The sequence below is a fragment of the Henckelia pumila genome, chromosome 2, assembly GCF_033568475.1.
Source record: "Henckelia pumila isolate YLH828 chromosome 2, ASM3356847v2, whole genome shotgun sequence".
Taxonomy (NCBI): Eukaryota; Viridiplantae; Streptophyta; class Magnoliopsida; order Lamiales; family Gesneriaceae; genus Henckelia; species Henckelia pumila.
The window spans coordinates 17842949-17910800 of NC_133121.1; the positions used below are offsets into that span (position 1 = coordinate 17842949).

At 35.9% G+C, this 67852-nt stretch overlaps 3 protein-coding genes across 8 annotated transcripts; 2 read left to right on the forward strand and 1 right to left on the reverse strand.

Annotated features, from left to right (window-relative positions):
* Positions 1–3427: 3427 nt before the first annotated feature.
* Positions 3428–7330, forward strand: LOC140882905 (transcription factor E2FB-like). The gene is made up of 14 exons (XM_073289151.1): positions 3428–3848; positions 4503–4683; positions 4790–4849; positions 4946–5031; positions 5105–5193; positions 5302–5356; positions 5548–5600; positions 5687–5737; positions 5821–5869; positions 5948–6013; positions 6124–6200; positions 6363–6573; positions 6774–6840; positions 6929–7330. Exons 1-14 carry the CDS (start codon positions 3687–3689, stop codon positions 6970–6972), a joined length of 1251 nt encoding a protein of 416 aa, XP_073145252.1. The 5' UTR covers positions 3428–3686; the 3' UTR covers positions 6973–7330.
* Positions 7331–14296: 6966 nt separating this feature from the next.
* LOC140882490 (V-type proton ATPase subunit E-like) lies at positions 14297–16631 on the forward strand. The gene is made up of 6 exons (XM_073288535.1): positions 14297–14484; positions 14580–14680; positions 15071–15227; positions 15501–15694; positions 15877–15976; positions 16363–16631. The coding sequence occupies exons 1-6, from the start codon at positions 14383–14385 to the stop codon at positions 16384–16386; spliced, it is 678 nt and encodes a 225-aa protein (XP_073144636.1). The 5' UTR covers positions 14297–14382; the 3' UTR covers positions 16387–16631.
* A 948-nt stretch (positions 16632–17579) lies between these two features.
* Positions 17580–22097, reverse strand: LOC140881332 (uncharacterized). 6 transcript variants are annotated; one of them, XM_073286544.1, is made up of 4 exons: positions 21740–22096; positions 21262–21329; positions 20865–21046; positions 17580–17994 (listed from the first exon to the last, which is right to left on the reverse strand). In XM_073286544.1, exons 3-4 carry the CDS (start codon positions 21021–21023, stop codon positions 17827–17829), a joined length of 327 nt encoding a protein of 108 aa, XP_073142645.1. In that variant the 5' UTR covers positions 21024–21046; positions 21262–21329; positions 21740–22096; the 3' UTR covers positions 17580–17826. The 6 variants fall into 6 exon arrangements, with proteins under 6 accessions (XP_073142645.1, XP_073142643.1, XP_073142647.1 ...); XM_073286542.1 differs by having other exon boundaries at positions 21674–22096; XM_073286546.1 differs by lacking the exon at positions 21262–21329 and having other exon boundaries at positions 21740–22097.
* Between the last annotated feature and the right edge of the window lie 45755 nt (positions 22098–67852).

Genomic DNA, 67852 nt, shown 5'->3' on the forward strand with positions numbered 1-67852 from the left:
GTTGAACTTGACAATGTGGAACCTAAAAATCGTGGATATCTGAAAAAATTACTTGTTATATCCTTTGGTTTTTTGTTTAGGCCAATTGTTTCCAGTTATATTATGGATTCTAAACATACCATCCATTTCTTAAGAGTTGAGACCTAGCTATTGCATTTTTCTGTCCTCCACGGACACACATGAAAGCAGTATCATCTTTTCTTTCGCAGACAAATCTGTGAGATATTTTGATAGTTTTACTTTACAAACAAGATGTTGAATGTTCATTAACATGTCAATACTTGCAGGTAATAGAGATGATGTTGAAGCAGATAGGATAAAGTTGAAGAAAAATGGCGATAGATCTGTCGACGACAACAGTAGATGTAGGAGAGAATGAGAATATATATATCATTATCGGTTCTTCCAGTAGTAGAGATGAGGTTGAAGCAGCGAGAACTTTTATTCAGAATTTTATATTGAATTTTATTTTAGAAATTTTAAATTTTAAATGATTTGTAATATTGAAAATTTGTAAATTAATTTTGTTTTATTTTTTTAAAAAACGACAACGGATATTCACCGTTGTCGTAGGTAGTGTAAAACTGTTGTTGAAGGGCCTTTTATTTAAAAGACATGCCCAAAGACAGCGATTTTTCACTCAAAAAACAACGGTGACAAACCGTTGTAGTAGACTATAACTGACAACGTTGTAAATGACAACGGAGTCTACGACAACATTTTTAAAACCGTTGTCATTGGGCATGAAATCTGTTGTCATTTATAGTCAACGACAACGGTTAAAACCGTTGTCGTTGGTCAGGCTTTTTTACAACACCGTTAGTTACAACGGTTTTTACCCCCTACGACAACGGATAATGCGTTTTTTTTGTAGTGTGTGAAGATGATGAAGTTATTCTTGGTCCAAAAGTACCATATCTAAGTGCCATTGGTGCCCTTAAGTATTTTGCAAATTGTACTAGACCTGATATATCTTTTGCTGTAAATTTATTGACAAGATTCAACTCATATCCAACAAAAAGGAACTGGAACGGAATTAAACATATATTCCGTTATCTATGAGGAACAACATATTTGAGACTTTTGTACTCAAAAGACACCAATCAAAGTATCATTGGTTATGCTGATGCTGGATATTTATCTGATCCACATAAAGCACGTTCCCAAACCGGATATGTATTACTCGTGGAGACACTACAATTTCTTGGCGTTCACAGAAATAAGCGCTTGTAACGACTTCATCAAATCACGCCGAGATTATTGCATTACATGAAGCAAGCCGTGAATGTGTGTGGCTAAAATCAATGACCCAACATATCCAAACTTATTGTGGATTTATCAGTAGACAAGAAGCATGTGACATTATATGAATATAATGCTGCATGTGTTGCTCAAATGAAATAAGAGTATATCAAAAGTGACAGAACCAAACATATCCCTCCAAATTGCATTCACCCAAGAGCTTGAGAAGAACAAAGATATTGATATTTGTTACATTCAATCAAGTGAGAACTCATCAGATATCTTCACAAAGGCACTTTCTACAACAATATTCAGAAAGCATAAATATAACATTGGGATGCGCAATCTACGCAATATGTGAAGAATCGTTCGTGTTGATATGAGGGGGAGTTTACGTGGCTGCACTCTTTTTTCCTTACTATGGTTTTTATCCCAATGGGTTTTCCTAGTAAGGTTTTTAACGAGACAGTATAAAACACGTAGTAAAGACAGTCATCATATCACGGTCATCATCACAAGGGGGAGTGTTGAAAAAATATTATTATTATATTATGTTGAATGTTGAAAATTGAGTTGTAAATTTGAAAAATTAGTGTGTGATGATGTAGATGATGATGTTTTAATTTTTAGACTAATCTTCAAATGAGATCTATAAATAGATCTCTCCATTTGTGTAGAAAATCACAATTGAATTGAGAGAAAAAAATTTGTGAAGTGTAGAATTTGATAAATTTTAAGTTTTGAAGTTTTTACTTTTTACTGTAAATTTTTATTTTTTTACAACAATTATTACTATTATTTAATTTAGTTTGAATAAAGCTCGTTTCTTGAATTTGGATAAACTTTCGAAACGTAAAACCATGACAATGCCTTTTCTTTTCTTTTTTTTCTTCGATATCAGATTACATCTAACTGGGATTCGGCCCATCCATAAGCTGTATTGCGGCCCAAGTATTGGTCTGCTACAATTGGATGACACCGTAATAGGCCCATATTAGTTATAAAAGTAAACGCGCCAAAAGCTGGAAAGCTTAACGGTGCCTATAATAGGCGCGAATCTTCTAATCCAAATCTAACTTGTACACTTTTAATACAAATATTTAATACAAATATTAAATTAAATATAAATATATAAAATAAAATAAAATTTATAATTTATTTGGCCAATAATTATTTATCCCAAAATATTTTTTTTAAATCCCATAATTTTTTCAGTACACTATGTTTTGAATATTCTCTGGATTTTTTTAAACTCATTAAAATCGTCCAAAACAATTCAAGATTCTATTATTTATGTGGATTTCATCAAGGTTGCATTTGGTTACAACAATTACTTCATCAATTTGTTTTTGAAAAAATATAAAACCTCGTGCTGGACACAGATTACGTTTCAAAAGTGGGCTTATAAAATATTTTTTCCTACAATATATTTATGTTTGAGTTATTTAAAACGATGTGAAATTCGAATTGAGTTAGATTCATAACCAGAAGTGTGGACTAAATAAGTTATATTTTACTTTGGACAAAAACTCATATAAAACAATCTCAATGATCATTTTTTTGAGACGAGTTTTTTTATGAGTTATCCATTAAAAAATATTATATTTTATGTCAAAAATATTACTTATTATTATAAATATGAGTAAGGTTGACCCGTCTCACGGATGAGACCGTCTCACAAAAATGTTACTCTTTACTTTGATAACAGAAATATCAATGCATCAATTTCACTCAATACCAAAATCTTTCAATCGCGTTTAATATTTAGTTGCAAGTTTTATTTTGTACATATGATTATGAAAAATATGACATAATCACGTATAATCATATGTCACGTTTGACAAAAGAATTGAACTTATCTTTTCATGATTGAAAAAAGTTATACATATATAAAATATAGACAACAACAATAATAATACAACGTTTTTGAGGAGATGTTGAATTTTCGAGTTGACGATTTATAGCTAGCATTTTAATTCCTTTATCTCATGTTCAGTTTACATCCAAAAATAGACCTTAATTATTTACATTGTTATTAAAAAAAATAATACATTTATAATAACTAAGTAGAAAAAATAAGTGCTTCCCTCCAAATAAATACAACAATAATGAGTGAATGAACAAAAAAAAAATGAATTAAATAAATAAACAAGTGCTTCCCTCCACAATACATCCATATCTGAAACCTCCCATATTCTTCTTCTTTCTTCTCCTCTCTTCTCTCCCGCTTTTGCTTTCCTCCTTCCAAATTCAGATCTTTACCGATTCCCACTTCGATTTCTTCCCCAATTCCAATCGCGTCTCCTTCTATTTGGTTTCCCATTTCGGAAACCCCAAAACCCTCGAACCAGAAAGGCTTCTGGAAATGGGAATGAATTCTGAGTTCCAAGAATTCATCCCCTCTCTGTTTCTCTCAGTCATTGAGACTTGAGAAAAATCCCATCATGCAACAGCAGAATTCGAAGAAAAAGTCCCCTTTCACCTCCATGAATCCGCCCTTTGGAGGAAGCGATGACGGCGACTACCACCGCTTCGATGATGTTGACCCTCATCGTCTCCAGCCTGATCAAGATTTCTATGAAGCCATCGTTGTGAAGACACCACTTGTGAGCGCTTTGAAATTTGAATCCTTTACATAATTCTGTTCAAAAGCGTTTTCGATGTGACATTTATCTTAGTTTTTGTAGTTTAAGTGGGGATGAGTGAACAAGGTCCCCATCTGAAATTATTTAGATGATGAAATTTGATGTGGACTTCTGGTTTCAGTTATGATTCAGGGTTTTAGTATGAAGGACTGATATTTTTGTTGTCAAGGGAATATTGGTAGCTGAATTAAAATTGGGTTCTTTGGTTCTTTCATTGTACAGGTCTATACCCGTACATTTTGGCTTCAAGCTTTCACTCTTTTATGTTATTAGGCAGAACATTGAAGTGGCTTTTGGTTTGTATTCTTCTATTGATGAGTATGGAAAATCTTTTTGTACTGGTTTACTGATAACTCTAATTGCTTGGTTTAACTGACATGAAAATGCAATTTTCTGTTATTACGTGGAAGAGATGCCTTTTGATTTATTGTGTAATGACAAATATTGACTTTTGCGGCGAGTTTTACTGTACGAAGTATTAAACAAGTCAAATAGTCCCAACTCCAAGTCACTTCTTTTTATCTCGATGCACATGAATATACTAATTGAAATGGGGAAATCCACGTTTGTCCTGTGTGTATCTTGATTGTGGTTTGTTTATTTTGACTCCTCTAGCAATCAAAGAGGAAGAGCAGAACAGTGGACCTTGAAGCTAAATATGCTGAGAAAAACATGGGTTCTGGCAGTGTTGGGGTTATTAAAGGACCATTTCAGACGCGGGGAAAAGTGGGAAAAAATCCCAAGGTTCCAAGGACGACTAAAACCAATAAATCCGGATCTCCTATGACAAACATTGGTAATATTTACAACCATCAAATATTGTAAATGATAGCTCCGTAAAAATATCTCTCCTTTTGAACCTAGAACTAAAGATAATGAATCATGATATATTTACTATGCAGGTTCTCCCTTGGGCAATATTCTCAGTCAAGTTGGTCCCTGTCGTTATGATAGTTCTCTGGGTAATTAAGTTGTCTTTACAAATGCCAAAATTTCTCTTTAGTTCCAATTTATTCCAGGATAACTCCTATGTTTTCGTATGTATTTTCTTGACCCAGGTCTCTTGACAAAGAAGTTTATAAATCTGTTTAAAAACGCTGAAGATGGTATTCTTGATTTGAACAAAGCTGCAGGCACATTGGAGGTGGTTATTCCATCCAATTTAAAGCTTCACTTTCGAACAACTTTAGGTAGCTGAAATCTTGTTGTTGCAACAGGTGCAGAAAAGGCGCATATATGATATAACTAATGTTCTTGAAGGCATTGGGCTTATAGAAAAAAAAATCAAGAACAGAATCCAGTGGAAGTATGAAGCTTGCTTGATACATTTCTAATTTCTCTCTAGTTTTCAGTATAGTGTCATCAAAAGTCAATTAGAAAATGCAAGTTACTGATGGCTATAGATGTCAATTAGGGGTGTAGACGTTTCAAGGCCAGGAGAAGTTGATGAGAGTCTTTCCGGTTTGCAGGTATGTATATAAAAATGATACAAAAAAAAAAACGCATATCGGTCTATGCACGAAATTTCTGTCACATTTCTTAATTTATTCTCTCGGTACAACTTATTGTGAGATATATTTTTGAAGTTGAATCGAAGTGAGCTTGGATCTAATTTTGAAAGATGATAAATAGTTTACAATTATTTTTTGCTACTCTACAGGAAGACATAGAAAATTTGAATGTGGAGGAGCACAGATTGGATGATCGGATAAGGTTATCATATGATCTTCGACAATTCTATACATTTTTCTGGTCACTAGTAAGCACAAAGCCATTTGACACATTTCCTGTTATTCCAGAGAAATGCAAGAAAAACTGACGAGCCTCAGTGAAGATGCAAACAATCAGAAGTATAGTACTCACCAATTTCTGTTAGATGAATGATTTAACTTTCAGTCATATCCCTGAATGTTTGTGTGTTATTGTCTTTTAGGTGGCTTTTTGTTACAGAAGAAGATATAAAGAACTTGCCTTGCTTCCAGGTCTACAATATAGTACCTATTTCGATCATTTTATTCTGAAGAAGTTGAGTCTGAAATGTGTTTATGTTCCTCCGCCAGAATGAGACATTAATAGCAATTAAAGCTCCTCATGGCACTACTTTAGAAGTCCCAGATCCAGACGAGGTAATATTATTTTCCAATCCGGTGAACAGTGACTGACTGGTCTCTACACGAGCGGCCGATCGCTTTGAAGAAATTTTTTAGGCAAATTCATGTTAATTTCTTTCTACCAGGCTGTTGATTATCCACAGAGGAGATATAGAATAGTTCTTCGAAGCACCATGGGGCCGATAGATGTTTACCTTGTCAGGTTTGTACGGCCACTCACTCCCTTGTTTGTTTCGTTTTTACCTTTCCTAGACTGGTTAAGCTTGCCCCTCAAAAGGACGAATATTGACCACCTGTCGTGCATTCTGCTGTGAATAGTGATCTACTTTGGGTCGTCTTTGACTTTCTATCTTATTTAATTTAGTCAGTTTGAGGAAAAGATGGAGGAGATACATGCGGATGAACAACCAAACATTCCCGAAACATCAACTGCTAATGAAAATCCACTACCCACTGAGGAGAGCAGAGGAAGTGAACTTGGTGTGGCGGGGTTAGAACCCGAAAGACTGTTCCCAGATACAGGTTCAGCTCAGGATTTTGTAAGTGGCATCATGAAGATAGTACCTGAAGTCAGCGTAAGTCCTCCAATTGTATGAGAATTGAGAAGAACTTATTTTGATGAACTGCATGACTAGTGTATGGACTCGTTACCTTACTCTTATTATATAGAGTATAGACTCGTATAGATTAACGCCGGGGCACAAAATGATTTGAAGTCTAATAACAGTGCAATATCACATCGTCAGTGGCTATAAATCCTTTGATCGTATTGCAGAATGATGCTGATTATTGGCTACTGTCAGATACGGATATAAGCATCACCGACATGTGGAGAACAGAACGTATCCTAACTGAAATCGCCATTTCCTTTTGTTTTATAACCTAACTTTCTCAGAATATTTTGCTGCATTCCCTGACTTTGTACAATAGCCGGGATTGACTGGAATAGCTTGAACCCAATTCACGAAGAGTAATTCGAGTTCTGCATGATTCAAATCCACTGCCTAGTACGACACCGACGTATTATGCGGCCAACTCTTCTGGGATTGTCAACAATCCTGCAAAGGATACAGACGTTCTCGGCTCGTCGCAGCTGTGAGCCGAATAGTACGAAGATCCAAGGTTGTTTCGGCATGTTAATGAGGGAGAGAGTGTTGGATGTACAGTATTGTTCTGAATTGTACCGGTGGTCGAATAAATTATGTAAGCTATAAGAATATAGCATCTGTATATATTTTTAGGTTCCATTGTTCGTCTGTATCTCATTTAGAGAAGAGCACAGGCGCTTTGAAATATATTTTATACTATATCTTATTTTATTCTCAAGAAATGACTATGAATTATGGATTCATCTCATTGATATTTTTATGTAGTTTCCGTTTAGTTTTATGTGCTTTTCATCTATTTCATATGAAATTATCAGTGTCTCTATTTGAAAAAAATACTTATAAAACGTTTGGATTAAAGTGGGTTTACGAGAGTTTTATAAATTATTTTAAAAATTATTTTAATAATAAATATGTGTTCGAACAACTATTTATAGAAATTTTATTACATTTTAAAAGTAAAATCTTTTGTGTTCATCATTAATTTCAATTCTAAAAATATAAAAAAAATATTTCAATTATTCTTTTAAAACTATATTTGGGAATATTTTTTCATTTTACAAAAATTTTATCCAAACATTTGTTTTAAATTTTAAATTTTTTAAGTATAAAATACTCCAAACGTTTTTACAGAATTCATCAAGTGAAACTCAATCTTTGGTATTTTTGCGGTTCCACTCTCTAAAATATTTTCATGTTTGTGATGTATTACTTGGATTGATTGATTTCAAATTTTTTGACTTGAAATAGATTAAATTGAAATAAACTTCGAAACCTCGATTTAAGAATGCATCTATACAACATAAAATTGCGGTGATGAATTAAGTCCCAAATCTGTCGTTCATCGTAGATAACGAAATATATGTTTAATTCCGTTCCAGTACCTCTTTGTTGGATATTAGCTGAATCTTGCCAATAAATTTACAGCAAAAGATATATCAGGTCTAGTACAATTTGCAAGATACATAAGGGCACCAATGACACTTAGATATGGTACTTCTGGACCAAGAATAACTTCATCATCTTCACATGGACGGAATGGATCCTTTTTCTATATTTAATGATCTAACAACCATTGGAGTACTTAATGGATTTGATTTATTCATATTAAAACGTTTAAGGATCTTTTCTGTATAATTTGCCTGGTTAACAAAAATTCCACAATTTTTTTTGTTCGATTTGCAAACTCAAACAGTACTTGGTTTTTCCAAGATCCTTCATTTCGAATTCTTCTTTCAAGTACATCATATCTTCTTGAATTTCCTTATTCGTTCCAATAATGTTTAAATCATCAACATATACAACAATAATTACACATCCGGATGTTGTTTACTTGATGAAAACACAAGGACATATTGAATCATTTACATATCTCTTTTTCATCAAGTGATCACTTAGCCGATTATACCACATTCGGCCGGATTGCTTTAACCCATATAATGATCTTTGAAATTTCACAGAATAAAATTCTCTGGGTTTTGAACTTTGTGCTTCAGACATCTTAAATCCTTCAGGGATTTTCATGTATATATCACTATCAAGTGATCCATATAAGTAAGCTGTAACAACATCCATAAGACACATTTCCTAATTTTCAGACACTGCCAAACTAATCAATATCGAAACGTAATTGCATCCATAACAGGAGAATACGTTTCTTCATAATCAATTCCAGGTCTTTGAGAAAAACCTTGTGCAACAAGTCTAGCTTTATATCTTACTATTTCATTTTTCTCATTTTGCTTTCGAATAAAAACTCATTTGTATCCAACAGGTTTTACACCTTCAGGTGTGAGGACTATAGGTCCAAAAACATTGCGTTTATTTAGCAAATCCAATTCAACATGGATGACATCTTTTCATTTTGCCCAATTATGCCGAGTTTTACATTCGCCGAAACATTTTGGTTCATGATCTTCATTCTTATTTATGATGTCACAAGCCACATTATAAGAATATATCTCATGAATATCTTCTATATCTTTTTGATTCCATATTTTTCCAGTATTAATATAATTGATAGAGATTTCACGATTTTCGTCAGTTTGTGGTTCTGACAGAATATTTTCATCATCAGGTGTTTCTTATCGAACACCATTTTCTATTTTGTGATCATCGTGTTTTTCTATGACTTTTCTTTTCCGAGGATTTTTATCCTTGGAACCGACTGGCCTTCCACGCTTCAAGCGTTTTATGACATCACGAGTGTCTTCAATTTGTTTTTTTGACATTTCAATTCGAGCATGGGCATTTACAACAGATATATATGATTTTGTTACCTCTTTTGTGTCTGCAAATGCATCTGACATTTGATTTGCTATTCTTTGCAAATGCACAATTTGTTGTACATCTTTTTCACATTATTTGGTTCTTGGATCCAAATGTAACAATGATGGTACATACCATGTGACTTTTTTATGTGTTTCTTTTCTCCCCCTAAAATTGGGAAGAGTTCTTCATTAAAATGACAATCAGCAAAACGTGCTGTAAACACATCGCCTGTTTGAGGCTCAAGATATCAAATGATTGATGGGCTATCATAACCGATATAAATATCGATCTTTCTTTGAGGACCCATTTTTGATCATTGAGGTGGTGCAATAGGCACATACATCATACATCCAAAAATTCTCAGATAAGAAATATCTGGTTCTTTACCAAATGCAAGCTGTAATGGGGAGAATTTATGATATGCACTTGTTCTGATGCGAATTAATGCCGCAGCATGTAAAATTACATGTCCCCATATAGAAATAGGGAGTTTTGTTCTCATAATCATTGGTCTAGCAATCAGTTGTAGACATTTAATCAATGATTCAGCTAATCCATTCTGTGTATGAACATGTTAGGATCGGTTGAAAGTGTAGATGGGGGGTGAATAGACTTTCAAGCAGTTTAGTGCAATATAATTGAATTCAATCGGTTTAGTGACTGAATCCCAAGCTTATCTTAATGTCTGATGGAATTTGGAAAACAGAAGTATGTGCGGAAGTATGCCAAATTGCAGATCTGAACACTGGGTAAGTATCAGTTTAGGTAAGATGGTAATGATAGGTAAATTGAAATAACACAAGCAGTTGTTTATGGATGTTCGGAGATTTCAAACACTCCTACGTCACCCCTTTTTCCACCTCGGAAGGATATCACTAGAAGACTTTGAATTTTACAAGTAATTTGCAAAACCCCGATCCAGTTTAGGACTTAAACACTACCTAAACAAGAACTTCTAGTAAATACTTCAGTTTCAGTCCTAGACTGATAAGTAGATGGAATGAATATAGCTCGAAATTCTTAGCACAAAAATGATCCTACAATGATCAGAATAACACTTCAGCGTTTGTGCTTCGAGTTCCTTAATCAAATCTTGAGCGTGTGAAGCTTTTTGTATTCTCGTAAAATAGCAGAGTTTTCAAAGCGTTCCCCGAGAGTTTCTTTGATTGATCAAGATTTCTATTTATACTCTTTGGATTGCCAATGGTCATAAATCCAATTTGGAATTCTTCAGATATGTTTCAAATTATTCCCGTTGTATTTGTCATTATCACTAACGAATTTTGGAGCCGACATTGCCCTTTGCATCGCGGTACTACCATCAGCAGAGTTTGTCAGAGTACGGACGAACTTATCCGAAAATGTCAAGGTAGTAGACCGATGCAGATGAAGTGATGCGGTCAGTTTAGTGAGTGTAAACTGATGGAGTCAGTTTAGCATCTCTTGTTCAGTTGAGCGCGGTAGTTGATCGTGAAACAGTTTAGCTCCAAATATCAGCTTTGCAACTTGTAAACACCAAAACTAAGTTTCCCAACAGAACATGAGCAACAGGATGTTCAACAGTAATTTCCATTGACATACAATAGTCATTGAAAGTCTGGGAAGTAAATTCTCCAGCATTATCAAGTCTTATTTTCTTGATTGTATAATCGGAAAATTGATTTCGCAATTTTATTATTTGAGTCATTAATCTTGCAAATGCCACATTCCGAGTTGACAATAAGAATACATGTGACCATCTGCTAGAGGCATAGATCAATACCATAAAGTATCAAAATGGTCCACACGGTGGATGAATTGGCCCACAAATATCACCCTGAATACGTTCAAGAAATATGGGTGATTCTGTTTGGATTTTAGCTGGTGATGGTCTTATAATAAATTTTTCAAAAGAAAATGCTTTACATTGAAACTTATTATTCTGAAAGATCTTCTGGTCTTTCAATGGATGACCATGTGTATTTTCAATAATTCTTCGCATTATTATTGAACAAGGATGTCCCAATCGATCATGCCAATTGGTTAATATTGAAGAACTATTAACCACCATATTTGATTCGATTGGACTTATACGTGTATAATGCAATCCAGTAGGGAGCATTGATAATTTTTCAACCACATATTTCTTTCTTGATTTATATGTGGTAAGACACATATATTTCTGATTTGCATCAGTTATCGTCTCAGTATCATACCTATGAGAATATATGTCATTAAAACTCAACAAATTTTTTTTTGATTGTGGTGAATATACAACATCTTTTATCAAAAAATTTTGTACCATTAGGTAACAAAAAATGTGTTTTTCCATAACCTTCAATCAAATCTACATGACCTGATATTGTATTCACCATTGTTTTTGTTGGTTTTAATTTCAAGAAATATCTTTTATCTCGGAGAATAGTGTGTGTTGTACCACTATCGGGTATGCAAACTTCCATGAGATTATTTTCTTATTTAGCTTTGCTCATACCGTTTTCCATTTTGAACTTCAAAAGAAAATATGCAATAAAGAAAATTAATGACATTATATGAAAAATATAACATGTTTCATAATACAAGAATACATGAAAAATACAGTATGTTACATTCTAATTCCACCAATATATTAATCAATGTTCTCAAAATCATTTGAAAAATCAGCTGCATCGAAATGAGTTGAACCATTTAAATGGTTACTGGTTCAGAAAAATTGGTCTTTTTTCCTTTCCCCTTTATCGATTCTTTATAGAGCTTACATAGGTGCTCAGGGGTTCGATAAATATGTGACCAATGTCCTGGAGTGCCACATCTATAACAAACACTCTCAGATCTTTTTGAGTGATTTTTATTTTCACTCGTGTTTTCATGCTACTTTTTTGGTGGGTGGTTCGTGACATTCTTTTGAGATGAGTTATTGAAGTAACTATTTCGATTATTTTTATATCCACGGCCGCGACCACGATCGCGATCATTTTTACGTCTACGTCCACGTTCACGCTCACGTCCTCGACCTCGTCCACGACCAAAATCTTGTCTATGCCTTTGATTTTGGTTTTCATTTTTAATTACGACATTTGCTTCTGGAAATGTCGTTGATCCAGTGGGTCGGGATTGATGATTTCTCACTAACAATTCGTTGTTCTTTTCCGCCACAAGAAGACATGCGATGAGTTCAGAATATCTCGAAAATCCACGCAATCTATACTGTTGTTGTAGAGTTATATTCGATGCGTGGAAAGTGAAAAATGTTTTTTCAAGCATTTCCATTTCAGTAACAACATGCCCCCAAAATTTCAATTGCGAGACTATTCGATACATCACAGAATTGTAATCACTGACTTTTTTAAAGTCTTGGAATCTCAACGTATTATATTCATCATGGGCGATCGGAAGTATAACTTCCCTTACATGCTCAAATATTTCTTTCAGCGCTTTCCATAAAATCATTGGGTCTTTTTCTGTGAGATACTCACATTTCAATCCTTCATCAAGATGTCTACGTAAGAAAATCATAGACTTACTTTTTCTTGTGAGGACGATATATTATTTCTTTGATGGTATTAGTTAGACCCAATGACTCAAGATGCATTTCTACATCGAGAGTCCATGACATATAATTCTTTCCAGTGATATCGAGCGCAACGAATTCAATCTTGGACAAATTTGACATGGTGGTACTAGAAAAATAACAATGCATTTTATTAGTTAATTTCTATTAATATGACAATACAAAATAATGAAAGAACGAAAATTACAAGTATGTGTACAAGTAGAGAAAAAGTACGTGGTGGATAATCATCGATAAATAAAAGACTTGCTACCATGATAACCATAATAATTATAAAAAATAGCCTTAAAAATGCCATTTTCTTAAAAAAAAAACCGAGGAGAAAATATTTTGAGAGAAAGAGTGAATTTGGTGTGATTGAAATGAGTTTGAGTGAACATATTTATAGGGCAAAAACTAGCCATTTTGGGGGGTAAGAAAAAAAATGAATATGTGTTGAATAAAAATTTATGATAATCATGTGATGCATATAATGATAATCATAATTAAATAATTATGTATATCATATCACATTATTATAAGATCGGTGTCATAGACATCATTTTATATAATAATATGAGATTATACGAATATTGTTAGTATATAAATACACAATAATATTATATCATATCACGTTATTATAAGGTCGGTGTCATAGACATTCTTTTATATAATAACATGAAATTATATATTAATATAGTTATGTATATATACATAATAAATATATATCATATCACGTTATAATAAGGTCGGTGTCATATATATCTTTTTTTATAATAACATGAAATTATATATTAATATATATGCATAGTAAAAAATATATAAACAGTAAAATAAATATTCTTACTTGTTGAATATTTTTCTTTTCTCTTTGTGTTTTGGAGCGTCGGAAATTATAGAAAACCTTCGAGCGATCGTGCTGATAACGTGTTGTGAAAAAATAAACATTTATGGTAAAAAGTAAAAAATCCAAACCTCAAATATATCAAACTCTACACTTCACAAATTTTTTTCTCTCAATTCAATTGTGATTTTATACACAAATGGAGAGTTCTATTTATAGATCTCATTTGAAAATTAGTCCAAAAATTAAAACATCATCATCTATATCATCACACACTAATTTTCCACATTTTACAACTCAATATTCAACATTCAACATTCAACTTTAAATAATAATAATAATATCATATTTTCAACACATCCAAAAATTTTGACTAGTTTCATTAATCCAATTTCAATTTTTAAGCATTTAATTAAATAGACAAAATAGTGTTTGGACACACGTCACTTGTTAGTTCACTGATTAATTGTTATTATTATTTTATTCTATAAAATAAAATAATTTAAAATGGATGGAGTCCCCACGAAAATATAAAATAGCTTGAATCGAAAATTCCAGCGAGTCTTCATTCTATCATCGGAGGAACGAAACCAAACCGGAGCTTGAAGTTCTGAAACCCAATCCTGATCCAAAAATGAACGACGCAGATGTCTCCAAGCAGATCCAGCAGATGGTTCGATTCATCCGTCAGGAAGCGGAGGAGAAAGCTAACGAGATCTCCGTCTCCGCTGAAGAAGTATGCAATTTCAGTATCATTATACATATATTTTTGTTTTTTCACTCGATTCTCGATGGTTTTTGTTTTGATTATTATTATTTTTCCTTTGGCAGGAATTCAATATCGAGAAGTTGCAGCTAGTGGAAGCTGAGAAGAAGAAAATCAGGCAGGAGTACGAGCGTAAGGAGAAACAAGTTCAAGTCCGAAAGAAAATGTAATTTTTGGTTTTCCTGTTTGCTGCTTTGTTGATTACTTTTAATCTAATCTGGCGTATGTGTGAATTGTGACCTGAAACGGTGATGCTGAATTTTTTCATGACTTATAAATTTTTTTGGTCGTTTGAGAGAAACATAGAATGAAATTGGAGATTGATAATCATATTTCGATTTCTTATGCTGATCCGATGAAATTATCTTGTGTGATTATCTGCTAACTTGTCCTGAATTTTTGAAATCGTTGCAAGTTTATTATCTGTTGCTCAACATTTATGTACAAGCTGTTGTTGAAGTGAGCATGATGCTCTTCTGAATTTGATGTGTTATGAGAACATGTACAACAATCGTGTAAGTGAAATCTTGTATGCTAAAACTATTGAATTTTCCAGTGAGTATTCGATGCAGCTCAACGCCTCTCGAATCAAGGTTCTTCAAGCTCAGGATGATTTGGTCAATTCTATGAAGGAGTCGGCATCGAAGGAGCTATTGAATGTGAGCAGCGACCAAAATAGTTACAGGAACCTCTTGAAGGATCTTATTGTTCAGGTTGTGAAATTTTAGTCATTATACTTGTTATGTGCGATGATTTATGACAAGGGTTGGAATCATTTACAGATAATTATTTTGAGTGTGTTATTGAAAAATTTGAACTTCATCCACAGTTATGGCAGATAGTATTGCCTAGTTAAATTGATGCATGAAGGGTTTTTTTTTTTTTTGTCCTCGTTCCGTACCTAACCACTTACTATAGTTCTACTTTAAGGACATGCATCAAGTTTGCCAGACATTCTCCTGAAAATTATTTTTTAAAAATTTCAGAGTTTGCTAAGGCTGAAAGAGCCATCTGTGTTGTTACGTTGTCGAAAAGACGATGCAAAGTTGGTGAATTCTGTCTTGAAATCTGCGAAGGAGGAGTATGCAGAGAAGGCCAAAGTTCATTCACCCGAGATCGTGGTTGATAGTGTCCACCTTCCACCTGCTCCGTCAGGAGATGATGCACATGGGCTTTTCTGGTACTCTAGTAACTCCTATTTGTGCTTTCAAATACATAAACTTGTGTGAAAATTTGGTTCTTCTGTTGCTAGAGTGAAGTTTATACAAAACCAATTCATTGTTTTCGCTTCATTCTTGAATAGATTCTGCTCTGGAAACAATCTATCTGGTTCAACTGTTTTTTCCTTAATTCTTGTTTCAGCTCTGGAGGCGTTGTATTGGCTTCTAGAGACGGCAAAATCGTGTTTGAGAATACTCTTGATGCTAGACTGGATGTTGTATTTCGTAAAAAGCTTCCAGAGGTACTCATCCATCTATTAACAGCACTTTTTATTAACTGTATTTGATCACTCAGTAGTAACCTATTAATGGTACCTCGTGCTAACTTGAATTTCTAGAAAATTTCTCATCTTTTTTCTGCCTCTCCCGCACTGATGGGTCTGCCCTGACCTGAGATTATCCCTGTCTTAATACAGGCTACAAAAAAGTTACTAGAAATCAAAGATTCATGAATGTTTATTGTTCTGATATTCTGTTTTAGCTCAAATACACAAGTGAGGACTAATGTTTGTGAAACAATTTTAAAAAATTAATTTACAAAATGCATATCATTCATTTATATTACATCGAAGATTTTAGCCACTTCACTATCCTGCCATGCCTCTAATTGTTGTTTCTCTAATTACAGATTCGTAAGAGCCTCTTCGCGTGATGCTGGGAATGTATACATTCCAGATCTTATGAAGCAAGCATGGTTTAAGATTGACAATTTACGCTTGAGATTTCATCGTTTCCAATCGCGGAGCTTCGGTTTAATATTTCTTTCACGTTTTGAGTTTGAAGCAACAACTTATTTTTATTTTTATTTTTATTTTCGTTATTAATAAAAATAAAACCACGCCCTCAATATTTGTTTGAGTTAATAATGAAACTTAAAGGCCAGGTATTTAGAGTGTATCTGCAATCAATAAGAAAAATACAATTCTTGTTTTTGGCTTTTAGAAAAACAGCTATGTAAAGTCAGATTCTATGTTAGTTTTCATTTTTTTGGACTGCTGTATTTGTTTCCATCAGTAAAAAGAAGTTATTTTGGTTATTGCTGAAAAAAAATTCAGTTTTGTGGATTTAATAGTTTGAGATTTTAAATTAATTTATGCTTAATTTAATTAAAATCCATGTGGTGATTTTAGTAAACAAATCAGTATTAAAATTATCTTATTCAGCAAGCATTATTTACTTCCAATTTTTAATTTTTCACTTTTATTTTAAAATACTATTAAATTCTGATTTTTTTCTCAGCTCTTCGTAATCTATAAAGTTAATTACGTTTTAAAAACCAAACTGTAACACACTTTCTAAATCTTTAATGTGAAGTACGGTTTAAGGTATTTTCAGATGATCCAAATTTTGTTTTAAAACTGTTCAGATTATTCAAATTTTGTTTTAAAACTCTTGGAATAGAAATGTACTTTTATGAGTGTTTCTTGAATATTTGATCTTCAATACGTTCATTTTAAATTCAAATGTATGGGAATGAATGGATTTTTGAGCACATACCCATATAAAAGAGAGGCGAAAAGCTTGATTGTAGTTATTCGTTCACATAAAAAAATTGGGTAACCAAATCAATAGCACAAAAACTCTGGTGAGAGTTTCACCGATCAATTTTGTGAAACGAATATCTTATTTGAGTTATTTATGAAAAAATATTATTTTTATATCAAAAATATTATTTTTCATTGTAAATGTTAGCAGATTTAACCCATCTCACGGATCTTTATTTGTGACTCATAAAAGACCTATTAAATCATAAATATGTAGAGGGTTTTCATAAAATAGGGATCCATATCTGGTTCTTTTCACCCGTGCTCTTCATCTCTATACTTTCTGTATTAAATTAGGATCTTATAGAAACTTTGGTTTCCTATTTAAAGAAACAACTTACAAGCATTTGAATCAACGTTTTACCCATAGGGACTACCAACAACCAACACTGAATTTAGCGGAGTGCAGGTAAGGACATTTATACACTATAAAATTTTCTTTTTTAGCACCACAAATTCCGCTAGAAACATGCTACAAAGCGAAAAAAATATAAGTTATACAACAATGTGAGGATAAGACGCGCACTTGTTCAACAAAAGCTGTACAGTCAGTCTTCCAGTATCTGCTGTCTCTCAAGCTCGATAATGTGTTCTGTCAATGAGCTATGAGTACCCTTCAATGTTTCATTGATGTTCCGGCACAGGTGAAGCTGTTCCCTGAGACTTCGAACAAGCTCATTTAGTCTTTGGATGTTCTTTTCCTGCGTTAAGATTATCTGCAGAAGGTGGACGTATTTATGTCACCAGAATGAGAAACTAATATAAAAGCCAATCATTGTCAAATAAATATATATACATGTGTGTGTGTAAAAGTCAATCCACGGGTGTCAGTATCAATGTCAAACACATGGTAGGATCGAATGACTGAGTTAAGTTTCAGCGAGAACATCACTTCTCGGTAAAGAGGTGTTAACAAATCTCATCCTATATCAATTATGAAAAGAAATCCGAGCGAGTAAAGTTTTGATTACAAGAAGAGTTTGGTGTTGTACTTTTAACACCAAATAGGTTAGGTATAACCACAGATGAAAAAATAGAGATCACAATCGAGTATGTTTCCGGAAAACTGAAAAGGAACCCATCAACTTTTGCCTCCAGTAGTCTGAATGGGGGAAAACGAAAATCTTCAACTCTCAAATATATTTTTTCTGAAAATGTTAATTTTGTCCCAAGTGACCCTTCCTTGGGTTGCAATTGCCTTTCCTTCCATTAATCTACCTTCATGTCCTCTATTTTCCCTCATGTCATCCCCGCACACCCAAAACACACAAAAAAAGAAAGGAAAAACACACAACAAAAAGCAAATGAAGTTCAAATTTTACTCAAATATTACTTGAAGCTTCATCTCCAATCCTGATACATCAACAAAAATTGAGACAAATCATTCATGATATTGAGCAAAAAAAAGTTGTTTCCTTGAAAGAAACTCAGAAACGTTGCATCAACTAAATCTAACAGCACAAAAATAAATGATCCTTCAGAGTTGTTCCAAATATAAGCTTTCAAGAAGAAAATCCATCAGCTAAAAATCCTGGTAACTTATAAGTCTCACCCTGTCACCCAGTAACCCAGTATTTTCTACTGGTATATAATTTCTCAGAACCAGAGTGTTTCCTGAGACAAAACACGTGATTAACCAAACCCATTTTTAGATCCAACCAATTATTCCTTGTAATCTGACAGTATATGGCAGCGTAAAGATGTTCATATAATCCACCAAATATTTTCATTCAAAACTCTTCTTTATGTAGCTCACATTTCACTTCTACTAAAAGGCACTGAAACTATGCAAGTCTTCCTATCAATGGGGAGCAAAAGAGTCATGCTATTCATAGGTAGAATATGAGCAGTTCGGTTAAAGTTTTGAGTGATCTTGAGTAAAGCTGAAGCTACTAATCAAATTGAGCTCAAACACTCCTACCTTATTTTAATTTATTTCTTTATAGCAACTATTTTTTATTCTTACTTTAATTATAAATTTTGTTGACGAATTTTACAAAGACGTGAAAACCGTATTAATCTTTTTGAAGATTTTGGGCAGTTTGAGCTTCAGCTGCTTGTATGCCGCGCTCACAATCGTGGTTTTAATAATCACTGCTTGATGCATTCCTGTAGCTCCTACAATTCTTGGATTCAGCAAAATTTGGAAATTTTGACGCACCAAACTCTCTTTGCAGACTATCAAAAGACACTTCAGAAGGCAATATGACACAGTTATAACCTCTTGGAAAAACCAAATAGATAATTGTAGACTCCTACACCACTCATAACATAAATCTTCTCAAATGAAATGGCGTGCATTAATGAATTTTCCCAGAGGTTGTGTTTGGTTGGAAAAATTTATATTTGAGGAAACGATGAAAAATACACATTTCAAATGACTTCATTTCAAACAATTTTGAATCTGTTAAAATTACTGACAGAAAAGCTTGATATAGTAAGGGAACTGGGAAGTGTCCGCTATTTACATAACTGAAAATATCCAACCGTCTATTCCAAACACAATTTAGAAATTTTTTCTCTAAGAATAATCAAGTCATTATATCTTTGCAAATTTGCCAGGTCATCTCTTCAAACATAAAACCACATAATGTGTAGTCTGAAAACACATTGATTAAATAATCAGCAACAGCGTGCAATTATCACATCTAGCCAAGCTTTAATAGTGGCTATGTTACTAATATTTTCCCTAACAGCACCTATATGAACAACAGTAATGCCTTTAACAGATGGACTTTCTCTACCATAGATGGATATTTTTTATGTTTCAGCTACAACTATGGAAACAAGAATAATTAACAAATGCGCCAGGTACATGCTGGCAGATGTTAAAGCGAATTTTTCAAATCTTTCCTACCATGAAATTGTTGCAGAAAGTGCCAACAAATACAAGTCTGACCTCATTGGAAACATACCTTTTCAAGTAATATTAAATAATGTTAGATACATATAAATAACATCTGACAAGGATATCTTTTTGACCTTTGACGTTGGTGGCATTTGCATAAGTTACTTGGTCAATGTGAAAATTGAGTGATAACCGACAAAATCACAAAACATAAGAATACGTCCTTAAGATACAGGGATCAACGAATTCTAGTTTTTGTACTGTGTATTCACCGAAAGTACCAGATTTAAAAGAAAGTAGAATGTACCACATTAAAAAGAACTCGACAAACTACCATGCATACACAACCAAATCATAGATACACCACATTTATGGAGATGCAAGACACAACGAGCTTGAAATTCTAAAAGAGATGCAAGACACAGATCACAAGACCCAGATCACAGGCAAAAACAATGGAAAACAATAAACACCTTTCTGTGGTAGATGAATCACATTCAGCTTCAAGCCACTGACCACCCGAAGTGCCACAAATACACAACTCAATTCACATAGAAACACATTCACACATAAAACACTAAAACATTTAACTAGGTCTGCTGCTTTGAGGAGTGGACAAATGACAGATTCGAATGATTGACCAATCAATAAGACAACAAGGCCAACAGTATGATCCATGAACACTGGCTACTGACTACTAAATGTGATGCTAAAAGATTAGGAGAAGACTACAATTACTTTCTCTTTGATGATCTCTTCCCTTTTTGAAATCTGTTCCTGCTTATGAGAATCCCTCGAATTTGTATCCACATCGCTCATTAATTGTTGCCTCCATTCAAATTGCGATGTGATGATCAACACCAGCAACAGAAAAACAAGCAGCATTGGCCTTGACATATTATCCACCTCCTTCACAAAACCTAAAAGTGGAAAAATAGAGGAAATAAACATTAAACTAGCACAAGTTACACATTTGGAGGAGCGACGATTACACAAAATCCAATACATACATCGAGACCTAGAACACAAAACCAGTCACAGTAAAGATAAATTCAAGATGGATCCTCGTCCCCTCTACACCAAATACCTACAATGTTCAGTAAGTTATATACCTAGAAATATAGCTTTCGCTCACCTAAAAGTCTTAATTTACTTGGTTATTATAAACTGCCAAAATGCCAGCCTCTTCAGTATACTTTATGCCTGAAACAGAAAATAATACAAACAACAAAAACGCATAATTTCTCCAGTACATCAGACTTGAAAGAAGTACAACCCAGGATTTAATTTAATATGTTTTCACACCCCCAGAAGCAAATTGCCCATTTTATAAATTCTTGCCTACTTAAATAAATCACAAATCCCGTAAAAAGAGATGAAAACTAAAGCTAACAATTCCCCAGTTTTTGTCTACCTTCAACCTCAAAATCTTTAAAATTGAAAAGGGTTGGTCAAAATTGATGATTTGCGTAGGAAAAAAACATAACATTAATCGATTCCTTCAACCACTTCACGCAATTTTCGCGGAACCCAGAGAAAAAACTTACAGATCAGAGTTCAGCCTTAAACCGAACAGCATCAACTATAAAATTGCTAAAAATAACAATGATTACTGGGAAAACTGTGGAGTCTTTGTTAAGAGGCAAGTTCAGCGACTGTTGGTTGGAAAGGACGAGCGCAATTTACCCTCTTCAACTATTCCAATTTGACTGTGTGGGAACCAAAAATTGAAGACGAAAGCAAGTATTTAACATATATCTATAACTGAAATTGGATCAAGACTAATTCCCCATTTTAAGCCAGAAAATAAAAAAAATAAAATTGAGAGGATATATAATTATTGATAAAAAGATGGATTTGTAGAGGGCTTTTGAATGTTTTTCACCACTTAAATCTTCCCCGCGGGGAGTTCCTATCAGAAATGCAGATTTCTTGGGCTTGAGTTTATATATTTTTTGAATTTATTGATCATAAAAGTTTAGCAAACCATGTCAACATAATCATTGTTATTTTATCTCAATTTTTTATAACATCGACCTCGAGATAAATTAATTATCAATTCATATTGATTTTGTTAATCACATATCTTCAATAATATTAACCCTATATTTCAAAATCAATAACATTAACATTATCTTTTTATTCCATTTGTTAACGATATAATCTCGAATAATCATTTTTTTAATCTCAAATAATCATCAAGATTTTTTTTTTTTTTTTTTTAAATTATCAACGAGATTTTTTTTTATTTTGATTTTCTTGTTTCATATATGTCAAATATCAATTGTTTCTCCCTTCTTGTTGTCAAATTTCTTTTAGGGTCGAATTCTTAAAAGAAATTTGACCCACGCCTACATTCCTTTTTTTCTTTTTCTCGGTATAACTTTGAGTTAATGCTCATTGTCTTTGTTTTTTTTAACGGTAAATTGCTGAAAAATCTTTAATGCAAACATGTTTTGCTCTGAACTCCCTAGCCACTTTTTTGTACCACAATTTTTGTTAATTTGTACCATATCTTATATGGTTTTGTACCACATGATGTATGATGTTTACCACATTTTATGATTAGGGAATTCAAAGCAAAACATGTTTGCATTTGAGGATTTTTGAGCAAATTGCCCTTTTTTTTAATACTTATACAAATGTTTTTGGATTCATATTGAATTTATCTTAAACTTAAAAAATTAGCAATAATTTCAATCTATTATAACTATAAATTACTAGATAGTTGTGATTAGAAATGTCAATTTGAGCCGAAACGTCCCTGCCTTGGCTTGCGATCAAGCGGGGTGGGATGGGCCGACCCGTCAGCTTGACGGGTTGGAAAAACCTCAAACCAAGTCAACCCGTTATGAGTTGCACGTTAGGCGGGTCAATCCGTCAAAAATAAAAAATATGAAAATAAATTCTAAAAAAATCATACATAAACAATTATAAATTATATAAATAATATAAATAGTTAAAAATTCGTTAACAATATATAAATAATTATAAATAATATAATTTTTCGAAATTAATTAATTATACATAAATTATTATAAATCATATAAATATTTTAAACATTATCAATCATATATAAATCATTCTAAACTTATCAAACATACATAAAAAATTTAAAAAATAATAACCATAATATAATTTTAAGAATAGAAAAAAAATTGGCGGGTCACTCCGCCACGCGTTGCTTTGGCCCGTGGCTTAAATGAGTCAGTCTGTTTTGATTCGCCTCCAACAGACGCCAAAGACACAACCCAACCCACATTTTTTAGAGGCGAAATGAGTTGATCCGACGAACCAGATCCCAATTGACGATTCTAATCATGACATGCGTGATTTGTAAAAATAAAATGAAATGGTTAAAAACAAATAATGAAATTTATCAATATTTTAAGTTGAAATAATATAATCAATTTTGAAATCGAAATGATAGAAGATAATAAATACAATATAAAGATATTTGTTGATATAAGATAATATAATAAAACAATGATTAGTTTGATAAGACGGATAATATCTTTTTTTTTAAGGGAAAGATGGATAATATTTTAGAAAAACCTAAATTATACTATAACGTATAACCTCATTCTATAAGCTTATAACGTCCATCTGCTATTATTAATCGTAATAAATATTAATACTAACGCTACGGTTAGAAAAATAATATTAACACTATCTTTTTTATTCAATTTGTTAGCGAAAAAATCTCGAATAACAATTTTTTAATATTATCATCATTGCTATTATTTTGATTTTCTTGTTCATATCCGTCGAATTATCGATTGTTTCTCCCTCATTGTTGTATTTTTGTCATTAAAGGTATTTTATCAATATCTTCGGTATAACTTTGAGTAAATGCTTCTTCTCTTTCTTTTTTTTTTTTATAAAATATTTAGACAATTTTTTTAATGTCATACCAATTTTTTCTTACCCACAAAAAATTAATAATAATTTAATATCTATTATAACTATAGATTACTAGGAAGTCGTGTCAAATCCGTAAAAAAATAGAATGAAATGATTTTTTTTAAAAAATAATTAAATAAAATTTATCAAAATTTTAAGTCGAAATGATCGAATCAATTTTTGAAATTTAAATAATAAATGATAATAGATATGGTATAAAGATATTTGTTAGTAGAAGATAATATAATAAAACTATGACTAGTTTGACAAGATGAGTAGTATTTTAGGGAAAATCTAAATTATATCATTATCACATTTTATTCGTGTGGGATATCTATGAATTATTAATAGTAATGGATATGAGTCTCACTGGGTGACAGATGATGACCGGCAAGAAGTATTGAATTTTTTCTTATGCTTAGTTCTTAGCTATTTTTATAATTATTTATTTTTCTTATTTTTATTTTTATTCAACTGATGACTGTCAAGAAGTATTGAATTTTTCCTTACGCTTAGTTCTTAGCTATTTTTATAATTATTTATTTTTATTATTTTTATTTTTATTCAACTCATTGCAACCTTTTTATTATTTTGTCTAGATTAAGTTAAATAATTAAATCTTGAGAATTAACTACAGTGTCTATGGGATCGATACTTGAACTCTCTGTCCACTTACTATAACTTGACCTGACGCTTGCCAGTAATTTATATAATACCGAATTGGTCGGCCAATGGCCTATCCTCTACGCTAATAGCAATGGAAGAACATAGATTGCTAACAGGAGTCTGCATTGCTTCCACGTCTCCTTCTATCTCCCACCTATTCTTTGCAGATGACAGTCTTATGTTTTTCCGGGCTACGGTGGAGGATTGTGCTACAGTAAGGAATTTTTTGAGGGCTTATAAAAGAGCCTCGGGGCAGCTTATTAACTTTGAGAAGTCCTCCTTGTCCTTTAGTCCGAGTACAAATGCCCAAGTGGAGGAGGATATTAAAACTATGCTGGCCATCCCAGTAAGGCAGGGTTCACGAGGTGTACCTTGGTCTGTCTGTTTTCTCAATGAGAAGTAAAAAGTTGCAGTTCAGATACTTGGTTGAGAGGATCAGTAAAAGGATGCAGGGGTAGAACTCTAAGATACTTTCGATGGGAGGCAAGGAAACTTTAATTAAATCAGTCCTTCAAGAAATCCCCATACATGCCATGTCCTGCTTCCACATCCCTAAGTCCATATGTGGTGAGATTGAACATGCATTTGCTAATTTTGGTGGGGATTTACTGAGGACAAGAATCACATGAACCGTCAGACGTGGAAGGAGATGAGCAAACCTAAATGTATAGGAGGGGATTTCGGGAGATGGAGGCCTTCAATAAGGCCCTACTGGGCAAGCAAGTATGGAGCATTATAACCAATCCGGGATTGTTGCTGGCTCGAGTATTGAAGGCTCGGTACTTCAATCACTAGGATGTCATGTCTATTGGCTTAGGGAACAATCCCTCTTACATTTGAATATCTATTCTCTGGAGCCACCCACTACTTGCAAAAAGGCCGTGTTGGCGAGTGAGAGATGACATGAAGATTGGTACTGCAGTGACCCGACCCGGATCACTTACTAACCAGAGACTTAAGCATGCAATAATAATCAGAAACTTAATCAGAAATACTTTAGAAATTAAACCAAAATACTAAACTGACAAAATACAACCGGTAAATAAAACCCAATGCGAAAGAATAATACAAATCAATCGAACTATTAACTTAATTAAATTAACAGTATCCTAGCGGCTAACTCTGCAATCCAGTCTTGGTCACCAACTAAACACAGGTTCAAGGTAAACCACCTACAACTGCCTTGTCGAATGGGGTGTCCAAAAAAATACAACAATATGAACGTGAGAGAACTACACTTATAACGCAAAGCACGAGTATACATGCTAACATGATGCATGCAATATGAACGACTGGGTAACTGGGTATACAAGATCAATCCTGCTCAGACTGCCGCCAAAGTATAGTAGTACCATCGGAGACTCAAACCACTAGGTAAACTCCTTTACTCCAAACCGGATATGGATCTACAATGTCCATGAACACTAGAGTCCGCTCGACCCGTCGGCCACTATGACTCTCCGTGTTTATCTGTCCAAAACAAGGGCTGAACAATCCTACTGAAAAGGATATCTCGAAGGAGATACATGCTCAACATGATATATGTACATGCAACATAATATATTAAAGCAGTAAAACATGGATTATGACACATAATATGCAACACATAAGCATGCATACTTGCTGGTTATCTCAGTCAGTACTTTACGTACCTCAACAGTTGTCCTAGATGTACAGGAATCTGCAATCCATCACTACAAGTCAAGATAATTACGCTGTAATGACCCACTGTATCAAGACGAGTCTTTCCAGCGTGCTTATGTCCTCACTCACATGCACTCTGGGAAACTTCCCAGGGGTTACCCATCCTAAAATTTCCCCAAGTCAAGCACGCTTAACTTTGAAGTTATTATATGATGAACTCCCGAAAAGAAGATGCACCTTCTTTGATATGAGCATTACGTATGAAATCTTTTAAGCTCTCCTCAACTATGCAGTCTCATACCTACACAGTCTCATAATCCCACACATTCCGGCACGAGATCGGTTCATTCATGTCTCCCTCCGCCTAGAAGCCTACCAGGAGCCGCTCATTGTCCGTGCAACCTCTTGGCACCGGTGATTACTCCCTGCCTCCTCAGCCCTGGGCGTCACATGCCCACCAGCTTTCGCTTGGTTTGTCCCCGAACCATACCGTACTAAGAGAGGTCGGCTTTGATACCATTTGTAACGACCCACTATATCAAAACGAGTCTTTCCAGCGTGCTTATGTCCTCACTCACATGCACCCTGGAAAACTTCTCAGGGGGTCACTCATCCTAAAATTTTCCAAAGTCAAGCACGCTTAACTTTGGAGTTCTTATATGATGAGCCCCCGAAAAAAAGATGACATTCTTGATATGAGCAGTACGTATGAAATCTTTTAATCCCTCCTCAACTATGCAGTCCCATGCCACACAGTCTCAGAATCCCTCTCATTCCGGCACGGGATTGCGGTTCATTCATGTCTTCCTCCGCCTAGAAGCCTACCAGGAGCCGCTCATTGTCCGTGCAACCTCTTGGCACCGACGATCACTCCCCGCCTCCTCAGCCCCGGGCGTCACATACGCATCACTAAAATTGATCTAAAAGTCTTAACTAAGCTAATAGATACTCCATAATACTAATAGAAATCTCAGACTATACCTGCGTCCGTCGTCAGTCCACTGATGTCGAAGACCCTGACACATCTTTGTTACAAGCCCCGTAGCATGTCGCTATCGCCCGACCCTCGAATATAAGGCTAAAACACTAAGAATATACACTGATACACACTCAAACACCTAAAACACACACTGAATTATGAGTTTTCGGACCCTATTTATATACCTCGATTGGAAGCTCCGATATCTGCATGCATGCCACGTTTTGAATTGCTCTGATCGGAAGTTCCGATACCCACTTCGGAAGCTCCGATCTCATGAATGCAATTGCGTGTCTAAATTCTAATGACACATCACTTAGTGTGCATGGCCTAACCTTCGGAAGCTCCGATCTGGGTTTGGGAGTTCCTATCTATACCCTCAGCTTTTGAACTGCATCACTTGGTTCGATCTCTTTGGACCTTCCGAACTTCTTTAATCCATGTTTGGACTGTAGTGACCTGTACCGTGATCACCTACTAATTAAAACTTAAGCATGCAATAATTCCTAATCAAACATAATTAGATAATTAACAGCAGAAACTAAATTAAAGTTATATAACTCAAAATAAAGAGATATGAAATCTTAAGTTAATACAACCATATCGAATAATATATTCCCAAAACCAACACTCCTGAAAACGATACACAAACACTGCGACGACAAACTCCTAATGCTAACAATCTCGGCATCTAGGATCTCCCAGCATCTCCTGTTCTATCCAACCTGAGGCCTGTTCCGTCGAATAGGGTGTCCAATAATCACAAAAATAAAGGATGTGAGCGAATTACGCTCAGTACGAGAGTATGAGTATATAATATTATATGTGCATGAATGCAAGTGTACGGGTTACCAAGACTTGAGGTCAAGAATCTTTGGGTCAAAAATAGAATCGGGCCCTAGGTATGTAGCACTCCGCGCCGTCATAGCAGAAGGTGGCTCACATACCCGACAGTGGATATAGGTGACCTGATCACGAATTTACGTGTCCAACTATCCACTAACAGAAAAGGGTGAAAACCCTACTATAGGATATTACAAGGATACAAGCTCAAGATGATCATGCATGAAGCACAATAACGTGACATAATATATGCAGATAAAATCATGTCATATAAATAATTCAACACATAATACATGTATACTCAGTCAGGATATCTCGAACAGTACTTTCGTACCTTAATACTACTATGCAAGCTACACCAGCTCTACTGTCCAAGCCTATAATCACAAGAGTACTAGATCACTAAACAATATCTAAAAGTCTTAACTAAGGTAATAGATACTTCCATACTATTTATAGGATCTAGGGTTATACCTTCGTCCGTCGTCATCCCTTTGTTGTCGAATGCCCCAGAACTTGGGCAAAACTTCATTACGACTTCTAGACGCCTCGCCAAGGCCCCGCCCCTTGCCAAGATGGCTAGAAAGCCTTAGAATCACCCAATAACTGAGAGACAGAAGTGTGAATTAGCAAAGAAAATGGGCTACCGAATGCCCTAGTTATAGACAGAGTTTGGAAGCTTCAAACTTGCATGCCAACCACGTCGCAGAAATGCAATGGTCGGAAGCTCCGAACTCACCTTCGGATGTTCTGATCTCCTGCGTGTTCGAGCTAGTTGACACGTCGTTAATGCGCATGACCTAACTATGATCGAAAGCTCCGATCACACTTCAAACGTTCCGATTGTGCCGTAGCTTCCGAACTCCTTCGCTCCTTCCGATCTCTTCGGACCATCCGATCTCTACAGGGCTTGGGTTCAGACCTTCCGAACCACACGATCCCAAATAATCCCATTTACCATTTTTGGACATTCTGGATCCGATTTCTTGGTCCGTTTGACATAATTAAAATCCCTTAATTATGTTTTACTTGTTTCAAACACATTTAGTCAAATTAATCTTATAAAAATATAATTGGGCTACTACACGGACCTTCCAAACTACCCGAGACAAGTTTGCTCTTTGGACCATTTTGGGAATCCGGATAGATTTCTGGGTCTATTTGATCATATAAAAATCCTTATCTTGTTTTACTATTCTAAACATGTTTAACCAACTTAATTACGTGAAACAAAATTTGGGTTACTACAGGTAATTTCAGCGATCGGTGGGTGCCAATTACCTCTTCCGCCACTTTGGCCTTGCACCCATATAATGAATTACACAGTACAGTTAGCTTTCTCATATCTAATGGTCGGTGGAATTAGGAATTGATAAAACATATTTTCTCCCCACATGTTATCACAGACATCCTCCATATTCTATTATTAAACACACACAAAGGGGATTTCAGATATTGGAAATTTGATCCGAAGGGAAAATATTTGGTACGAGATGGATACAAAGTAGAAATCGGATTTTATGAGCCTTCCTCGTCCTGCTCGGCCTCTCGTTCCAAACAATGGTGGATTTTTTTTGGGCGCTTTCGATTTATATATTCTAGTAGAGGGTGGCTCACAGTCTTATACCCACGCAGGCAAACTTGGAGTCTCATCATGTTTTGGTTATGGGTTTTTATCCATTATGTCACTCCAGAGGTGATTCTAGCTACCAGCCATGCTCTATTCTTCTGCCCAGTTATCAAATCATGCTGGAAACACGCGAGGTTTTGGGAGCTTTTAAAACAGGCATGGCACCTCGAAGTGTTAGACATTTTTCTGTGGATGCAAGAGTCTTTGAACAAATCTGATTTCAAACTCTTTGTTATGCGCACCTGGGCAACATGGAAGGCGAGGCTAGATATTGTGAAAAAGAACATAGATGCCAGTACCCTTTGATGGTGGATTGGTGCGACGGGCTGCTGAGGGAATTTCATGACAGTTTTCGTGCTCTAAGTAAACCCCATTCCCAACTTCCATGCCTTCCCAAGGATAAATGGTTGGCCCCTCCGTTCTCTCAGCTACCGTTGGATGTCGATGCAACATATAATGTGAGCCCTAACAATTTCTATATTGGTGGAGTAGTCAGAAACCATGAAGGACAACTAGTTCTTGCTTTTGGAGGAGGATTGAGCACCCCCAGTCTATTGTTTATGTGGAACTAGTTGCAATTGAGGGCGGTTTGCTAACCACACGAGAGCAAAACTTAAGAGTGCATTGCATAAATTCGGATTCTCTCCTAGCTATGAAAGTAGTCACGAGGCCAGAAGAATATTTTAGCTACACTAAACTTTTAGCAAAATTCATCACAAATTCTTTGGCTCAAGATATCGCCACTTCTCTACGTCATGTTCGTAGGTCAGCGAATGGTGTATCCCACTCACTTGCTGCTTCTGCTATTTCTTCCCCTTCCCCTTTTGTTTGGGAACACTGGAATTTTTTTTTGTTGATTGATCTTGTAATTCACGACTTGTCATATTGATTGTTACTAATATAATACAGATCTTCCTATAAAAAAAATAATTTGGAAATGTAGAAAACATATGCAAATTGATTGGTATGCATATTTTGGTTGTATCATATTAGCAATTGGTACTTATTCAAAAAAGTTTGAACATCTTCTTGAATCTGGTCCAAGCTGATTGTAAGGACTCCCCCTCCTTCTGCTTGAAAGAAATAATGTCAGAGAACAGTTTCACCATCTTCGTAGGAGAAAAATACTTGTTCAAAAAATGGTCGGTCCAGGTAGTAATAGAGCCCGCGGGTAGATCGTCCATCCATTCAAGCGCATCGCCTTGTAGAGAGAATGGGAATAACCGCAGTCGCACTGCATCAGATGTCACCCCATTGAATTTGAAAGTATCACAGATGGATAGAAAACACTCCAGATGAGCGTAGGGATCCTCCGCAGATGTGCCCCCGAAACGTGCTTGCAGCTGAATCATCTATATGATAGAAGGCTTTAACTCAAAGTTGTTCGCCTCAACAGTAGGGCGAACTATGCTAGATCCATAACCTTCCACCGATGGACGAATGAGTTCAAGAACAGTTCTGTTATCCTCCATTTTTTCTTCTAATTCAGATTCTGACTCATTATAAACTCATTTTAAATTTTTGATTGTTCCCATATGAAACAAGGGTATCACATAGAGTTATATTTAAAAGCAAATACTAATGGTCTTATCAAGTTAAATGAATTGATAACATTGAATTGTCTCTATATAATTTGATGTCAATACAAGGATAAGAAAATTGAAACCCATTTATCAAAAAACAAATTTGGATGATATGGTAGAATATACGTAGTTTTTTTTTTCTTTATTTGAAGACAGTTGACTGTTGAATAATAACAAACCACTATATTTAAATAGTTTTTTTTTTCTCGCAAACTTGTTCAATTTTGAGTTTCGTTCCACTAAGTTTTCAAAGTTTGGTTTTTATATGCAAAATTTTAATTTTCATCTATTTTGGTTCAATTGCATATGTGATATCGAAAAATACTGATGTTAAATTGGAAAATGCTAATGTGCATCGAAAATGCTTAAATTCAATCGAAAAAAACTAATGTGACATCTAAAAATTGCTCATTTGTATGTAATGAAACAATTGAACCAAAATAATTAAAAAAATTTCTTTGAGAATCTAATTGACCAAAGCTCAAATTTAAATAAATTATGGACCAAAAAAATCATTATTCTTTCAAAAAAATTTGGGACCCTTTTGAGGTATGAGACATTAGTCCTGAGGCGGTTACCTCATGTGCCTCATCTTAGATACAATACTGTACACATGTGAATTGTTGATTTTTACACGTAGCATATTTTACATTTAATAGCATAACAAATATCACAAGGCTCAATATTTCCCCTCATTTGATTTTGCATCAGCACAACGGGAGAATAATCCAAGTTACGTTTGGAGAAGTATCATGGCTACAAGCCTACAAAGAGTTCTATTGTCATCGCAAACAGTACACGGATATTGGGGGATGGTTCGAGCATTTGTGTTTGGTATGACCCATGGCTAGTGAATGGTGCCAACACACGTATTACCACACCAATCCCAACATGTCTGGAGAATATGAAGGTGAATAATATTATAAAAACTGGAGTTAGAGAATGGGATCTTATTGTTGATATCATTAATGCCATAGGTAAACACGGAACTATTAATGCTGCACATTGGACACTCTGTCGATGCTGCACATATGGGTGGGGAAAAATATCGAAATATCGAAATACCGAAAAATCGTATCGAAAAAATTATCAAAATTACCGAAAAATTCGGTACAGTATCATACCGTACCGAAATTTTCGGTATCGGTATCGGTATGATAAATTTTTTTTCGGTATACCGGTATATACCGAAATACCGAAAAATAATTTTTTTTAAAAATATATATATGAAAATTTTTGGTATACCGAATTATTTTTGAATTTGGTATCGGTACACGGTATAGATTTTCGCCATACCGAAAGTTCGGTATACCAAAAATTCGGTATATTCGGTATACGGTACGGTATCGATATGGAAAAATTTCATACCAATTTTTTTGATACGGTATACGGTATCCGATTTTCGGTACGGTATACCGTACCGACCCACCCCTAGCTGCACATTGGGTGCAGCGTGGAGGCCTCTCATTGGTCACATCATGTGGGTACTACCCCATGGGCAGCATCGACAAATCCGATAAACACATAATTAGGGGTGTTCATCGGTCGGTTCGGTCCGGTTTTCGATTTTTTATTTCGGTTTTTCCGGTTTTCGGTTTTAGAAATATATAATCCGATATCCGAACCGTTTTCCTTCGGTTCGGTTCGGTTTTTTACCAAATCGGTTCGGTTATTTCGGTCGGTTATTTCGGTTTTGATATAATTATTTTAATTAATATTATAAATATATTTTAAAATATAATATGTTATCTTTTAAATGATTTTTTTGTAAAATATTTAAATTCAAAGTTTAAATGACTTAAATAAACAACAATCAACTAAATTATTAAAAATGATTCTTTATTCACTAGGTATCATATCAAAAAATATATAATATAAAAAATTATATAAATAAAATTATTTATTTAATAAAATTTTGGTTTTTTCGGTCGGTTCGGTTTTGAGATATATAATCCGAAACCGAACCAAATAAATTTCGGTTTTAACATTTATATCCGAATTTCAAATTTTGGTTTTCGGTTCGGTTCGGTGTTTGGTTTTTCCGGTTTGGATTTTCGGTTTTTTCGGTTTTATCCAAAGTTTGAACACTCCTACACATGATCCTTGGGACAAGAATGGTTTCTATTTGGTCAAAAGTTGCTACATTATGTTATGTGCTCCGTATTAGAACCGGAATTTGACCGTGAAATTTGATTGGAAAGGGTTCTGGAGCACCAAAACTCCTCCCAAGGCAAAAAAATAAGGTGTGGAGCTAGAGCAGCACACAATTGTCTGCCGACGAGAGACCGCCTTCTGTCCAAAGGTGTTAGCAGAAAAATTTCAACCTAGCCCATGGGTATTACCCCAATGGGACAGGTGTATGTATCTTATTTGTTCAAATCATGTGGGCCTCATATAATTCAGTGAGACCCACATTTGAACCAACCAGTGATTGACATCTACCCATGGAGTAGGATCTAACCTACCGTGTTAGCATGGTAAATATGTGCCCTGTATGCAACAATGAGCCTGAATCAAATAGTCATTGCCTTTTTCTCCTGCCCAATTGCAAACTAATGATTCACAGACCGCATCAGATGTCATCTACAAAGGATGGAGGAACTGCAGTCAGGAGTAAAAAGAATATTGGCTATCATGATCATTTGGGCTATTTGGAAATACCGAAATGAGGTGGTATGGATGGGAAGAAACAAGAGAGAGATTCAGTTGGTCAATGAAGTGAGCTCTTTTCTGAATTGACTCAGATTTCGTAAGCTAGGGAGTACTGGAGATTGGTTTCTCAAGACGGGGCAATTAAATGGATGAAGCCAAGAACAGGTTGGATTAAGTACAACGTTGATTTTCCAAACCTCACATAATACGTGCTTTGGATGTGTGCGCGTAATTCTAGTGGCAACTTTGTGAAGGGTATTTATGGTCTACTAGGAGCTCACTCCCAAGGGGTCCCTAATGGTAGAGATACTAAGCTTAAATGAGGCGCTTAGCTGGATTAAGGTTTGTTTCAAGAACATCCCTGTTATACTTGAGTCCGATGCACTGATGGTACGTAATTCAAGAAATCAGAAGTCAGCTTAGTGGACAACACCTATCCTTGATTGTATTTCTGGCCTTAAATAATTGTTGAATGTCTCATTGTTTTTTTTTTTTTGTTAGGAGGTCAACGAATCGTGTAGCCCACGATCTTGCTCGAGCTTCCGGTTCTAGGTCTGACATCGAAGTCTGGGACTTGAATCCCCCTGATTTCATATCTACCTCGTTGCAACAAGATTTTCTTTGATTAATCAAATTTTGATATTAAAAAAATTATATATATAGCTATATCATAGTGGAATGGGCTCACTAGATTGGCCCGTTTAAACCCGCAAAATATAATTAAAAATTACTCGGCATGTCCAACCCGTTATTGGCACCCTGTGAGGTTTGGAACATGATCGCTCCATCAAAACTTGCACTTAATCCAACCCGTTATTGGCTTCATCCATTTAATTGCATCGTGTAGATAGATCAATTAGATAGATGAAATTGATATCTTGTCTCACGTTTTACGTGGTTCACTTGGTTTTATTATATAAGAGTCTTATTATAACTATAATGAGCCAAGTATGTTTATAATATATATATATATATATATATATATATATATATATATTATAACTCGAACATAGCATACATAAGATCATTAATAAATCAATGGCTGTTTTTAAAATAAAATATCATGCAACTTTTGTAAAATAAATCATCAACATCTTTCAAAATAAAAGAGAGTAAAAGTAATGTTTTGTTTCAAATTCCTCAACCAAGAAAACTCATCTCATATGAATATCATAAGTTTGTGAAAACGAAAAGGCTCGGGTAAATGCTTATCAAATTGGAAGGAAACTCCCTTCACCACCTACTCAGGTACCACTATATACACCAATAGAACATATTGAGTTTAAAATCTTAACAAGTTCGTTTCATACATATCAAATAATAAAGATATAAAAATCGACAAGCATAATAAACATTTCAAAACTTCACTTACACAAGTATATTTTTAACTTTAAATAAAGCCTCATAAATATTTCAAACTTCAAAATATCTTCAAGAATCACTTGATCATTTCAAAACCTTCAAGTATAAATTCTTTTTTTGCATGTAAACAATTTAAAAGCAGTTAAAACGGTCAATATAAAGCTTAACAATAAAATAAAATAGAAAATTTCTCAATCATTGTCGATGTCCAGAATCTGTAAACAATCAAAACTTCTCCATAAAGCAATATAACCTTCCTAACTTTCCAAAAAATTCTTTCTTTTTCCACTAAACGGTTAAATTGCATAGAACATTCTTATGAAATCTTAATTTAGATGATAACCCTTTGTGAAAATTAAATAAGCGTTTAACCCCCTGTGTTTTCTTAAAGAGAAGGTCAAATAACCTCGACTTCATAATTTTAGATTTATGCGATTTAAATGTATGATTCACATTTATGCAAATGTAATAGTTTTTGCAACATAACACTATAAATGGTTAAAAAATAATTAAAATATCATAAATTGACTAAAAAATAAAACAAAAAAACAACGTGATTTATATTCATTTGTACTTATTAAATTTTGAATTATATGCAAGATATATGATGGAAAATATTTTATTTACAATAAAGAAGGTTAGAACCATATTAATATTTTTATAGGATTTGTGAATAAAACATAAAAAGTTAACTGTCTGTTTATTTTTCACAACGGTGTTATTAATTCTTTTGAGATTTCACCAAATATTTACATATATACAATTTACTCATCTTTAAACATTTTCAAACTATTAAACAAATCTATAACCTCATAAAATAACCGTTTTGTTCATTAAAATTTACATATAAAAAACATGCAATAATGATAAACACGACATCTTCACATGTGGTCGCATCCAGGCTCCAACGATAACCGCATACATCAACTCACAATCACGCGCGCGTGCACACACACTATCAGAACACACAGTGCGCACACACTGCACACACACTGCACATTCAATGCACAACGTTGCACATACTCTGCACACATATTGCACACCCACACACACACACATAGGCACACTCTCTCATACACATGCACAAACATTGCACACAATTTGCACACACACGTACACGCAGGGATTGGGATCCAAAATTTTAGGTTTTAGGGCATACTAAGTGACAACAGTGTGCACCCTTAATTTCGCTAAATTTAAGTAGAAGTCGCTAATTTCGCTCTTCGGACTTATGTTCTATGCCTTAGTTTCGTAAGACTTTTTATTTGGGTGTGAGAAATATGAAAATTAAAAAAAATTGAAAACTAAATGACACGAACCTTGAGTCTAAATATAAAAATATGAGGGATCTCACCATCAATAAATATAAATTGGAGTGTCAGTATATATAAATACACAAAAACACCCCTACTAGGAAAAATAACTTTTAATATAGCAACAATGTTTTAAAAATTTCGGGGGCCGCGAAAGATTACTAGACAAGCGAAATCACATTTTAACTTAATACAATTAACCTTTTTTTTTGTTTTTCATTCTTTATTATGGTGTCATTTTACAATTTATTTTGAAATCCACACATTGTTTTTTTTTTTTTTTTTACAATTTTTAGATATTTTTTCAATACGAAAATAATTTGAAAATAAAATTTTAAAAATTTTGTTTTGGTTCATTGTAGGATGTCGATTATTAAAGTTCAGTCGCTTCAACAAAGGTCTAATTCGATCTCATTAATAGAAATTGAAATTTTTTCAACGAAAAAAATTGAAAATTGATCGATAAACCCATTTAGTCCAACATAGACAAATAAATAAAAGTTCAAAAACAAACTTCAAAAGATGGGCCGATTGAAATTAATCAAATTAAAAAAAATACTGAAATTGAATCCATTAACCCTAACATAGTCATAGACAAATAAATAAAATCGAAAAATATTGAAATGAACATTAACTCTCGCTATCATAGTCGACATTTAAAAACAAAATTTTAAATTAATGAAAACAGAAGGAGGACTCAAACTGTGTACCTCAAATATAAAGAAGGGTGTTCCGACACTACACCTAGATCCTTATATGGTAAATTAACTAACTAATTTATTAATATATATGTACATAGAGTAAAACAAAAACTTATCTAATAATAACACTTCTAAAAATTTTTTTCGCTCACTCTGAACACTATCTGCAAGCACATATATTGCATACTCTCTGCACACAATTTGAAAATACATACATATAATATACATACACTACACACACTCTACCCGCATACATAGTAAAAAAACTTTGCACACACACACTGAAACGACTCGATCTTACTACTACTATTTTTTTTTTATTTTACAAATAAATAACTAAATATTTAATATAAAATATATTTAAAAACTATGCATCCATAAATGAATAAATAAATAACTAATACTTAATATAATATATATATACTTGAAACGTGTAAATATATATATTAAATAATTACTTTCTAAAATAATTATAAACATAAAAAATATCCCATAAAAATATTCCAACTAAAAGAAAAAACCATAATAAGAATTTGCATGCAAATAAAATAAGTATAACCCATGCAATAAAATCATAATCAACCTCTCAATAAAAATTCTCACCTAAAATCCATAAACCCATAATTAAATCATAAAACATGTGCGAAAAAAATAATAATATTCAATTCACTGAAAACATGACTAGAGCGATGGTCACGGGCTAGCCGGCCGCCGGGAGCTCATACGTCTTCACCACCAGTCGGAGCAACATTCTTTAGATCTATTTCTTGCTCACCTGCACCATTTAAATCTAGTGAGCCTAGAGGCTCAGCACGTTCTATCTCATAGTAACAACATGAATAAAAATGATGCACCACATAATACATGCAAGATACATAATAAACAATATATATATATCCATGCATGTCCTTATAATACATGTATCATAATCATCATGTAACATAGCATACATAATAATACGTAATCATCATGCATCATAATAAGGGTCTATCATCATTTAAAAATATGAAGGTTATATCCATGTTGTGTGACGTGTCATGTCGATTGATCAATCTAAAACCAACGTACGTGGCGGTGGGATCTCCACCTCTTGGCCCTTTCATCAGGCAAACATAATCATAATCGTATGGAAAGGCAATCGGCCCAAGTATTCCGACCCACAATCCCGTGTCATATGAAAAGGTCTCCGGGCCTAGGCATCCCATCTCCAATCTCGTAGGTTGTCACACACCCACTTCAACTCCCTTAAAATATTTTTCATTGCCCAGCATCACACATATACATATAGTATCATGCACATACATAAAATTTTTCATGATCTTATTTTCATAAAATATTGCCCGTAAATATATATTTAATTATTTAATAATAAATGTAAAAACAATACTTTTTCTTACTTAAAATATTCATGCAATAATTAAATATATATTTACGGACCATGCATAATTTTCATGGATTGGTTCAGGCTGCTGACTCCTTAGACTTAGGCCCATTAACTTCTAGACTGACCCAAAAATTCACATACTGACCCAAAAATTCTCATGGGCCGCCAAGCCCATAAAAATCATTGGGCTAACTTAAATAAAATATTTGAGGCCTAATTAAAATTATTTGGAGGCACTAATTAATTTAGCCCAAAAACACAATAAATCATTAAATACTTAAAAATAAAAATACCCAAGCCCGAACCACCCAAACCAACCTGACATGACCCATGACCCTACTGACCTGACCCAGGACCCAGACCCGACCCGGATCTGCCCTAAAACCTAGAACCCGATCCCCCCTTTCTTCCCAAGCTGCTGCCGCGAGCAGCATCTAATTCCGGCGTTCGGCCGGCCAACTCCGGCCACCAATGATCGAAGTACCACCACCCAAGTCTAGCCTACTCCCATACGTTTCTAACAAGTCAAAAACCAGACCAAACCATCGACTATTGAGTGAGAACGAAGCTCTGGAATCTTGCCCATCTGCAGCTTACGTGCAGACGCGAGCAGTTGCGGCGTTTTCCATCGTGCGGCTTGCTCAGACCACCAATGACCATGAAACCACTTCCTAGACCTAGCCAACATCCATATGGTTCTAACCCAACAAACCATGCACAAATCCATGACCTGAGGAAGGATAACGAACCCCCTTTCCTCAGAACACTGAACCTGCGCGAACCATGCACCAGAAACCAACAGCTTCATGTCTGACCATTCCAGCCCCAAACCGACTACACCACTCAACCCTAAGGACCCTACGACACGTCCCTAACCCCCTGTCAACAGCCTGATCCGAACCATATCAGAAAAGCAAAGAAAAAACATGAGAAAATATGGGAAAAGAACATATACGGTTCAACATGGTTGCATATTCTTTATAAAAATCTAACACACATGCAATATCAATGGTTTTCATGCAAGAATCAGAATATAAAACTTAAACGGTGGCCAAAAAGAAAATTCAAACGTGCCTTGGTTGATTTTCAAAGTAAAAACGTGAATAGGGCGCGTACGGCGATCACTGGGATGAACGATCTTCAAAACTTCGATTAAATCTTCAAAAACTTGTGTGTGCGAGTAAGTTTTCTGCTGATGAACGTGAGGAAGATGGGTTAGATGGAGGCTAGGGTATTCAACGTGAAGAAGGAATGAAAATATAGACTAAAATATTATTTGGTGATTATCACAATTATTTAGAATTTTGGGAAGATAATATATCATATTTAATACAGAAAAATATATAACTCTTAAAAGTTAAATAAATTATGATAGATTTTCGTAATATATATTTATATAATTTTAAAAGTCCTTCAAAAGCCTTTAAAATAACTTATTTTAGTGAAAATTGATTTCATATATACCTATATATATAAAAACTATTATTTTCTGAAAAATGATACCTTAAAATAATATTTTAAGGCTCATAAAATTATCATAAAAATATTTGGAATAAAATTCATATATCTCGTTCATCCACGGTCCCGCCTACGCGATCGAAAAACGCAAATTCTAAAAATCTCATAAATAGCATAAATGCAGGTTAAATGATAAAAAATAATATTTAAATCATGCAAATAAATTCACATATTTCACATAAAGTCATTTAACCCATTTTCTAAATTTTAAAATAATTAATTTTCCAAATTATGCATGCGAATTTACGTAAATGAATTTCCGGGCGTTACAATTCTCCCCGCGCACCCCCCCCCCCCTTAAATAGAATTTCGTCCTCGAAATTCGACTGATCAAACTCTAATAATGGAGTCTCTCAAAAATTCAATTTACTAAATCCACGATTACCTATCTAGTTCCCAAGTTTCAGTATCCCAAAAGTCATGCTTCCGCTGCGCACTCTGATAAACAAAATATTTTATCCTTCCTAGGTGTTCTCTTCATCTCCATCAAACCTATTTATAAACTTTCGCTGCTGAAACACCTCGTAAAGAGAATCATTACAATTTTACTTAAATTCCACTGTAAACAAAATTTGACATTTTATACAAATCTTAGTACTATAATGAAAGTACAATCACATACTTACCTCAACTTATACGCAAAACTCAAATATTAACTCTACTATTCATCTCACTAAACACAACAATCGCACTATGTCAAAACTTGACTGATTACATATGCTTATACACTCAATTTATCAATCCACCAACATTCATGAGCCGAACTTTTGTTTCCAAATTTACTTATTAAAGCATAGGATTACAATATCAAATCCAATAAATTCAACTTGTAAAGCTTATCCACATACTAGCCTTCTATAACAAGTTTAACATCCTTGAGTCTAATATCTGTCATTCATCGCAATTTTCATCAACTTATCCATTTACAATTACACTTCCAACTATTGAATACTTGAAAGTCTTAAATCTCGAGTGCTATAAATCCATAAAATCCAAAAAGTGAATTTAATGTCAAACTTCACATACAACATAAATTCTCCTAACGTCAGGAATATGCTTAAAATATATGAATTCTAATTCTGTGATTAGTTTAGGCTTAAGACACTTAGATTTTCCCATTGGAAGCGTGAAATTCCCCGAACAGTATTTACATGTCATCGTCTCTAAATAGCGTAATCATATAGCATCCAGTAGTTAATTCCATATAATTTCCTAGTTGCCTCTACTTATAGTCCATGGAATCTAAACTCCTCAAAATCAAAATACAAAATCAATTACCTAATAAACTGAATAATTCGTTCACAAGTAACACATGTTGGTCCCATATACAGTCAAAATACAACTAGTACCTTTTTGCTCATGCATCACAAAAATCTTGGTGGAGACACTCCTATATCATGACCCCGTAATTCAAATTTATACAACCCAAGGATACTGAAAGAACATCAATACAAATACTTATATACAATTAACCCCAACGTAAAACGAAAGTATCGTGATAACTGTTATGATATCAAGCAACTACGCTGACTCGTGATTATTCCCAAGTGCCTCAAATACCAATACGTGCGTAGAACCAACAACCCAAATTCTCAAAAGATTCAACTCTTAACAAAAGAACTCACTCCAAAATATATATATATATACATATATATATCATTAACTCTTAGGTCATATCTAAAGCTTATATTATACTTGACATCGAAACCAAAATTTATAACAATTGTGTTATGCCACACCTGACCAATTACACGAGCCTATAAAAATTTACACCTTCATCATTCAGTCATCACAACATCTATGAGTCAGACTGTCAAGTTTCTAAATCTATTTATTTAAACGTAGTGACTTGAACGTCAAACCCAATACAACTTACTTGGTAACACCAACCACACGAACCCTTAAATATTATCAAAGATTATCCAAGTCTTTATCAAACTAACTCCATGATTATTCTTATTCTCAAAGATTCAAAAACCTAACGCAAAACATACATATCATCAATTTATGCCTCATATAATTAAAAGTACACACTTAAAACCACAAATCATCATACTATAACCTTATGGTACATGTGTCATCTCCAAGAAAATCTTGACTTCTTCATCAAAGGAAAAACCGTAATAGTTAAATGAATGACAATGTGATATCTTTGAACCCAACTAAAAATTTGACACAATGTGGACTTAATTTCCAAAAATATATACTAGCCTCTATAAAGGAACGTTTTAAATTCATCAAAGCAGAAAAATGGTACAACTCTCGATTAATATTTCTTGCGAGGAATCCTACTCTCGCCTCAAGCAACAATTCTAATGCTATACGTGTAAACCATAGTTCCTAGAAAATTTCTCATAAATCCCAAATTCACGAGTTAAATAATTACTTTATAATATATTATAAGTGCTAATCTCACAACCATTTAACCAATGATTCACTAATTAAATCATTCTAACTTAAAATCAATAAGTTAATACAAAAGTTCATATGTAAAACTTACATCTCATAATTAATCAAACTTAGTTTCCGAAAATATAATGTTCAGGTCATCTTCGCTTGTAACACGACTCGAGGCATACTGTAATTTTTATAAATTCCTAACGTAACCGTTATGCATAGCTAAGTATTTAAATTTAAAATTTTCCATAACATAAATCATTAAAGCATAAATCATAAGCCCCATAAACATAATTATTTAAAAAAAACATTAAAACTTACTGACTGGTAGTGCGACTTCTGAGCTCCACGTAGCAGGCTAGTACCCTCCAAGGACCGCGCTCTGATACCAAATGAAACGACTCGATCCTACTACTACTATTTTTTTTTATTTTACAAATAAATAACTAAATATTTAATATAAAATATATTTAAAAACTATGCATCCATAAATGAATAAATAAATAACTAATACTTAATATAATATATATATACTTGAAACGTGTAAATATATATATTAAATAATTACTTTCTAAAATAATTATAAACATAAACAATTTCCCATAAAAATATTCCAACTAAAAGAAAAAACTATAATAAGAATTTGCATGCAAATAAAATAAGTATAACCCATGCAATAAAATCATCATCAACCTCTCAATAAAAATTCTCACCTAAAATCCATAAACCCATAATTAAATCATAAAACATGTGCAGAAAACATAATAATATTCAATTCACTGAAAACATGACTAGAGCGATGGTCACGGGCTAGCCGGCCGCCGGGAGCTCATACGTCTTCACCACCAGTCGGAGCAACATTCTCTAGATCTATTTCTTGCTCACCTGCACCATTTAAGTCTAGTGAGCCTAGAGGCTCAGCACGTTCTATCCCATAGTAACAACATGAATAAAAATGATGCACCACATAATACATGCAAGATACATAATAAATAATATATATATATATCCATGCATGTCCTTATAATACATGTATCATAATCATCATGTAACATAGCATACATAATCATACGTAATCATCATGCATCATAATAAGGGCCTATCATCATTTAAAAATCTGAAGGTTATATCCATGTTGTGTGTCGTGTCATGTCGATTGATCAATCTAAAATCAACGTACGTGGCAGTGGGATCTCCACCTCTTGGCCCTTTCATCAGGCAAACATAATCATAATCGTATGGAAAGGCAATCGGGCCCCAGTATCCCGACCCACAGTCCCGTGTCATATGAAAAGGTCTCCGGGCCTAGGCATCCCATCTCCAATCCCGTAGGTTGTCACACACCCACTTCAACTCCCTTAAAATATTTTTCATTGCCCAGCATCACACATATACATATAGTATCATGCACATACATAAAATTTTTCATGATCTTATTTTCATAAAATATTGGCCGTAAATATATATTTAATTATTTAATAATAAATGTAAAAAAAATACTTTTTCTTACTTAAAATATTCATGCAATAATTAAATATATATTTACGGACCATGCATGATTTTTATGGATTGGTTCAGGCTGCTGACTCCTTAGACTTAGGCCCATTAACTTCTAGACTGGCCCAAAAATTCACAGACTGGCCCAAAAATTCTCATGGGCCACCAAGCCCATAAAAATCATTGGAATAACTTAAATAAAATATTTGAGGCCTAATTAAAATTATTTGGAGGCCCAAATAATTTTTATTACTAATTAATTTAGCCCAAAAACACAATAACTCATTAAATACTTAAAAATAAAAATACCCGAGCCCGGACCACCTAACCCAGACCCGAACCAACCTGACATGACCCAGGCCCCAGACCCGACCCGGATCTGCCCTAAAACCTAGAACCCGATCCCCCCTTTCTTCCCAAGCTGCTGCCGCGAGCAGCATCTAATTCCGGCATTCAGCCGGCCAACTCCGGCCACCAATGACCGAAGTACCACCACCCAAGTCTATCACACTCCCAGACGTTTCTAACAAGTCAAAAACCAGACCAAACCATCGACTATGGAGTGAGAACGAAGCTCTGGAATCTTGCCCATCTGCAGCTCACGCGCAGATGCGAGCAGTTGCGGCGTTTTCCATAGTGCGGCTTGCTCAGACCACCAATGACCATGAAAGCACTTCCTAGACCTAGCCAACATCCATACGGTTCTAACCCAACAAACCATGCACAAATCCATGGCCTGAGGAAGGATAACGAACCCCCTTTCCTCAGAACACTGAACCTGCACGAACCATGCACCAGAAACCAACAGCTTCATGTCTGGCCATTCCAGCCCCAAACCGACTACACCAGTCAACCCTAAGGACCCTAAGACACGACCCTAACCCCCTGCCAACAGCCTGATCTGAACCATATCAGAAAAGCAAAGAAAAAACGTGAGAAAATATGGGAAAAGAACATATACGGTTCAACATGATTGCATATTCTTTATAAAAATCTAACACACATGAAATATCAATGGTTTTCATGCAAGAATCAGAATATAAAACTTAAACGGTGGCCAAAAAAAGAATTCAAACGTGTCTTGGTTGATTTTCAAAGTAGAAACGTGAATAGGGCGCGTACGTCGATCACCGAAACGAACGATCTTCAAAACTTCGATTAAATCTTCAAAAACTTGTGTGTGCGAGTGAGTTTTCTGCTGATGAACGTGAGGGAGATGGGGTAGATGGAGGCTAGGGTATTCAACGTGAAGAAGGAATGAAAATATAGGCTAAAATATTATTTGGTGATTATCACAATTATTTAGAATTTTGGGAAGATAATATATCATATTTAATGCAGAAAAATATATAACTCTTAAAAGTTAAATAAATTATGATAGATTTTCGTAATATATATTTATATAATTTTAAAAGTCCTTCAAAAGCCTTTAAAATAACTTATTTTAGTGAAAATTGATTTCATATATATCTATATATATAAAAACTATTATTTTCTGAAAAATGATACCTTAAAATAATATTTTAAGGCTCATAAAATTATCATAAAAATATTTGAAATAAAATTCATATATCTCGTTCATCCACGGTCCCGCCTACGCGATCGAAAAATGCAAATTCTAAAAATCTCATAAATAGCATAAATGCAGGTTAAATGATAAAAAATAATATTTAAATCATGCAAATAAACTCACATATTTCACATAAATTCATTTAACCCATTTTTTAAATTTTAAAATAATTAATTTTCTTAATTATGCATGCGAATTTACGTAAATGAATTTTCGGGCGTTACACACACTCATACAAACATGCATATACATTGCACAAAATCCGTGCACACACTCACACATACATTACACACACACTACACACTTTGCACGCATGCGCACGCACTACACACTGCACCCTTTCTGCGCACAATACACACTCTTTGCAAGCACACTCTATACACATTTTGCAAATAAGCACACATACTACACACACTGCACACTCTATACACATACTTTACACATATTCTTTACGTGTATTCTAATTTATAAATTCAAACTAAAATTCTCAGCTTATAAAAAAATCAATATAATAATGTCTATATCTTTAAATCACAATCATGTGCGCACACACACATTTTTTTCACATATATACACACTCTGCATACACTGCACATTCTTTACACATATTGCACACGCATTGCACATAATCTGCACAATGTACATATGCAAAGACACATTATCTCCCACACATGCATATACACTGCACACAATTTGCACACATATGTATACAAATTTCACACACTTTGCACACTCTACACACGTTCTGCACACACGTGCACACTCTACACACACTAAACACACTACGCACATTGAACACTATATGCAAGCAAACACTGCACGCTCTTTGCTATGGGTGTCAATTCTGGTGGGTTCGGATCGGGTTGAAGTAATGCCATAACAGAAAAACCCCAACTCGAATGTACATATACAAAGACACACTATCTGTCCTTGAATTCTAATATTTTGTTATTTGAAACGTGTCAAAGTCCTATATCAGAAATGAAATGTATTGGCTTGAAGAAATAAAAAATAGTGAGAAAAAAAATATTTTCTTCTGTACCTTCAAAACATCCATGAATCCACCGACTGCATTTAGAGTAAGAGAAGAATTATCATCAACGCCACTGAGAACTCGTAGATGTGTTGCTAGTACTTGTCTTGGAAGCAATTCTCATGTATCCCTCAAACAACAAAATTAATTTCGACCTCATCAGATTTAATTCATTACTACCCTGCCCGTATAACTTGTTGTAAAAAAACTCAACAAACTGCATCTTGAACCTCGGATCAACTATCACGGCAATGACAAACAAAATGTTATAATATTTCCAGTACTTGTCAAATTTCTAAAACATGCGATTGGTCATTGATCTCATGAAACCATGAGAGCTTTGAACCGTAAAGACGCGAGGAAAGTAAAGGTTGGCAGTATGATATTTTACTCCAGAAAACAAAGTTGTTGTCTCATAGGAAACCTCAAGGAATTTGCATATTTTTTCAACTCGACCCCAATTATCAATCGATGGACAATGTGTGAAATTAGTATCAACTAATTTCAAATGATTAAATGCACATCGACATAATATATATAGCACTAGAAATCATCAAATACATATAATTCTATCTAGTAGGAACTTCTTGCCTAAGTGATTTCTTAGGATACAGTGAAGTTTGAGTAGATTCCATAAACTTTTGCTTTCTCATTGACTATTTTTCACATACTTTACACATTCACAAATCTTATCAACAGAATTATCAATGCTCTTCAAACTTTTTTGCACAATTAAATTGAGAATGTGTGCACACGAACATGCAAATACTCGTCACCATTCACTAATGAACAATTTAAACTAAGGTGATCCCTTAAAAGTCTAACAAGCACATCATTTGCGAGCATTGTTCCAATGTAATTGTGAAAAACGTTTTTTGAATTCCCCAAGCATTGGATAAACTATTAATTTTTTTGACACAATGCAATATCAGAGTGAGGTGGAGACATATAAGAGAAGTTGATAATCCTTTTTTTTTTTTTCAAAAACCCAAATAAAAATAATAAAATGTGATGTCAAGAATATTATCCATCAATGGCAATAGAAGTCCAAAAGCAGAAGTGAAACAAATTTTCCAGGGCATGAACACATTTCTTGAGCTAGTCTATTGCATTCATTTTTATGCATCTTGAGAATATCATTACTTGAGGTGTTTCTAGTGAAATGATTGACTTGAGGTTCCAAATGGGTAAAAATTCCTCATACTTAACAAATTGAAACGGTAAATCATGTCTCACAATTTCTAAGATTCTCAACTCTCTAAATCTTCATGTCTGAAATTTTGTGACATTATGGAAATACTTTTATCTCCTTGTTCTAACAAAGCCTGAGCAATATCATGAGTTTTATGTTTAGGGCACTGATTAAGAATATGGCGTTGGAGATTACATGTCCCTATGCTACTGTCTGCTTTGTATGTAGTCCCACGTGCTTTACTATTTGAAATTATTTTTATTTTTCCTATACTTCTGGAAGCATATCAAAATATTGCCAACATGGAAATTCGAAGGGTCTTTTTCATTTTTCACTCCCGGATGTCCGACCTTGAAAATTAGTACATGTTTTATAGTGACCCGGGTTCTATTTTACGTGATTAAAATGGAAAAATATTTAAAGTGATAAAACATTATTAAGGGATCATTACATTTATAGTATCAAAACATGCAAAAGTGTTTTGGGACATAGTTCTGGCACTTTTTGGGTTAATGTTTGCTATTTCTTTTAGATGGCCAGTTATGACGATGGCAACAGTCATGACATGATGTGTGCTAGGGGTGATGATGAGCAAAGACATCCCCATGGTCACCGTCATCCTAAAGAGGATATTCATAGTAGGTTTGATTTATATAAGTTCATTTGGATAGGACTTAAGCCTTTGGTTGGAAGTGAGACTTTTGAAGTGGTCGTGGATTGACTGGAGAGGATAGAGCGTTGTTTTTTATCTTTTCATTTCTCGGAGTAGCAAAAAATGGAGGTTACTGAGTTTCTGTTGGAAGGACGTGCAATCAAGTAATGGAAATCTGTGTTCGCGACTGTGTTGCATGAGCGACGACGTGCTACTGGGGCAGATTTTCACAAGGCGTTTATGCACTTGCCTTTTTCTCCAACACTCTATCTGGCGAAGTCATTAGATTTGTTGAGCTTGAAACAAGGGGAGATTTCTGTTGATGAGGCCCTCACATCAATGAAAGTCCGGCACAGCTAAGTACGACCATTTCCTACAAGGGTTGAATCATGGGATTTTTGGCCGGTGTCAGTTTGTGATAATCCGATTTCTCACGAGGGTTTAATGAATTGGTGTACTCAAGCGGAGATAAGTATTGCGAAGAGAAAGTCTTTGCAGGTTGGTAGGACTTCGAGTGTTTAGGCACCTAAATGCCAATCTTTCAAGAAGACATGTTTTTCTTTATCTTCTGGTTCTAGGGAGACTTATTCCACTGGAAAGATGAAATTGCAATGTGATCACTGTGGGAGAGAGCATCTCATTGAGAATTTTCGTGCAACATACTAGCCCTTGTTTCATTTGTGGAAGTGTAGATCTTCAAGAGAGATTGTCCTAAGAGGGTAGAAAGCAGTTTGAGACATCGGTTCAACAAAGGAACCGAGATTCTCAGTTTGGAAAAATTTAACAGTCTCGAGTGTAGGGACAGTTGTATTCCCTGAAAGAGGAACAAGCCAAGACTGGGATGGAGGAAGACAATAGAGATGATTTTGGATCCGATTTTGACATTTAATCTTTTATTTGTATTTGGTTTTTGTTATCTTGGGAACTCATTCTATCAATTAACATACATAAAAATAAGATTATCTTAAGAGAAGACTAGAGGTCATGTATTCATACTTGCACTATAATTTAAAACAGAAAACCAAAAATGCAATGAACAAATTAAATCAAAATTTACAAATAAACACACAACTCTAAATATACATGCATCGACACTAGACAAAAAATTTCCTGGAACTCATAATTACACTATAATATAACTCATTTCCTCAACTTATCAAGACACACGCAAAATCATGAAGTAACTAGATAGACGCACACAAAAACCTGCAAAAATATATAATTTAATGAGTAAAAAAATTTTTTAAACACAAAATTTTATGGAAACAACCATCTAGTAAAACAATGGTGTAAAAATCAGCATGTTTACAAATATGAACTACAAACATGGTGTAAAATTTTGATTGCAAGTTCATAAAAATTTCAGGTTGGAAAATATATGTTACAAAATTCGATAATTTTTTGGATCCATTTTAGAAATTTTGTTTGAAATTAAACTTCTTATTAGGTGCAGGCTAGAAAAATAGAGTAAGAACATTGCAACAAGGAAAAAAGGATAATGAAAATTCAACATCAAGAGAATGCCGAAGTAATTGGTTGTGAGAAAAAAACGTGTGAACGAAGTTTCACCTGAACGAGAAGCGAAGAAGACAATAACTCATAAGGGTAACGAATAACAATAGAAGATAAGGTGGAGACAGAGAAAGACGAGACGAGAATTATTGGGTTGAGTTTAGAAACACTAAAACTAAAATTACAAAACAAAAATTTTAAAAAAAATTAAAAAAGGATCGGTCGAGTGGGTGCGGGTTATAGGGTGACATAATTTTTATTTCAAGTCAACCCGAACCCAACCTGAGAAAATTTTCTTCCTGTGGGTCTAAAATCAGGTCCAACAATTTCAATCTGAACCCGAAAACACCTAACCTAACCCAATATTTTTCATGTTGGCTCGTGTCGGGGTTGATGGATCGGGTTCATTCTTGACACCCTTATTTTTTGCACACATTTTACAAATACGCACACATGCTAGACATACGCTGCACACTCTATCCGCACAAACACTGTACACACAGTGGACACATACTGCACACAAGATCACACAGACACAAACAAGCACATACATTGCACACACTCCGTACACATACTGCACGCACTTTGCATACACATACTGCACACACACTACACACATTCTGCACACATGCACATGCACTACACCATTGCAACCGGCCCTCTACATGCACACACAATGCACACTTTTTGCACAGATTATACACAATTAACACTCTTTACAAGCACACATATTGCACACATTATTCAAATACGCACACATACTATACCCACACCACACATTCTCTACATTCACACACTGCACATACTTTATACATGCACTCTACACATCCACACATTGCATTCACTATGCACACATGATGCATGCATGCATAAGCATTTCTATAATACGGATCCCTCGAATTTTTTGAAATCTTATAATTATATATGAAATTTTTTTCAGTAAATATATACATATATATAGTAGTTAACAAAACTTACAATTCCCTAACAAAACAAACAAAACTTACAATAAGATATGTAGCTTATTTGGTTAGAAATTTGTGGCTTTAAAGAAGTGCAAGGTTTGAATTTCCATGGTAATTTATTTTCAATTTTATTTTTTAAGTTTTTATTTATTTGTTTTTGTAGTGACCCGACCCGAAATCACGTACTAACTGAAATACGTAGGCATTCAATTATCTTAAACAGAAAACATAATCAGAGATTAACTGCAGAGACTTAATCAATATAACAATTCGGCAAAAAATACAACCGGTGAAAACAACTGAAAACCCAAATAAAGAATAATTATACAACCCGGTCAAATGTAAGCAAAACCGAATACATCTTTAACTAAGGTCTATCAGTAACCCCTGCTACCAAGCCCTAGTCATCGAACAACCACTGATCTCGCTCCTAGTCTACCTGCAAACTTGTACCATCGAATGGGGTGTCCGAGATAAAAGTAGGAACGTAAGCGCTAATGTCCAGTACATAAATATTGAGTATACAAGTCTATATGATGCATGCAACATGAAATATGAATGATCTGGTAAACTGAGATCAAATCTAAAACCTCATGCTCAGAACGTAGGTACCTCCCCAAGTATGTGCACGCTGCTCTGAAGATTTAGTGGGTGCCACACATACTGAACCCCATCTTGGACTATCACCGCCTGGGTAAACCGCACACGCTGCCCTGTCGGTCCAGTGGGTGTCACACGATGCCCGATCGTACAAGTAAAACCATAGGACTGAGCGACCCTAGAAACAATTGGCTATCTCGAAATGATAACAGGCTCAACATGATATGTCAATGCTGCATACAAATCATGAATATAATATCATCCATCTCATGCCAGATAATAATGCAACATATAAACATACATACTTAGCTGGCTATCTCAATCAGTACTTATGTATCTCAATTACTTGTCTAGCTGAACAACTTTCTACAGTCCAAGCCTACAAGCGAAGACAATTCCATATCACTATAACTTATCTAAAAGCCTTAACTAGACTAAGAGCTACTCTCAAAAGCTACTAAGAGTTTAGACTTATATATTTGTTCGTCGTCATCCATTTGATGTTGAAGGCCCTAACCCAAGCACAACTCCGTTACAAACTTCGTAGCACTTCTCTAGGGCCCCCATCGAGAATATAACCCAAAACACTCAAATATGGACTAATGGTTCGAAAGCCATTCAAATTTTGCATCTAAAAATGAGGTTTGGACGCCTAGCTATAGGCCAGGGATCGGAAGGTTTGATCTGGGTTCGGAAGGTCCGATCTGGGCATGAATTTTACGTGTAGAGAGAATTTGACATCTCAAGCCTCAGGTGAGTACGGAAGCTCCGAACTGGGATTGGAAGCTCCGAACTGCCACTGGTCCAATCCACCTTGACACCTGGTTTCAGTTGAGTTTGGAAGTTCCAAACTGGTTTGGAACGTCCGAACTGCTTCGCTCTTTCCAAACTGATTTGGCTGTTTTCAAACTTTCTGGGCCCCATGGGTCCCTCCCTACCATTTTCGGATGTTCGGGGCAGATTTTCCACTTATTTTTGTCAAATAATTACTCATTAATCATGTTTTTCAAATTTTTAAATTTAGTGTCATTTTCTAACACGTAAAATGGAACTCGAGTTACTAAATTTTCCCCATCTTAAAAGATTTATTCCTCGAAATCAGGTTTAGGTCATACCTGAGAATGTAACCACAACACCATCTTTGGAATTTAGATTCAACTCAAACTCGCAAGCCACTCTTGAGTAAAACTACACTCAATCTCTCAAGTATCTTCCCAAAGCCTCCAATCGATCACTGATCTAAACCCAGAGAACAATCTATTCTCGAAGTACAAGAAAAAATTGGTGAACCGATACAAGTTCCAAGTTCCTACTGGACATCACTGTTCTCGTCTACTGGACTTAGAACTTAGTCTAATCCAATCTCAATTAAACTTGTATTGCACACGGTTTCTAAACTATCGTTTTTCAAGGAATACCCTTTTCCGAACAATTTTGTCAACAGAAAACCTCAATATGTATCTCTGACGAAATCGGACGATAAAAGCACTGATCTCTTGGCACTAAACGAGCGTCGGACTAAAACTTCTCAAGAGAACTCATCTGTCACTGAAATGTTCCTGGTTACTATACCATTTTATGACTGTGTAAAACATCAAAACTGAGGTTGTCTTCCCTATATACCCTTTGAAGCACGAAAGGATTCCAGAACAACACTGGCATAGGATCGCGCATCCTCAAAAGTCTAGTCATTATCCAACACATTCCACAACACTTGGTAAATAAACATGCATGTGCCCCTGATGCAACTAGTCATCCCTAGCACCAATTATCAAGATCGCATACTTACCCAACTACTCTAGGGAACCGCCTAGAACTGATTACTTGGTAAGTACCTACAACTCAATGAATCATATTACTTAAAATAATCAAAGAGCCACAATATTTGAACACTAATCAACTAAAAACAAACACTGGAATTACATCAAGATGATCCAGAAACTGAAAACATTACACCACAAAAACATATTCGGTACAGTTTTTATTGCATCCCAAGATAACAAAACATAAACAAACCAAACTTTGTCTTCGCACCTCAGATCAAGAGGAAGGGTTTCTTGTCAAGCTGGCCTATATCATATTTTGTTATTTACTAAAATCGCCCCATACAACTCAACTCTCGTAATCATCCTAGGTATCATCATCTGTCCTAGATTGCGTCTGAGCTCCCTGAAATGCATATACATCTGACCCTGGATACGAGACTGCTGACCGCCTCCACGATGGATACCCTGGGTCCTCTGCTGCGGTGACGCCTCAGACGGTCTACTAGCATGAGATTCCATCCCAGATGCTTGACCACTCTATCCATCGCACTTAGGACAATCTCTCTTGAAGTGATCCACATTTCCACAGATGAAACAAGCTCCAACAACTGCTCGACAATTCTCGGTGAGATGATCTCTCCCACAGTCATCATCATGTAACTTCTTCTTTCCCGACTGACGGGTCTCTCCAGATCATGCGGATTAAGAAGATCCAGACTTTTTAAACGAATGTCCTCTCGGTGCCAACACACTCGGAGTCCCACCAATCTATAAAGATCTCCGTCTCAAAATACTGATCTAGATTTTCGACACTGATTCACCAAGCTCTCGTAAGAAGTAGGATCATCGCACATATACCCACGATAAAAAATACCCTGATTCAACCCTTGCAGAAAGTGGTCATACTTCACTGTCAAACTCTCACTGATGTGGGGACAAAAAGGCAACAAGTTTATGAACTTTTGCTGGTATTTGTTGATCGTCATATTCTCCTGCTTCAGGCTCAACAATTCCATCGCTCTTTCCCGACGGAGAGCTGGAGGAAATGGCAAGTGTAGTAACCCGATTCTTGAAATCAAAAATTAATAGTCTAATCATGTTTAGAATTACTAAAACATGATTAATGAATTCTCATATGATATAATTAAGTAAAAATCGGATTCAGGACGTTTGGAAATGGTCCGACAGGTTCCAAGTTCTCAAGTAGTTCGGAAGGTCCGAACTTGAGCTAGGAACAGTTCGGTGGTTCCGATCTCTTCGAAAACAATATTGGAGTTTGGAAGCTCCGATCCTGAGTTCGAAAGGATATGGATTTCTGATTGGTGATTTGACAAGGCTGAGTGTAGTGACCCGTATCCAGAATTAGCGATTAATGAGTATATTAATCGTGTAATCATGTTTAGATTAAGTAAAACATGATTAAGGAAATTCCAAATGGGTCAACGGAGTCAAAAAATGGATTTAGGACACTCAAAATAGTCGGGAAGGTCCCAAGGATCCGGAGGGTTCGGAAGCTCCGAACTAAGTCAGGAGGCTCCGAACTGGATCGGAGGATCCGAACTCAGGATCGGAGGCTCCAAAGTGGATCGGAGGCTCCGTCGGTAAGATCGGACGTTCCAATCGGGACCAGGGCACACGTCATTGCTTACGTCAGCAAGGTGACGTCATGGCTGACGTAATATTGGGCGATCGGATGCTCCGAAGATGGGATCGGAGGATCCGATCATGTTCGGACGTTCCGAACCGGGTTCGGAGGCTCCGAACTCCGTCTATAAATAAGCGGCCGATATTTCATTTTCAAGTGCACCTTTCTCTCTCTTCTCTCTGATTTCTAAGCCTTCTAACTCAGATCTAGGGAGTTCTAGGCATCCTATTGGGAATCCGGAAGTGGCATAGCGATCCAGGCGTCTTAGCGGAGCTGTGGCCTAAGTTTTGAGGCAATTGTCATCAGCGGGCTGACGACGGACGTAGGTATAGCTATGGTCTCCTTAAATTATTTAGGAGTATGGAATAGCTTAGTTAAGGCTTTTAGAGCTTAAATAATGATGCATGGATATTTGCATTGTAAAGTTGATGATAGGCTTGGAACCTAGAGTGGGACTGCTAGGAACTGCCTGTAGTAAAGTACGCAAGTACAGAATAAGATTGCCAGCGGGTTTTGCATGCTTATATGTTGCATTTTGTATGTTATTTATTATGCAGCATGTGCATATCATATTGTGCCTGTCCATCTTGTGAGATGAGCCACGTAGGATCGCTCAGCCCTGTTTGGATGGTTGATGTCTAGTGCTCAGTGACTGACGGGTCATGGGTAGTTAGCATCTGGGGGACACGGTCCACGTCCTGTAGGAATGAGCAGTGTACGCAGGGTTTGCTCCCCGGGTTGTACCACTCATATCCTAGGCACCATTACTGAGCAGTTATATACAGTTATCCCAGATATGGATACCCTATCATTTGCATGCATCATATTTGTATGTTTTACCCAGTGCTTTTGTATTGAGCTTAGAGCTCACGTCCAGTCTTTTCTGTGTATTTGGACACCCCATTCGACGGGGCAGGTATAGGTGCAGGATTGAGCACCCGAAGCTTGGAGTAGCCAGTAACCAGTGAAGACAGCGAGATTAGCTGTAGGTTTTGCCATTAGGTTTATTTATTCGATTTGGTTGTATAAATCGAATTTATTTAACCGGTTGTATTCTGCCGGTCTGTTTTTATTTAATTCTTCCGCAGCGATTTATTTAATGCATGTTTAATTATGCTCTTAACTCTGATTAGCTAGCAGATCCGGGTAGGGTCGCTACATTTATTGGTATCAAAGCATATGCATGCAAGAGACTTGGGATATAGTAATAAGACTTTGGGATATCCTTATAAGATTGATGAGACCTTGGAAAAGGTGATGATGCGACAATTAGTTTGCCAAGAGACTATCATCATCGGCAGGATTTCTGAAGATTTGGCTTATAGGATTTCAGCAAGTGCGGACAAGTGTGATGGATCGTGTCCGAGTTTTCAAGATTTCTACTCATGTGGATCCTAGCTTTGGATCGAGTATCGGATGCCAGAGGCAGTGGTATAGGATTGGTGAGGACGCACTTGATGCTTGCATCTGTATCATCCATACCATGATGACACTACTCTAAAGATTCTCCAGTCGTAGATGGAGAGATTTTCAGATAGACCTTCACCAAAGAATGCCTCGAGTGCCTAAAGCATGACAGGTTTCGAGCGTGAGGTCTTTAACCTCATGCAGAACATGGTTTTGCCGGTATGCTGATATCGATACGTTCGGTAGGCACACGAGAAACTTCATGTTCAAAAGCATGATATGAATACAAGAAGAACGCTGATGGTAGATCGTGAGCAAAAGGGGTCGACTGACATGCACTGACGCAGAGCATAGCTGATTAGCTATCACGAGCCATTTCTCCGGAGTTCTTCGTAGGAGGACATGTAGAGAGACTTGGTCGGGAGTATGCTTGTATCGATGCGTGTGTTGATCAGAAGCTTCATGCTCAAGAAACAAAGACTAGTACGATGATTTAAATACTGTATTGATGTAGTTGTAAACAGTATTTCAGTTGTAAATGAATCATCATACTTTAGTTGTATCATTTCAAGTTCGATTGTACATTTCATTGTATTTTGAATACTGTATGTATTACATAGGATTGTAATTGAGAAATTGTACATAAATGGAAGCAATGATACATGTTTTATTTATCCAGCAATTCGTGAATGATTGCGAGTGATTTTGCTAGGATTGGCATTGTTTTAGTTGATTAGTGTTCAAACTGTGGTAACTCATGGGATTTGAGTGGGCCGACTGTGACTGTTTGACTTGCGGTTAGTCTAGGAATTTTCCTAGGGTTGACCTAGTTAGTCAGTGGACTATGTTAGTGCCAGCGATGAGTGGACTCATCTAGAGGCATTAAGGGTATTGTTCGGTTTAGAACATTTGGGCTTTGTTCTAGGTTGTTTCCTTGAGAATAGTAGGCCGTCTGACCTTTGTTAGGTTGAGACTTGTGATGATAGGTTTTCATCGGGATACCAGGTCCAGTATATACCGAGAGTTGTGGACTATGACCATGACTAGACGTGATGAGGCGCGACCCTATGCCAGTGTTACTCTGGGAGTCCTTGTACATCAGAGGTTATCTGGGAGCCTTGGTGCTTTAGTATTGGCGGTGGGAAGGCTACTCAGTCTAGGAATTTGGTAGCAGTCACGACGAGGTATGACCTTGGATTAGATGTCAGGTTTGACATCGATGGTTCGATATCGTCTGGTGTGCCAGAGATATTGTTTATGTTCTGCTGTGGGAACCAGTCGTGGGGGGGATTTCCTTGATGAGTGTGTACTCTGAGCAGATAGGTTTTAACCTTTGGGTTACTGCTAGACGTATGGATCTAGTAGGTGGACGGATTTCTACCAACGATGACTAGGGGTTGTCATCAGAGTTGTGGTTAGAATTTTCTTGTGATAGGAATTATCCAAGATACTGGATGGAATATTGTTTTAAGACTTAGACTCGAATGTGAGGACTACTCCATGATGAATGACTTCATCTACGAGGGATTATATCAGATGTTGAAGATTGTAGATGACTATTTAAGATGTGAGGGAAGCATGACCTATGACCGTGAAACCTTGGTGGTTGTCCAGGTGGGTTATTGAGGTAAGATACCTTAGTCTTGAACTATTGCACAATCTTAACAAGGGATATGATCAGGAGAGTGTCCGAAGATTGTGGAAATCTTTGGGATTCTTTAGTTATTCTTCTTGGACTTGACGAGCCGTGGTGTTCATTCTGGATGGACGAAGCAAGGATAGTTAGTGCAGTGTTTGTGCTAAGTACTGTCTGATATTTTCAGAGAGTGAGCGTAGGATTTTTCATGGGAAGGAAATGGGCTTAGCTTATCTTGATGTTTGCCTTGGGTGAACAAGACAAAGATTAGTAGTGCTAAGGTGGCACGGGATCTGTGCTAGTGACTACTAGTGGTTATTGGGTAACTCTGTCAGAGTTAGGGTGATTAAGTTCAGAATACGAAGCAGCGGTTAGTAGTGCTGAAAAGGCGCAGGACTTGTGCCAAGTAGACTACTTATGTACTGTGATCTGACACTGTTTGGAAATGGTTCCTTGTGGCAGCTAAGTCATGGTTATTGACCGAGCCATGTAGGTTTGGATGATCAGTGGTGGTCTGATCTGATAAGTACGAGCTTAAGTAGATCGACGAATTCGATTGGTTGAGCCAATCAAGGTTGATCAGGATGTAGCAATTAAGAAATACTTGGGATAGTATTTTGTCAAGTAATGCTTATGGGATGAGTACTGAATACCATCTCAGAGAAATCGGAGATTTGAGTTATTTAGTCTCAATGATCGCCAGAGATGAATCTTCTGGGATTGCTGTAATCGGAAACGATTGCAAGTGGACTTGTATGATCAAGTTAGGTGCTAACTTGACAGTGAAGACAAGCAAGGGAGTTGGTAGTTTCCAGTATAGTGCATTCTTGTTAAGAAGGAAGCTGATATTGATTCAATCAATTGCTTAGTAATAGCAATAGGTCAGAAAAGGATCATGTTATTGTTTCAGGTAAGAGTTTTCCATTGAACAACAATAGTGAAGATTGTTGACCAGACATTTCGGTTAAGTGAAGGCATCTATGTGTACCATGGTGGTTGAATCCAACGAGTAGTTGGAAATGCTAATGGACATTAGTAAGGAAACACCAGTTGTCTGATCTATGTGACATTAGCTAGGGTCTGATCCTCGAGATCTAGCAGGTTGTGTCACTAATCTTCCAGCGAGTGATGTGCGATATGTGACGGAGATAGTCAAGGGTCGACTTAGTAGCCAACGAGGTTTGCCTTTGGGATCGAAGCTTTCGCAAGATCGTGACGGATCGAGTCAGTGAGTCACATCTATGCAGATTGTTTGTCAAAGATATTGCGTTGTAGCAATAAACGACAATCAAAGACGTTTTGTGTGACAAGTTACTTCGAGCACAAGTATTTCCCAGGATTGACTAGGGGAATCGATGAATTAGATCGTTCAGTACTGAGACTGATGCGTTCGGCAAGGGAGCGATTTGACTATTGAGAATCCGTTGGGATTTAGTTTCCAGGATCTTTGACCTTGTGGGGTTGGGATGAGCGATGATGGTATCATCAGAGACTCCGAGTTGAGTTATACCAGGTGCAATGACTGTCGAGTTTTGAGACGGAATAGGAAGCGTTTCCATATGTCTATGCACTGTGGAATGTCCCAGTCGAGCATATTGGTGGGAGCTTGCCTTAGTCTTGATGAGCGTACAGTGATTGCGAGTATGTATAACTATCAGGAGGATGTCCAACGATTGAGATTCATGGGTGAATAACCTATGATCGAGATGATGTAGATCATTAGAGGCGTGATGACTTCCATTGCAATGTATGCGTGATTTCGCAGGCCGATGGCTAGGAGATGACGTAGCGTCATGAATTGCAAGTGATGATAGTTATCATCAGGGTACAATGTTGAGATTATACTAAGAAACTTGGACAATAGAATGTACTAGACATGATGGTTTAAGTTCCCAGGATTCCTTGGGAAGCCGGTTGTGCTTCAGGGAGATTGGGGAGGGTAACCAGCCTAGGGAACATTGCGAACAGTTACGTTGGAGTATAGACTTGAGTCAACTGGATTATCTTAAAGCGAGATTCATGTTAGAATGTGTCAGCACAATGTTGGGATTAGTGTTTTTCTAACTAGAGGTGTTGAGCACCGAGAACTTTTGGAACCATTAGATGGTTAGTTTTGATTAGTGATTCGACGAATGCAGTAAAACCAGTCAGGTTAGGACTTGGTCTTCGTCAGTATAAGATTTCCTTTGAGACGATGATCTTGATCAAGCGGGTATTGTATCCTTCGTGGTCAAGAAGATCGTGTTCCGAGTGAAAGAAGTGTCAGTGATACGATACGCTAGCGCAAGGGAAGTTCAATTGTCGACCAGTAGCGCAGTAATTTTCAGCTGGGAAAATGTTAATGCGGTTCAGCATTAAAGAAGCTTGCAGAGAATTCGACGGAAGTCTGAGTGTGTCGAAGGATATTTCGACCAGACACTCGAGCAAGGGTTTCTTGTACGTTCTCGAGGTTTTACCTTAGATTTTGAGGACGAAATCTTTTAAGGGGGGAGAATGTAGTGACCCGTATCCAGAATTAGCGATTAATGAGTATATTAATCGTGTAATCATGTTTAGATTAAGTAAAACATGATTAAAAAAATTCCAAATGGGTCAACGGAGTCAAGAAATGGATTCAGGACACTCAAAATAGCCGGGAAGGTCCCGAGGATCTGGAGGGTTCGGAAGCTCCGAACCAAGTCAGGAGGCTCCGAACTGGATCGGAGGATCCGAACTCAGGATCGGAGGCTCCGAAGTGGATCGGAGGCTCCGTCGGTAAGATCAGACGTTCCGATCGGGACCAGGGCACACGTCATCGCTTACGTCAGCAAGGTGACGTTATGGTTGACGTAATATTGGGCGATCGGACGCTCCGAAGATGGGATCGGAGGATCCGATCATGTTCGGACGTTCCGAACCGGGTTCGGAGGCTCCGAACTCCGTCTATAAATAAGGGGCCGAGATTTCATTTTCAAGTGCACCTTTCTCTCTCTTCTCTCTGATTTCTAAGCCTTCTAACTCAGATCTAGGGAGTTCTAGGCATCCTATTGGGAATTCGGAAGTGGCATAGCGATCCAGGCATCGTAGCGGAGCTGTGGCCTAAGTTTTGAGGCAATTGTCATCAGCGGGCTGACGACGGACGCAGGTATAGCTATGGTCTCCTTAAATTATTTAGGAGTATGGAATAGCTTAGTTAAGGCATTTAGAGCTTAAATAATGATGCATTGATATTTGCATTGTAGAGTTGATGATAGGCTTGGAACCTAGAGTGGGACTGCTAGGAACTGCCTGTAGTAAGGTACGCAAGTACAGACTGAGATTGCCAGCGGGTTTTGCATGCTTATATGTTGCATTTTGTATGTCATTTATTATGCAGCATGTGCATATCATATTGTGCCTGTCCATCTTGTGAGATGAGCCACGTAGGGTCGCTCAGCCCTATTTGGACGGCTGATGTCTAGTGCTAAGTGACTGACGGGTCATGGGTAGTTAGCATCTGGGGGACACGGTCCACGTCCTGTAGGAATGAGAAGTGTACGCAGGGTTTGCTCCCCGGGTTGTACCACTCATATCCTAGGCGCCATTACTGAGCAGTTATATACAGTTATCCCAGATATGGATACCCTATCATTTGCATGCATCATATTTGTATGTTTTACCCAGTGCTTTTGCATTGAGCTTAGAGCTCACGTCCAGTTTGTTTTGTGTATTTGGACACCCCATTCGACGGGGTAGGTGTAGGTGCAGGATTGAGCACCCGGAGCTTGGAGTAGCCAGTAACCAGTGAATACAGCGAGATTAGCTGTAGGTTTTGCCTTTAGGTTTATTTATTCGATTTGGTTGTATAAATCGAATTTATTTAACCGGTTGTATTCTGCCGGTATGTTTTTATTTAAGTCTTCCGCAGTGATTTATTTAATGCATGTTTAATTATGCTCTTAACTCTGATTAGCTAGCAGATCCGGGTAGGGTCGCTACACTGAGTTTGGAAGGTCCGAACCCCTAGTTCGGTAGGTTCGAACTTTGTCGGCAGTTGTGTTATCCAATCAAAGGACACGCGTTCGGTGGAGGGAGCTCGAAAGGGCGATCGGAAGTTCCGAAATGCGTTCGGAAGCTTCGAACGAGAGATTGAACTTTTCGATCGTGGTCTATAAATAAGGGAGCCGAGGCCCTCATTTCCTTGCTCATTTCCCTGTCTTCTCTCTCATTTTCTCCTTGGCTCTGGTGGGTTCTAGCATTCATTTCGGAGTCCAATTGACAACGAGGTGCTACCAGGAACGTAGCGGAGAGATTGAACGTTCTGATTGTGGTCTATAAATAAGGGAGCCGAGACCCTCATTTCCTTGCTCATTTCTCTCTCTTCTCTCTCATTTTCTGCTTGGCTCTGGTAGGTTCTATGAGTTGTTTCGGAGGTCAGTAGATAACGAGGTGCTACCGGGATCGTAGCGGAGTTGTGCCTAAGTTTTGAGATCATCGTCATCAAAGGGCTTACGACAGATGTAGGTATATTGCTAGACTTTGATTAGATTCTGTGAGTAGCTATTAGTCTAGTTAAGGCTTTTAGTAAGTGATAAGTGATATGATGATTATCTTCTTTTAGGCTTGGACTTGAGTACCCGAGTGACTAGGTTTCTTGAGTTGCTTGATTTGAGGCACAGACGTATTATCCGAGATATCCTGGTTGAGTATGCATGTTTTATGATTGCATGATTTATATGACATGACTTATGTACATTGATTATGTCACGGTTATTAATGCTAAATGCATTATCACGTTGAGCCTATCCTTGATATTATCAGTAGAGGGGTCGCTCAGCCCCGAGTTATTATTTTGATGTATTCTATGGATTTGGGTCCGGTTATTTCCACGGTTTATGAAATGGGAGCCACCTCTTGATGCGATGGCCCAACATGCTACATACCATGGCGCCTCCAGTCTGAGCAGTGATTTTTACCGTGATAGGTTTCCGGTACCCTTTCATTTGCATTAGCATTCATAGCATGTGTATACTCATACCTTCGTGATGAGTTTTGTTATCTCTCACGTTTGTGTATTTTCCTTGGACACCCCATTCGACGGGGCAGTTGCAGGTTTTCTAGGTTCGGAGACCAGTGTGTAGTTGGCGACCAGAGATTTTGTACTTGGTTGGAGCCAGCAAAGCTAGTTAAGGTTAACCCTCTTGTACTTTGGGTTTTTTGATTGGGTTGTATATTATTTCTGATTCCAGTTATTTATCGGTTTTATTCTGCCGGTTAGTATTTGTTTTAAGTTTCCACAGTTATCTCTGATTAATGTTGTTTAAGTTTTAATTTCATGCTTAAGTCTCTGTTAGTAGATGATTTCGGAGCGGGTCACTACAGCAAGTCTGTAAACGCCTTGCGAAAATCTGCCCAGGTGACACGCCCTCGCTCGGCCAGCACAGATGCAGACGCCGATCTCCACCACTTGTGAGCTCTACCCCCAGAATAAACTTAGTGGCCTACATTTTCTGCTCTTCCGAGGAACGGAAAGACCAAAAACAACGCTCCATGTGTTTCAACCAATCTTCAGCAGCCTCCGGGGTCTCACTTCCAACCAGTGGCCTAGGTCCTATACGGATAAACCTATGCAAATCAAACCTGCGACGATCGTCTTGATGACGGCGATTTTGAGGATGCCTATGTGCCTCGTCGCCCCAACGCTCTTCATTGTTATCGTCGTCGTAACCAGCCATTGCTATACAAAGATAACCTAAGTTAACCCAAAAATACCATAACTATGCCCCAAAGAACCTTATTGCATGCTCTGATACCATAAATGTAGTTACCCGACTCGAAATCATCTACTAACTCAAATACTTAGGCATGCAATTATCTTAAACAAAAAACATAATCAGAGATTAACTGTAGATACTTAATCAATATAACAATCCAACAGAAAATACAACCGATGAAAACAACTGAAAACCCAAATAAAGAATAATTATACAACCAAATCGAATGTAAGCAAAACCAAATATATCTTAAAATAAGGTCTACCAGTAACCCATGCTTCCAAGCCCTGGTCATCTACCAACCACTGATCTCACTCCTGGTCTACTTGCTAACATGTCTCATCGAATAGGGTGTCCGAGTTAAAAGCACGAACGTGAGTGCAAACGTCTAGTACATAAATATCCAGTATACAAGTCTATATGATGCATGCAACATGAAATATGAATGTTCTAGTAAACTGGGATCAAATCTAAAAACTCGTGCTTAGAACGTAGGCGCCTCCAGTATGCGCACGCTGCTCCGAAGATTCAGTGGGTGCCACACATACTGAATCCGATCTTGGACTATCACCGTCTTGGGTAAACCGAACACGCTTTCCCATCGATCCAATGGGTGTCACATGGTATTCGATCGTACAATAAAACCCTAGGGCTGAGCGATCCTAAAAACAACTGCCTGTCTCGAAAGGATATGAGGCTCAACATGATATGCTAATGCCGCATACAAATCATGAATAATATGATATCATGCATATAATGCCAGATAATAATACAACACATAATAATGAAACACATAAACATGCATACTCAGTTAACTATCTCAGTCTATACTTACTTACCTCAACTACTGGTCTAACTGAACAACTGTCTGCAATCCAAGCCTACAACCGAAAAAAATATCATATCACTATAACTTATATAAAACTCTTAACTAGACTAATAGCTACTCCCAAAAGTTACTAAGATTCTAGATTTATACCTGCGTCCGTCGTCAGCCCGTTGATGTCGAAGGCTCTGACCCAAGCACAGCTCCGCTGCTCCGTAGCACCTCGTTAGTGCCCAAACCTCGAGAATTTAACCCAAAACACTTAAATATGGACTAATGGTTCAAAAACCCTTCAACTTTTTCAACTAAAAATAAGGTTTGGATGCCTATTTATAGGCCAGGGATCGGAAGGTCCGATCTGGGCATGAATTCCACGTGTAGAGAGCATTTGACACCTCAAGCTGCAGATGAGTTTGGAAGCACCGAACTGCCACTTGTCTAATCCACCTTGACATCTGGTTCCTGTTGAGTTCGGAATTTCCGAACTGGTTCTCTCTTTTCGATCTGGTTTGGCTGCTTCCAAACTGTTCGAGCCCCCCGAGACCCTCCCTACCATTTTCGGATGTTCCGGGCTTATTTTTCACTTATTTTTGCCACTTTTAAAATTTAGCGTCATTTTCTAACATTAAAATGGAACTCGGGGTACTGGAATTTTTATTGGCCTTAATAGTTTATTGGCCCATCTACAATATTTTTTTATTGAGTCAATTTCAATATCTATTGTTGAACTCCAATTTTGTTTTTTAAGGTTTTATTTGTGTTTTTGACAGGATACTTGTAACTTTATTAATCAGTTTTTAAGTTTTTATTATTTACCTTTATTGGACTTCTTTGTCTTTATTGAGCTCAGTATTAATCGTCTCATCTATAATATATTTTTATTGTACCAATTTCAGTCTTTATTGTTGAACTCATATCTGGTCTTTGTTGTGTTGACTAATTTTTTTGTCTTTTTATGTACATCTCCCATAAACCAAAATCTAAAATTTTAAAATATTCTTTGGACTTGTTCTTTTTGTGTTAAAAAATATAAAAAATTAATAAAATAAAATTATTTTTGGACTTTAAATTAAATTTTTAAATAAAGTGTAGAATGTGAAATTTTTTTTTTAATTTTTATTAAGTTGAATTTTTATTTTCCGTGGGTTTAAAATCAGGTCCGACCATTTCAATTCGAACCCAAAATTAAACCCCCAACGTAACCCAGTATTTTTCATATTGGCTCGTGTCGGTTTGACGGGTCGGGTTCATTTTTAATACCCCTAATTTTTGCACATATTTTACAAATACACACACATACTACAGATACGCCGCACACTTTATCCACACAAATATTGTACACACGGTTCACTCATAATGCGCACACGCACTCCCTCTCTCTCTCTCACACACACATACACACACACACACGCATTCACATACATTACATACACTCCGGACACATATTCACACATATTTTGCACGTACTTTGCACACGCACACATACTTCACACACTTTGCACAGACACTACACAGATTCTTCTAACACGCACGTGCACTACACCACTCACCCTCTACATGCACACACAATGCACACTCTTTGCACACACTATACACACAGTGAACATTTTTTACAATCACACACAGTCTACACATATTATGCAAATACGCACAGATACTACACACACACCGCACATTCTTTACCTGCACACACACTGCACACACTTTATACACGTACTCTGGACACACACACACACATTGCATACACCATGCACACATGTTTCATGCAGAGCATATCTATAATACAGCTCTCCCGAAATTTTTTCGCTATCTTATATTTATATATGAATTTTTTGTTCAATATATATATATATATATATATATATATATATATATATAACAATTAACAAAACTTACAATTTCCTAAAAAAACAAAAATTACAATAAGATATGTAGCTTATTTGGTTAGGCGTTTGTGGCTTTAAAGTAGTGCAAGGTTTGATTTTCATGGTCATTCATTTTCAATTTTGTTTTTAAGTTTTTATTTATTTGTGTGTATTTAGCTTAATAGTTAGCTCATCCACAATCTTTTTTTATTAAGCCAATTTCAATCTTTATTGTTGAACTCCAATTTTTTTTTTAATTTTTTAACATCAAATTTGTAACTTTATTAATGAAGAATATCAGTCAGTTTTGTAAGTTGTTATTATTGGAATTATTTGTCTTTATTGAGATCCGTAATTAATCGTCTCAACTATAATATATTTTTATTAGATCAATTTCAATCTCTATTATTGAACTTATATTGGGTCTTTGTTGAGATGACTAAATTTTTTTTATATGGACATCTTCCATAAAAAAAATATAATTTTTCAAAATATTATTTTCACAAATTCTTTTTGTGTTGAAAAATATCTACAAAATTAATAAAAATAAAAATTTTCTCAACTTTAAATTAAAATTTTAAATAAACTGTAAAATGAGAAAAAAACATATAGGTTTTATTAAGTTAAATTTTGATTTTTCGTGGGTTCAAAACCAGGTCTAACCATTTCAATCCGGACCCGAAAACACCCAACCTAACCCGATATTTTTCATGTTGGCTCGTGTTGGGTTGACAAATCGAGTTCATTTTTCACACCCTTATTATTTGCACACATTTTGTAAATACACACATATATTACACATACACTGCACACTCTATCCGCACAAACACTGTACATACGGTGCACACATGCTGCAAATACACACACACACACACACACACACACTCTCTCTCTCTCTCTCTCTCTCTCTCTCTCTCTCTCTCTCTCTCTCTCTCTCTCTCTCTCTCTCTCTCACACACACACACACACACACACACACACAAACATGCACATACAATGTACAAACTCCGCACACATACCCACACGTATATTGCATGCACTTTGCACATACATACACATATTGCACATATTTTGCACAAATACTACACACATTCTGCACCATCTACATGCACACACAACGCACACTCTTTGCACACACTATACACAAAATGAACACTCTCTAGAAGCACACACATTGCACACATACACCGCACATTTTCTACATGCACACACATTGCACACATTTTTTACACACACTCTGCACACACACACAC

Coding starts and splice junctions, on each gene's coding strand:
- LOC140882905 (XM_073289151.1), top strand. CDS start 3,687: ATGCAACAGCAGAATTCGAAGAAAAAGTCCCCTTTCACCTCCATGAAT. Junction 4,850..4,945: donor TCGTTATGATAGTTCTCTGG/GTAATTAAGTTG, acceptor TTCTTGACCCAG/GTCTCTTGACAAAGAAGTTT. Junction 5,194..5,301: donor AAGAACAGAATCCAGTGGAA/GTATGAAGCTTG, acceptor GATGTCAATTAG/GGGTGTAGACGTTTCAAGGC.
- LOC140882490 (XM_073288535.1), top strand. CDS start 14,383: ATGAACGACGCAGATGTCTCCAAGCAGATCCAGCAGATGGTTCGATTC. Junction 14,485..14,579: donor TCTCCGTCTCCGCTGAAGAA/GTATGCAATTTC, acceptor TTCCTTTGGCAG/GAATTCAATATCGAGAAGTT. Junction 15,228..15,500: donor TGAAGGATCTTATTGTTCAG/GTTGTGAAATTT, acceptor TAAAAATTTCAG/AGTTTGCTAAGGCTGAAAGA.
- LOC140881332 (XM_073286546.1), bottom strand. CDS start 21,023: ATGTCAAGGCCAATGCTGCTTGTTTTTCTGTTGCTGGTGTTGATCATC. Junction 17,995..20,864: donor AAGAGATCATCAAAGAGAAA/GTAATTGTAGTC, acceptor CACCTTCTGCAG/ATAATCTTAACGCAGGAAAA.